Genomic DNA, 60,948 nt, shown 5'->3' with positions numbered 1-60,948 from the left:
TGTCAGAGTGTGTGTGTACATGTCTAGGGCTGTCAGTGTGTGTGTGTCCATGCCTTGGGCTGTCAAAGTGTGTGTGTGTATATACATGCCTAGGGCTGTCAGTTTGTGTGTGTCCATGTCTAGGGCTGTCAGAGTGTGTGTGTATATACATGCTTAGGGCTGTCAGTGTGTGTGTGTCCATGTCTAAGGCTGTCAGAGTGTGTGTGTATTAATACATGTCTAGGGCTGTCAGTGTGTGTGTGTCCATGTCTAGGGCTGTCAGTGTGTGTATGTGCATATCTAGGGCTGTCAGGGTGCTTACAAACAGTGTCTGAGCTGCCAGAGAATGTGCAGACAAGTCTCCAGACTGTCAGTGTGCATGCACACATGTCTGGGACTGTCAGACTCTGCAGACACACAGGGACCCTGACATCCTGGTGTCTGTGTGACTGTCAGGATGTATAGGTAACTGGTTTGAATTGAACAGGCAGGGCTGGTGTTTGTGATCAAGAACAGTTTCTGAGTTAGTTGCAGGTAGTAATAGACTTGCTTTATGTTCAGTTAATTTCAGATTCACACTGCCCTTCTCAAGGGCAGCAAAGGAGGGGCAGTGAATACAGGCCTTGCCAGTGATATTCACATTACCAAAAACAAATAGAATAATAATGTCGCGATTGGGACATTTAACTGCATTGAACCTGCTATGGAAATGCAAGTTGTTGTTGTAGTGCACAACTTCTCCACCGACTCCTGATTTCTCAGCCTCTCTCAGACCTTCCCTCTCATTCTGACCCTCTCCTTTTACTGTTCCCTGCATCCTGCTCTCAGCCCCTCCACCCTCTCTACACATCCCTTGCTGTTTGGCCTCCCCTCTATCAGCCACTTCTTTCTGTCACTCCTCCCTCCCAATGCAACCCCCTCTCGAGCTTTCTCCCTCTCTTTGCCCCTCCCCGCCCTTCTCCATCACTCAGCCTCTCCCTCCTCTGTTCTTGCCTCTCTCTGTTTCACCACTCAGCCATTTCTTCTCTCTCCTTGCCTCCTTTCCACTTTCATCTTTACCCTTACCCTTCTCTGTCTCTCCCAATCCTTCCTTTCTCAGCCCTACCCTACCTGCTCAAGCAATGTCGCTTACCGCCTGCAGATCCCACCGCAAACCTATTTATCAATAATTATCTGTTGTGTATGATTCTAAACTGTACTTGTTTTTTGATGTACCTGGTCTCACAATATGCAGCAGTTACTGAGTTTGTTAGCAGTACATTTAAACAACATTCAGTCAAGTTCAGCTATGAAGTTTGTGCTAAGATTTCCCCTGCTTTATCTCACTAAATTGAAATTAAAATAATAATTATCCATTCATTGTCAAAAGTTGGTATTGTTGTCCAGGGCTGAAAATATATTGCTGGAAAAGCGCAGCAGGTCAGGCAGCATCCAAGGAGCAGGAGATTCGGCGTTTCAGGCATAAGCCGTTCTTCAGGAACCCTGAAGAAGGACTTATACCCGAAACGTCGAATCTCCTGTTCCATGGATGCTGCCTGTCCTGCGGCGCTTTTCCAGCAACACATTTTCAGCTCTGATCTCCAGCATCTGCAGACCTCACTTTCTCCTCGATAGTTGTCCAGGGATCTATGTCACATGTGATCTATTTAATCTCTCAAGGAGTCTCTGTCTCTCTGAAAGGAAACTTAGGGTTAACCTGATCACTGTTCAAGTGTCTAATTCCTCTCCTTTTGTTGGACAGTGAGAAGATTGTGGCTGTGATGTAATATCGCAATGATGGAGTGCTCTTGGAAAACCATCCTTCTCCTGGTGTGTGCCTCCCTAGGGATTCAGTACACAGCTATCCGATCCCTGACTGCCAGCATCAACTCCCGCTGTCCTGGCACGGAGCCTGGGAAACACTGTCACTCCCAGTGGAGAGGTAATATGTAGGATTGGGGAACAGAACAGTGGAGAATTATGAATAAGTAATAAGGAATGAGAAAAGGGGAATTGGGGGCAGGGAAAAGGGCATTATGAAAGGGAATTGAGAATGAGGAATGTGGAATGGGAATGGTGAATTGAGAATGAAAAATAGGAATGAGGAATGAGGATTGGGAATGAGTATTGAGGAATGGGGTGTGGGAGTGGTGAATATGGATTGGAAATGGGAAATTGGAATGCAGAATCAGGAGTGGAGCTGTTGGAAGTCTGTGGTAATATCAGTGAATGGGATTGGCACTCAGCTTTCTCTTCATGAACCAACTCAGAGCTGACCCTTTTGGATGCAGTCGTGTCTGTGCTAGAATGGGTAGAATACACTTGTCTGGCTTGTGCCAGTAACTTCTAATTGAGACTTGGAACAGGTTAGGGAGGTCACAAATCTCACCCAAATAATTAGGTTAGTCACCGATCAACGGCAACAAATATTTGCAATCAGTGAAAGCACTCATAGGGAAAATGGTCCTGGGGTTAGTTAGTCCCTCACCAAATGTATGAGCAAATTAACTTGCTGACCATACTTGTTGACTTCTTCTATCATGGTGGTCACTTGCTCAAAGTGCTACTTTCTAAATATACATTTTTAACTGTGAGTTGTTAAGAATTGGAGTGACTGCCTGAAAGGGCAGTGGAAGCAGATTCAATAGTGAACCTTTAAAGGAAGGGGTGACACGGTGGCTAACAGCACCAGGGACCTGGGTTCGATTCCAGCCTCAGGCGACTGTCTGTGTGGAGTTTGCACACTCTCCCTGTGCCTGTGTGGGCTTCCTCTATGTGTCTGGTTTCCTCCCACAGTCCAAAGGTGCGCTAGTTAGTTGGATTGGGAATGCCAAATTATTCAGGGTGTGCAGGCTCGCTGACTAGGAAACGCAGGGTTACAGGGATTGAGTGGGATGCTCATCCGAGGGTTGGTGTGGACTCAATGGGCTGAATGGCCTGCATCCACACTGTAGGTGTTCTGTGATCTACAGTCAGCACATTTGTACCTTGATGAATCACTGGTGGCTATCTCATCAAGGGGTTAAATGGTAAAAGGTTTCAACAGGGTTAGATGGAGAGATACTGTGCCTTATAGTTCAGGGTTAGAGTAAGAAAATTCACAGGGATGACAGGAATCATCACACAAAAGGTTATGGAAAGTTGGGACTCAGACCATCCATCACTGTCCCCATCCTCCTCATCCCTCCCCAAAAACTCCTGAGGCCATGTTCAATGTTCTGTTTACAAAATGTCATTGTTCTGAATTATCTTTACAACCAGAGAAGGACTGGAAAAATATTTTTTATTTGTTCTTGGAACATGGGCATCGCTGGCTAGCTCAAGCATCTATTTGCCCATCCCTGGTATCCTGGAGAAGATGATGATGAGTCTCCTTTGTGAGTCACTGAGGTGCTGGGGGTGTAGGGACTCCTATTATGGTGATAGAGAGGGAGCTCTGGGATTTTAACCCAGTGACAGGAAGAAATCATTGATATCGTTCCAGGTCAGGAGGTGAGTATCCCAGAAGTGGACTTTAAGATGGTGGTGTTTCCATATATCTACTGTCCTTGTCCTTCCAAATAGTCCTGGTCTTGGGTTAGGAAAGTGCTGTTGAAGGGACCTCAGCTGCTGCAGTGTATCCTGTAGATGGTACACGTTTCAGCAACGGTGTGTCAGTGGTTGAGGGAATGAATATTGACAGTGGTAGACTGTTTAGATCAGAGTGGTGCTGGAAAAGCACAGCAGGTCAGGCAGCATCCAAGGAGCAGGAAAATCGACGTTTCGGGCAAAAGCCCTTCATCAGGAATAGAATGTTGCTAATCAAGTGGCTGCATTGTCCTGGATTGTGTTGAGTTTCTTGAATGTTGTGGAAGATGCAGCCATCTAGTTAATTGAAAACTAGTTAATCACATTCCTGTCTTCTGCTTTGTACATGTGGAAAGGCTTTGGGGTGTTAGGAGATGAGTTACTCAACTCAGAACTCCCACCTTCTGTTGAAACCACTGTATTTATGTGGCTGGTCCAGTTCAAAGTCTGGTCACTGGTAACACCATGACTTCAACAGTGGATTCAGGGAGGACAATGCTGTTGAACATCAACACCTACAGTCATGTTTTATATCTGAGATTTCAGTAAATGTCAGTTGATAAAATAATGCAGCAATTTAATTAACCCTTTTACAACTCCCACTACAACAAAACGATTAATGCTTTTTCTAGCAATCTTTGGTAATTATCTGATAATTTGGCGAGCTCCAATTATGGGTAATGCAATATCCAGTAATGAGTACATGCTTTTATAAAATGTCACACAAGCTGTGAGGCTGTATTTTTCAAACTTGAAACCCTGAAGGTAGCAAAATATAACCATCTGGAGAGGGGCTGATTGAGGATTTAAATAAGGTCTCAAACCAGTGAAGGGATTATAGGAAGTGCATGTGAAGAGTGGTGATTAGATAGAAATCCCCATTCCAAAGCACATTTGAAGATTTAAAGCTTCTTGCTGTTAACTGAAGAAATACGTTAAATTGTGAGGAGGCAGTGGCGTATATGTATTAATATCAATTATGGAATTTGAATTTCAAAATGGAGGCAGATGTGTGTTAGTTATTTCTGTAAAGGGTTTTCTTTTAACAACAAAATCAAGGTTGCAGAAGGAATAGTGATAAAATTCAGCATTTATCAGAAAGCAAGTGACCACGGAGCCCTCAGGTCCAATTGAAAAGTGTTTATGATATAAAGAAATAAGGCGATCACCTTTTCTTTCAGTTTAAAAGAGTCTAGGATTGAGCACATTCTTCAACTGTGTTCAAAAGATACCAGAGTTAAATTCAGAAGTAAGTTCAGTTTCTCTCCTGGAAAGAGCTCAGAGCAGACCAAGGAACATGTCACCTCAGCAGAAACATTAGACAATAGACAATAGGTGCAGGAGTAGGCCATTCTGCCCTTCGAGCCAGCACCACCATTCATTATGATCATGACTGATCATCCTCAATCAGTATCCTGTTCCTGCCTTATCCCCATAACCCTTGATTCCACTATCCTTAAGAGCTCTATCCAACTCTTTCTTGAAAGTATCCAGAGACTTGGCCTCCACAGCCTTCTGGGACAGAGCATTCCATACACCCACCACTCTCTGGGTGAAGAAGTTTTTCCTCGACTCTGTTCTAAGTGGCATAACCCTTATTTTTAAACTGTGTCCTCTGGATCGGGACTCAACCATCAGCGGAAACATGCTTCCTGCCTGCAGAGTGTCCAATCCTTTAATAATCTTTTACGTCTCAATCAGATCCCCTCTCAGCCTTCTAAACTCAAGCGTGTACAAGCCCAGTCACTCCAATCTTTCAGCGTAAGGTAGTCCTGCCATTCCAGGAATTGACCTGGTGAACCTACGCTGCACTCCCTCAATAGCCAAATATCCTCAAATTTGGAGACCAAAACTGCGCACAATATTCCAGGTGCAGTCTCACCAGGGCCCTATATAGCTGCAGAAGGACCTCTTTGCTTCTATACTCAATTCCTATTGTTTTGAAGGCCAGTATGCTATTAGCTTTCTTCACTGCCTGCTGTACCTGCATGCTTGCTTTCATTGACTGATGTAGAAGAGCACCTAGATCTTGTTGTACTGCCCCTTTACCTAACTTGACTCCATTTAGGTAGTAACCTGCCTTCCTGTTCTTGCCACCGAAGTGGATAACCACACATTTGTCAACATTAAACTGCATCTGCCATGCATCCGTCCACTCACCTAGCCTGTCCAGGTCACCCTGTATTGTCCTAACATCCTCCTCACATTTCACCCTGTCACCCAGCTTTGTGTCGTCAGCAAATTTGCTAATATTACTTTTAATACCTTCATCTATATCATTCATGTACATTGTAAAAAGCTGCGGTCCCAGCACTGATCCCTGCGGCACACCACTGGTCATCGCCTGCCATTCGAAAGGGAGCCGTTTATCACTACTCTTTGTTTCCTGTCAGCCAACCAATTTTCAATCCATGTCAGTATTTTGCCCCTAATATCCTAATTTTGCTCACTAACCACCTATGTGGGACTTTATCAAAGGCTTTCTGAAAGTCCAGGTATACTACATCTACTGGATCACCCTTGTCTATCTTCAGAGTTACATTCTCAAAAAAATTCAAAAGATTAGTCAAGCATGATTTCCCCTTCATAAATCCATGCTGACTCTGACCTATCCTGTTACTGTTATCCAGATGGTTGTGAAACTTCCAAATCAGAAGAGTTTGGTGAGAAGAATGCAGGTTATTGAACTGGGAAAGTTTAGGCTCTCAGATATGTGAAAAAGATTGTGTATCCAGACTTGGAAAGGGCTCATTAAATTGTCTCCAAACTCCACAGCAAAGGAATTGTCAGGAGTTAGTTAAGCAGAAACTTAAGGAGTTGAGGTAGGGGTTGTAATTTCTCTGGACTTGAATCTTCATAATGGTTAATGTTGAGAAACAGGTTGAAACTTTGATTTACTATTTATTTTAGATATTTCTAGCTGTCTTCTATATTTAGTTTGATTAGTTTTCTTTCATTCTTTTGTGTAATAAACATCTGTTCTGCTGATGAAGAAAACCTGTGGCTTCAGATATATATAATTCAGTGACTAAGCACCACTTTAACTAACAATGCAAAATGAAAACTGCTGTATCAAGCCATACTCTATTCTAGGATCTGACTTGTACAGTTGTGTCATCAACTGGGATCGTAACAGTAATGTCAGTGGACTCATAATTCGAAGTACCATGCTAATGCCGTGGGAACACAGATTCACAGCAGCTGGTGGAATTTACATTCGATTAATAAATCTGCATTTGAAAGCTAATGATGACCATGAAACTGTTGTCCATGATTGTAAAGATTGATCAGATTCACTCGCGATCTGTAGGAAAGCAAATCTCCTGGTTTGGCCTCCTTGTGACTCCAGTTCCACAACAAGGTGTTCACTCTTAACTGCCCTCCGAAATGGCCTAACAGGGCACTCAAGTGAAGGGCAATTACGGATCAGGGAATGCGTTGAGGGTCGGTGTGGACTTGTTGGGCCAATGGGCCTGTTTCCACATTGTAGGGAAAAAAGAATACTGGCCTTGTCAGTAATACCAACATTCCCTGAAAGAATAAAGGGGGAAAAATATCTGCTGCTTCTTTGAATCGATCAGGAGTCACAACTTTTAATTCAGCATGGTCTTGATTTTATTGAACATATTGAAATGATTTAGGAAGTTGAGTTGGACAGAACTGGTCTTGTAATTGAGATTTTATTCAGTGTGTCAGTTGAAGCTTGATTCAATTGACCGCAGAGTATGTTACTCGTATTTCTTAGGACCTGTGCCTTTCTAAGTGTACCAGTTTCACAGAACTGTGGGGGTACAAAGAAAGACTTGCATTTATGAACCTCCTTTCATGATCACTGGGCATCTCAAGATGTTTTACAGGCAACGAAATATTCTGAAGTGTAGTCATTGCTGCACTGTAGCAAGCGTGGCACACAACTTGCAGTTCTGTCCTGGGAAGAGCTCAGGGCAGACCAGGGAACACATCACCTCAGCAGAAAGAGAACCCACACAAACAGCAATGCAATAAAGACCAGATTATTTATGATGTGGAGGTGCCAGTGGTGGACTGGGGTGGACAAAGTTCAAATCACACAACACCAACTTGTAGTCCAGCAGGTTTATTTGGAAGTAGAGAGTATGGTGTTGGAAAAGCACAGCCAGTCAGACAGCATCCGAGGAGCAGAAGAATCAATGTTTTGGGAATGATTCCTGATGAAGGACTGCTGCCTGAAACATTGATTCTCCTGTTCCTCAGATGCTGTCTGATCGGCTGTGCTTTTCTAGCATCACACTCTCGACTCTGATCTCCAGCATCTGCAGTCCTCACTTTCTCCAAGTTTATTTGGAAGCACTAGCTTTCAGAGTGCTGCTGCTTCATCAGGTGCATTATTGATATTGATTGAGGAATACATATTGGCCGGGGTACACAACTTAACAACTCCCTACTCTGCTTTGAAATTGTGCAATGTCATCTTCTGTTCTCTGGAAATGACAGACTAGGCCTTGGTTTAACATCTGAAAGACTATGCCTGTTACACCACAGCACTCCATACACTATTCTAGAGCACCAATGTGGATTTCTGTGCTGAAGTCCTGGAGTGGGACTTGAACATGGGACTTTCTAACTCACAGTACTGCATGGAAGGAGACTGGCTGCTTAAAAAGAGCTTTCAATTTATTTCACTCTTTTGTTATTTCCAAATAGCCTTCCAAATCCATCCCCCCCCCCACCGCTTCTAGTATTGAACAGCAGAGCAGGCCAGGGGATCTAAGCAATCTGCTCCTACTCTGAGTGTTCATAGTTCTCCAATTGCCTTTTGATATAGCTGTTGAATCTGCTTCCACTATCCTTTCAGAGCTTATAGAAAGTAGGGAACTTACAACGATCATCATCATGAGGGAAGAAATACTGAGCAAACCAGTAGGATTGAAGGCAGACAGTTCCCAAGGCCTGATGGCCTACATCCACGGGTCTTAAAGGAAGTGGCAGCAGAGTTAGGAGACCCATTGCTGATGATATTCCAAAATTCCATGGGTGCAGGAAAGGTTCCAGTGAATAGAATATGTTATTATAACACTCTTATTCAAAATGGGAGGGAGGCAGAAAGTAGGAGACTGCAAATCAATTAGTTGAATATGTGACATTGCAAAATCATTAGAATCCATTATTAAGGAAGTAATAACTGGAAATGTTGAAAAGTCAAAATGCAATCCATCTGAGTCAGCATGGATTTATGAAGAGGGAATCATATTTGACTATTTACTAGTGTTCTTTGAAGATGTAACAAAAAAGGCTTTGGGATGTAACAAACATGATAATAGGGATCCTGTAAATGTTGTCTATCTGGATTTCTAGAAGCATTTGATAAGGTGCCAGACATAGTTTAATACATGAGAGCAGATCACATGGGGTTAGAGGTAATTTATTAGTTTAGATGGAGGATTGGCTTACCAACAGAAAGCGGAGAGTTGGGATAAATTGGTCTTTTCCTGGTTAACAAATTGTAATGAGCGGTTACAGGGTTCAGTCCTTCGGCCTCAACTATTTTCGATGCAATCGTGAGATGGATGCTTGGATAGAAAGTATGATAGCCAAATTTACAGATGACACTAACATAGGTGGGTAAGTATTTTGCAATGAATAAATAAGAAATTTACAAATGGAGATACATAGGTGAGGTGAATTGGCCAAAATTTAACAGATGAAGTTTAACATGAATAAGTGAGAGGTTATCCATCTTGGTCAGAGAAATAGAAAGACAACTTATTATAAAAAAGGAGAGAAATTTCAAAGTCCTTCAGTGCAGAGGGATGTGACTGACCTCATGCATGAATTGCAAAACACGAGTATGCAGATACAGCGGGTAATAAGGAAGGCATATGGAATTTTATTATTTGTTGTTAGAGGAATAGCATTCAAAAATGGGGAAGTGCGATTGTACAATAGATTAGATTAGATTACTTACAGTGTGGAAACAGGCCCTTCGGCCCAACAAGTACACACCGACCCGCCGAAGCGCAACCCACCCATACCCTTACATATACCCCTTACCTAACACTACGGGCAATTTAGCATGGCCAATTCACCTGACCAGCACATCTTTGGACTGTGGGAGGAAACCGGAGCACCCGGAGGAAACCCACGCAGACACGGGGAGAACGTGCAAACTCCACACAGTCAGTCGCCTGAGGCGGGAATTGAACCCAGGTCCCTGGCGCTGTGAGGCAGCAGTGCTAACCACTGTGCCACCGTGCCGCCGTACAAGGCATTAGTGAAACTGCGCCTGGAGTATTGTGTACATTTTTGGCATTACTTGAGAAGGGATATATTAATTACATTAGAGGCAGTTCAGAGGATGTTCACAAGATTGATTCCACAGATAAGAGGATTGTCTTATGAAGTGAGATTTAGATCTTTACTCTCTGGAATTTGGAAGAATGAAAGGGAATCTAACTGAGGTATTTCAGATGCTCAAGGGGATTGACAAAGTAGATATAGAAAAGCTGCTTCCTCATTATGGGCAATCTGGAATGAGGGGCTATGGTAGTAGGCAAAGAAGTAGCAGATTTAAATGAGAGATGTGGAGAAATTACTTCTCTCAAAGGGCCATGAATCTGCAGAATTCACTCCCCCAGCGTGCGGTGGATGGAAAATACAGGCAGATTTTTAAATTAGTAATGGGTTAAAGGATTATGGAGAGTGGAGTTGAGGTCAGGCTTCAGGGACTGAATTGCCAACTCCTGCTTCAAGTTCTTATATTTTTGCATTCTTACATTCTCATGTTCTTTCAGGCGGTGGATTCCAGATTGTAACAAGTCACTGTCTGAAATAATTCACCTCAGTTCCCCCTCTAGCCTTTTTGCCAATTATCTTAAACCTGTGCCTTCCAGTTGCTGACCCTATTGCCTTATTTATACTAGTAGGATTAAGAAATTCCACCAACTGCTATTGAATTAATGGACCAAAGTCAACTTTATCATCAATGTCTCTAGTTCATCTACAGCCAATATCATTATTATATGGTCAACAAGTTCAACTTAGAACCATTGTTGAATTATTTACGAAAATAGTAGTATAATGAGGCACACAGTAGGTTTTTGCAGTATTTGCAACAAAACAGATGAGCTGTCAGTTTAAATAGGAGCACATATGTTTTGCCGAATAGCCCTTACAGAGCTGTGGGCACTAAAAAACCAAAGCTGGATTTTAGGAAGGACAGGAAATTGGGAAAAGGTGGTGGATTGGCTCTGTTACTTAAAGAAGGGGAAAAAAATTAGTGCTGTAGTAAGAGTTCATCTACATTCTAAAGCTGAAGATGGAAAATCAGTTTGGGTAGAAGAAAGAACAGCAAGATGCATAAGCATGTTGATGGAAGTTGTTGTTGGCTTCCAAACAGCAATAATAATGTAAATCATTGGATAAGTCAGGAGATTAGAGGTGGGAGTTACAAGAGTAAACAAATACTCGTGGGAATTCTGACACTACACAGAGATTTGGTAAACCTAATTACAACTAATGTTGGAATCTTCGATGAAATGTGAGATGGCTTTCTAGAGCAACACACGGGGAGCTGGTGAAGGAGTGGGCTATTTTAGATCTAGTATTATGCAATGAAAAAGGGCTAAATAATAATCTTATCAAGGAACATTTATGAAAGGTGTTAGATTTATAAGATGATAGAATTTTGCATGAAGTTTGAAAGCAATATTTCAATTAGAAGCCGGGTTTTAAATCTAAACAAAGGAAATTATGAGTGTGCTAGGGCAAATTGGCTATGGTGGATTAGAAAATGACATTAACATGTATGATGGTTGACAGGCAGCATCTAACATTTGAAGAACAAATCATAGTTTACACTAAAAATAATTCCTTTAACTTTTCAAACACCAGCAAGGAAATTGTACCTAGCAAGAGAAATCAAGATAATATTATATCAAAGGAAAAGACCTATAAAATTAGTATAAAATAAGGTAAATCTGAAGATTGGGAGTATTTTATAACTCTGCAAAGAATGACCAAGTAAAATATTGTGAAAAGGAACATAGAATATGTGAGTTAACTCCTGAGAAGTATAAATACGGGGTATACACGTTTCTGTAGGTATGGATAAAGGAGAAGATGGACTAAAACAAACAAGGATTCTTTACAAGCAAAGCCTGGAGAATTTATAATGGGGAGTGAGGAAATGACAGAGAATAAATCCTTAATGTCATGAAGAATCTAGGGACCAGTGTAAACAATATTAACATTAGTGAAACAGATAGTACCAGAGATTTTAATGGGACCTAAAGTATAATAATTATAAAATCAAAGCTTTATATAATACAGAAGAGGCCTTTCAACCTGTCAAGTGTGTACCACCAAAACTGTGCTAAGCCTACAGTAGCCCCACTTGTCCACACTAGGCCCATAGCTTTGAATGCTATGACATTTCAAGTATGCTAGGTGAAAACAATGACTGCAGATGCTGGAAACCAGATTTTGGATTAGTGGTGCTGGAAGAGCATAGCAGTTCAGGCAGCATCCGAGGAGCAAGTGTGCGTCCAAGTACTGTTTAAAGGTTGTGAGGTTACCCATCTCAACTCCCTCCAAGGCGGTGTGTTCCGGATTCTCACCACCCTCTAAATTAAAAATCCCCTTTAAACCTCTTGCCTTTCACTTTTAAAGTGTGTGCCTTGTTTCTGACAGTTCAGCTAAAGGGCTCAGCTGCTTTCTATCCACCCTAACCACCTCCCTCTTAATCTTATACATCTCAGTCAGGTCCCCCCTTCAACCTTTGCTGCTCCAAAGAAAGCAACCTGAGTTTATCCTGCCTCTCTTCATCGCTAAAGCACTCCATCCCAGTGACATCCTGGTGAATCTCCTCTGTACCGCTTCCAGTGCAATCATGTCCTTCCTAGATTGTAGTGACCAGAACTGCACATAATACTCCAGCAGTGGCCAAACCAAAATTCTCTCCACCTCCGAAATAACCTCCCTGCTCTTATAGTCTGTGCCTCAACTGATAAAGGAGGAGAAAAGTGAGGACTGCAGATGCTGGAGACCAGAGTTGAAAAATGTGGTGCTGGAAAAGCGCAGCAGGCCAGGCAGCATCCGAGGAGCAGGAGAATCGACGTTTCGAGCATAAGTCCTTCTTCAGGAATTCTGAAGAAGGGCTTATGCCCGAAACGTCGATTCTCCTGCTCCTTGGAATTCCTGAAGAAGGGTTTATGTCCGAAACATTGATTCTCCTGCTCCTCGGATGCTGCCTGGCCTGCTGTGTTTTTCCAGCACCACATTCCTCAACTGATAAAGGCAGGGGTCCCATATTGTTCTTAATGACTCCATTAACTTACCCAGCCGCTTTCAAGGATTTGTGGACAAACAGTCTAAAATCCCTCAGGAATGCAATGTGGGAAAGTGTGAGGTTATGCACTGTGGTAGGAAGAATAAAGGTGCAGTCTATTTTCTAAATGGGGAAAGGCTTTGAAAATCTGAAGTACATAGGACTTACGAGTCCTAGTTCAAGATTCTCTTAAGGTTAGCAGGCACTTTTGCCTGAGATGTCGGTTTTCCTGCTCCTCGGATGCTGCCTGGCCTGCTGTGCTTTTCCAGCACTGCGCTCTTGACTCTGGTCTCCAGCATCTGCAGTCCTCACTTTCGCCTAGGCAAGTTCAGTTGTCAGGAAGGCAAATGCAAAGTTAGCATTCATTTCAAGCGGACAAGAATACAAGAGCAGAGATGTACTGCTGAGGCTGCATACGGCACTGGTCAGACAGCAATTAGAATATTGTGAGCAGTTTTGGGTCCCGTATCAAAGGAAGGATATTCTGGCATTGGAGAGGGTCCAGATGGGATTTACACAAATTATCCTGGGAATGAAAGGCTTGTCATATGATGAATCCGTTGAGGACACTGGGTCAATACTCAATGGTGTTTAGAAGGATGAGGGGGAATCTCATTGAAACTTACAGAATACTGAAAGACCTGTATTGAGTGGCCATGGAGATGTTTTCACTAGTAGGCGAGATTAGGGCACAGGGGCACAGCCTCAGAGTGAAGGGGCGCTCTTTTAGAACTTAGATGAGGAGGAATTTCTTCAACAGGAGGATGGTTAATCTTTGGAACTCATTACCATGGAAAGCTGTGGAAACCAAGTCACTGATTGTATTTAAGACAGAGATAGATAGTATCTTGGTTAGGAAATGGATCAAAGGTTATGGGAGAAGCCAGGAGAATGGGGATGAGAAACATATCAGCCGCGATCGAATCAGCGAACAAGAGCAGACCCAATGGGCTGAATGGCCTAGTTCTGCTCCAATTCTTATTGTGTGTACCTCTGACTTTCCTAATATCCTACCATTCGTTGAGTACTTCCTTATTACGTCTTCCAAAGTGCATCACCTCACATTTATTAGGCTTAAATTCTATCTACCACTGATCTTCCCATCTGACCAATCTGTTTATGTCCTCCTGTAACCTTCTTCCTCATTGTAAATCGCCAGGCAAATCTGTCATCCGTAAACTTACCTATCAAACCCACCACCCCACATTCTCATTGATATCAATTATACATAACATGAACAATAAGCGACCCAGCACTGATCCCTGTGGTATGATGCTAGCCTCTACCACCACCCCCTGTCTCCTGCTACTAAGCCAAATTTGGATCAAATTACCAAGTTACTCTGGATCCTCTGTGGTTTTACCTTATTTATCAGTTTCCGATGTGTGATCTTGTTAAAGGTCTTCCTACAATCCATATAAACTACATCAACTGCAGTACTGTCATCAACGTCCTTGGCTACTTCCTCAAAAATAACAAATGTCCAGGATGTGATCACCTATATCCCAGCATGTTGGAACTGATGGCTGTTGATGCATTGGTATTCATCGTTTACAATTCTATAGATGCTGGATAGTGTGGTTCCTGCGGATTTCAGAGTGGCAAATTTAACCCCACTGTTTCAGAATGTAGGGAGAGAGTTAAAGGAACTACTGACCTGTTTACTTAATATCCAGTGTGTGAAAAATGCTAGAACTTATAAAATAAAAGTAAGTATGCTAGTGTTGGGCATAGACAATGTGAATTCATGACAGACATCATGCTTAACAAACCTTTTTGGACATATAACTAGAAGAATAGATTAAGGAGACTAGTAAATGTTGTACATTTAGAAATTAAAATCAGAGCACAAGAGATTGGGGAAATGTACAGGCATAGATTGTGAGCTAGTTAATGATAAGAAATCAGAGTGAGAAAAATTGATTATTTTCAATTTGGCTGGTGGGATATTGCATGCATCAATAGTTGGGCTCTAAACATTCACAATTTAAGGAGTTTGTTTTGGATATGGCAATTATAGGTAATATTTCTCAGTTTGCATATTACAAAATAAACTGGGTGGAAGTGTGAGTTATGAGAAAGATGCAAAGGTACTTCAAGAGGACTTGGAGAGTCTTAGAGTCATTCAGCACAGAAACAGACTCTTTAGTCCAATCAATCCATGCTGATCATAACCCCAAACTAAACTAGTCCCACCTGCCTGCTCCTGGCCCATATCCTTCCAAACCTTTCCTATTCATGTACCTATCCAAATGTCTTTTAAACATTGTAATTGTACCCACAGCCGCCACTTCCTCAGGAAGTTCATTCCACACATGAACCACCCTCCATCTAAGGCTAAGTGAGTGGGGCAAAAAAATTGACAGATGGAGTACTGTGTGGAAAAAAAATGAAGATATTTGGTTTGCTGGGAAAATCTGGAAGATAACATACAAGTAGAGCAAGCATATAGGGAGGCAAGTGATATGTTGGTTATTAGTGGAAAAGGATTTGAGTAAAGAAGTGAAGGTGAATTGCTGCTGTTATATAGACTCTGGGTAAGACCACTCCCAGAGGGTTGTGTGCAGTTTTGGTATCCTTACTTATAGAAAGATATACTTATTCATCGAGAGAGGATGATATATGTCACCAAACTAAATCTTGAGGTGGAGGGACTTCTCTGTTAGGATCATTTAAACAGACTGGAGTTCAAAAGGATGAGAGTTGATTCTCATTCAAATATATACAATTTCTACTTGGGGCTCAACAGGGTGGATGCATGAACGATGTTTCCTCTGGTTGGGAAGGTATGTTTAGAATCAGGAGACATGGTCTCAGTATAAGTGAGGACTGAGATGAGGAGTAATTTCTTCACTCAGCGGATGATTAATCTCTGAAATTCCATATCCCAGAGAGCTGTGGAAGCTCTGTTATTGAGTTTGTTGAAGACAGAGATTCCTACATATTGAGAACATCAAGGGATATAGAGATAGTGCAGGAAAATGGTATGGAAGTAGAAGATCAGTCTTGATCTCATTGAATGATGAATTGAGGTTCAATGAATTACCCTTGCTTCTCTTTCTTGTGTTTGACAGAAACAGAAAGACACCATTCTTAATTGGATAATTATTACAGCTACTGATTTGGTTCCAGTATCTGTTTTATAGTGTATCTACACATTGGATTCATTCATTGTCTGAGGTTTGCTCTATAATAGGAATTTAGAATTTGTAGGGTGAACATTGATGAAACTGAATCTAGATTGCTTTCTACCATCCTGCCAGTTGCAAGCACATCATGAAGATGCTGAGATGCTCATAGTTCCCTTGTGTTGATAATTCTATAATTTCAATAATTTGTGGACTAGAAAACGTGAGGATGTGGGCAGAAGGATTATCACAAAAAACCAATTGCAGTGGTTGAAATGTTTTTATCTTTTAATTTTAAAGACTCCTTTAAGCTTCCAATAAATTTACAACCTCTGCACACGTGGAAATCTTATCATTGAATAAGATCTTTGCTGTTCTGGTAATGGTTTCAACTCCATTTTCCTGTCAATGCCTCAGTTTCCCCATCCCATAATCCTCCCCTAACAATCCTCTGGGAGAAAAGAAATGTCCTAATACTTGCCCTTGATGGTAGGCGTCCTAAACTGAGTCCACTCAAACTAGTTCATAATGAGGGAATGACTCAATACAGCCTTTTGGCAGTGGCCATGCCCTGTGAAGAAGTTAGGGTGGCACATTGGCTCAGTGGTCTGCACTGCTGCCTCACAGCACCAGGGACCCAGGTTCAATTCCAGCTTTGGGGTGACTGTGTGGAGGTTGCACATTCTCCCTGTGCCTGTGTGGGTTTTCTCTGGATGTCTGGTTTCCTCCCACAGTCCAAAGCTGTGCAGGTTAGGTGGATTAGCCATGTTAAATTGCCCTTGGTGTCCAGGGATGTGCAGACTTGGCAGATTAGCCATGGGATAGTGTAGGGGAGTCATTCTGGGTGGATGTTCTTTGGAGGGTTCGTATGGGCTGCATAGCCTGCTTTTATACTTTTGGGATTCTATGAAGTTCAAAAGATTCTACTCTGCAAATATGATAATCATCACTGGTGCTATGCCAATATAAGCTCAGTTTTGTGTTTCCTGAAATATAAAGGATTTGGCTGGGAGTCATTTGAGATATTTTGGATTTTGAAAAGAACTTATAGCAAAGACAAAGAATAAAAAGCAGAAAATTAAGATATAAATGCATTTGTGTTGCATCTGTCACGAATGCAAGATGTCCCAAAACATTTTACAGCCAATTAATTATATTTGAAGTAGCTAGTGTTGAAAATATAGATAAAAAGAAACCCTTTTTGGGGGGTTGGGGAGTCCAAGACAATGTGGGCATAGCCTACCAAGAACTTCTTAACACACGGAGCGGTGGAAGTGCAGAACTCTCTCCCATAAAAAAGCAATAGAGGTTAACTGAATCTGATTTTAAATCTGAAACCAATAGATTTTTGAGAGTTAACATTAAATATGTGGAGCCAATGTGAGTGAATGGAATTAAGATACACATGGATATCAAAGGGTTTGGGGATTGCATGGGAAAATGGTGTTGAGGGAAAACGTCTGGATAAGTACATGAATAGGAAGAGTTTGGAGGGGTATGGGCCAAACGCAAGCAGGTGGGACTAGTTTAGTTTGGGAACATGGTCAGCATGGACTGGTTAGACCGAAGAGTCTGTTTCTATGCTGTACAGCTCTATGACTCTATGACTGTATGTCTTTAATTTGCCCTCTGTGGAAGGCTTGTTGATGGACTAGCCATTTTCACATCCTTAGTTGTGCTGCTGAAAGTTTGCTGGGTCCTCAGCATTATCACTGTCAATGGTACCAATAATTCTTCTCCAGAAAATAAACGACTGAAATGCTGCTGTTGAGCTTATGTCAGCTCATCAGCCAGTACCAAATTGAAATCTATTGCATCAGTTTGTTTGCTGTACTGTTTGGTGTCTGGACAGTTTTTGTTAAAGATTCCTCAGTGAGCTCAAGTGAATTATGTCGCTCATTCTTTTTCTCCTTATTTGCACCTTCTCACAAATATAGTTGGTTGCTGCCATTTGTTTTCTTCAGTGGTGGTAGGGCCATTGACCATCCTCCCACAATCCTGTGTAATGACAGATTTCTGACCATCACATTGTTGACTGACTTTTGACTGTATGCCTGATAGTGCCTAAATGGCCCCTTTGTATCCTTTCCAAGACATCTTCCCAAAGGGAAACCGGAATAAAAATCTTCAGTTTTTTTTATTGTATCACTGCAGTCTTACTAGGCCATAGTGGCTACTCTCTCATTAGAGTGAAGTGACTGGTGGTGCTTTAACCTGAGGGCCACCAGACCTCTGGCAAGAGAAGAGGTTGAGAAGGAGAGTCCTTCACGGTAACCTCAAACTGGTGATGGGAATTGAACCCGTACTGTTGGCATCACACTGCACTGTAAACCATCAATCTAGCCAACTGAGCTAAAACCTTCAGTCATAAGCTAGGAAACCATTTATGAGTCAAAATGCTGCTAAGATTCAAAAAGAGCATCTTGTGTGCTCAACAATCAGTCTGGCCATCCTTCAATGCACTGATGAGTAGTAGGATATTTTTGGCAACTCTTTATTTGGAGTTGAATATGCGTGAGCCTCTTTTGACTTGCTGGTTTTACATGGCCACAAGAAATACTTTTGCCATCATCACTCATCTCAATAGACCTTCTCTTCTCATTTTGTCTTCCATCAAGTACAAGGCACATTGGCCACTTAAACATAATTGCTAAGACTGTCAGAAGCCAGAGATAATACGTCTGTCTCCATTAGGATTTGAGCTAGTCTCCTCTTGTTCGTACCCAAGATGTCATCAGGCTGGGTGGAGGTGAATGCAGTCTCCAACACGAACCCTTTCAGAACCATTACCTTAAACAAAGGGCAGACTGGAACTTGAGGAAACAATCTAAGAATAAGAGGTTCTCACTTAGGACAGAGATAAGCAGAAATATTTTCTGTCAGAGGTTTGTTAGTTGTGGAATTCTCTTACCCAGAAAGCAGTTAGGGCTGGGTCATTGGATTTATGCAAGGCTGAAGTTAGTTGGAGTTTTGGTGGAAAGGGAGTCAAGGGCTATTGAGTAGAGACAGGAAGTTGGAGCTAACACCGCAACCAAATCAGTCATTGAATGGAGCAGGCTCAAGGGAGCAAATAACACCCTCCTGCTCCTGAGTCCAATGTTTCTATAGTCATTGAACGGTGGAACAGATTTGAAGAACTGAATGGCCTCATGCTGTACTTAACAAGTCAAACTCCCATTCCAATTCTCTCGGCATTCCCTGATTTTCCAGTAAAATCAAACAAATTCATTCACTTTTAACCAGCGTGGGAGAATTCTGCAAGCCAAATACTTTGTTGAAAAACTCAATTATATTGAGGAGAAATTACTTGACAAATTCCTGGTGTTAATTTACAGAAGGTCACTGGTGCAGATTCTGCTGTCAGTGTTAAACCAGACACAATTCTGTGGTGGGACAAGACAGTTCTTGAGATCAAAGTGAAGCTGATATATATCTATATATATATGGAAGACCTTTGAAATTTGAATCAATGAACCCAATCTCAAGAATGACATTTCAAAGTTGAAGCAAAAATAAACCACACAGACTTAGCTGTAATCGTTATGAAGAGAAGGATGTTGTCAGTGTGCGAGCAATGTGGATTATTTATGCTGCCTATTTCGATGTAGTTGATTTTCTATGAAAATTTAATGTAAATATTGAATGTCATAAAACTAATTCACCAGAGCAGATTCAACTTTTTTTTAAAGAAAGCAGCAATTGCTGGAAATGTACGACAGGTTGATTTGTATGGATGGTCTCGCCTTTTGAGTTTAGATGATTTATGTAGCTGCGCATTAAGGCTGACAGGTGAAGTTTGACATCCTTTCTAGAGGACCTTTAACATAGAAAATATCCCAAGGTCAAAGGCGTAAGAGGAGAAGGAAGCCTGTTGTTTTCAGCTCCCTGTGAATCCAGACCCATAGCCATGTGGATGGTTCTTATTAGCCCTTTGAAGTGACCAAGCAGGATGTTGTGAAACCTGAAAGGGTTCAGAAAAGATTTGCAAGGATGTTGCCAGGGTTGGAGGATCTGAGCTATAGGGAGAGACTGAATAGGCTGGGGCAGTTTTCCCTGGATTGTTGGAGGCTCAGGGGTGATCATGGAGTTCATGGATAGGGTAAATCGACAAGGTCTTTTCCCTGGGGGTGAGAGCATAGATTGAAGGGGAGAGGGGAAAGATTTAAAAGAGATCTAAGGGGCAACATTTTCACACAGAGGGTGGTGCGTGTATGGAGTGAGCTGCCAGAGGAAGCGGTGGAAGCTGGCATAATTACAACATTTAAGAGGCATTTAGATGAGTATATGACTAGGAAGGATCTAGAGAGATATAGACCAAATGTTGGCAAATGGGACAAGATTTATTTACGATATCTGGTCAGCACGGACAAGTTGAACTGAAGGGTCTGTTTCTGTGCTGTACAGCTCTATGACTCTGTGACTCTAAATCATTACAAAGCCCAAAGAAAAGAATGAAACTGGATGGACTTTGACTAAGGCACTGGGTGTGACAATGGCATAAGCAGTTCTGTCAACTCTGCAATGTCCTCTCCACCAACATCCAACAGCTCATTCCAAACTTGAGAGAACTGTCTCACAGATGATCAAACAACAGCTTGACACAGTCATCCTTGCAGAACTAGACCTTGTGTTTACGTAAGTCTAAGGGAGATAGGTTCTTCATCAGCAGGGAATCAAAGGTTATGGGGAACATGCAGGAAATGGGATGTGAGGTGTGCTGGATCGACCATAATCCTATTGAATGGCAGGCAGGCTCGAGGGGCAAAATGGTCTCTTCCAGTTCCTATTTCTTAGGCCTTCTGGTCCCTGAGCTATTGACTAGGTCCCCTTACCATTTCACTGATAGGACAGAAACCCCAGTGGGAAAGGTTGTTCTGTTTTTCTGCTCACTAGGATGAAGGATTCACAGAGTAATCTTGCTCAATGCACCATCACCTCTTCCATGTCTGCAGATGGATGACAGTTTATCATTTTAAAGAGATGTAACGGAAAGATGAAACTTCATTTGCTGCTGAACCTTTCTATTTCCAACTTGCCCCATTTAGTCAAGGTGACATTTGATGACGAGTGAGCTGGATGAGTGAGAGGACTGGTTCAAAATCTAGATTTCAGTCTCACAGTTTGCCCACTGCATACACGATTCCCTGTGGATTCAATGACTCATAAACCAGGGACATAGTTTATTGACAATTGCCGCAGTCACTGAAATATTTTCCAGACACTTTCTGGAATAAAGCACTTTACAAAACTGAATATGTTATTCATAATATAATGTCTGAGGGATGGCAGTGGGAATAACAAAACCCAGAAAGTGGGTTTTTGGAGAGCGAGGTTACGTGCAACAGATATAATGGAATTCTCCAATGACACAGCAGGCCTACTGATACATTAGAGAAAATAACTTGCATTTAGTCATCTTGTCAAGCTGTTCTTTGGGATCAAGGGTAACATACTTCCGTTCCAGTTTGACAGGTTCTCAGGTGACTGAAAAATTCAGTGTAGTAGTCCTGAGGGGTGGGGAGCCGGGCTCTAATGCCCCAACGTCACCTCCTTGGATTCTCCATGAAGTTTCTGAATGTGTTTGCTGTCTCTCTGGTTGGATAAATGCATTTGTGATCCCTTGCTAGTGCATTCCCCAGTCCATTAACTTCCAAATCTCTTTGACAATATTATAAACCTTCTCTTTATAATCCAATATTGTCCTTAACCTCTTTAGTTAGCCAAAGGTTGATCATTTCCCTTTGGGATTTTTATTCTTTAATGTTGAGAATTATGAAATTTTTGTTTAAATGTAACACACCTCTTACCTCTGATCCAATATTTTAATCCCATTTATTTATCGACTTTACCGTACGTGTATTCCATGTCGATGTAACTGGCTTTATCATTACGTTCAATACTCTCGTTTCCAGTTTAAGTGAACCACTCGAACTCAATGTGAAATTCTATCATAATATGCTCACTCTTCCCCAAAGGATTAAGTTACTAATTAACCCTGTCTCAATACAGAGAACTTCAAAAATGCCTTCTTCCCAGTTTAGTTCAATAATAGTTCAAGGAAATTGCCTTTCATGCTTCCAAACTAATTCTGATCATTTTCATTTGTCCAATTTGCCTGAAACTCCAAATTTATTTCTTTGCCTTTGTAATGAAATTATTTTATTTCTTGATTAATACTTTATCAACAGCATGCATAGTGCTATCAGGCTTTGAAATTTAATGTAAACTATTTTCCTGTTTGCACCCACTCTCCAAATGAATTGGTCACTTAAAATCACTCTCCTGCTTTCTCCCCTAACCCTGCACATTGTTCCTTTTCATATAAGAATTTAATTCCCTTTCGAATGTCCTGATTGAATGCATCATCAGTTAATGCATTCCAGACCTGAGTTCTCACTGTGTGAGAAAGATTTTCCTCACATTGCTTTCACTTATTTCATAAATTATTTTAAATCTCTGCCCCTCATTATCAATCTTTTGTGAATACTTTACAGTTATACCCATAGCACCAGGTACTATTCTGGATACTAGGATGATTAGTGCTGGTACTTGGAGTATAGTTCTGGGCACTGGGAAATACACATCTGGATCTCAAGGTACAGTTCTAGACAGTTGCTCAGATCTGGAAAGTTGGGACACAGTACACTTCTGGAACTGGGAAATACACATCTGGAGAACTGAGCGCACATGGAGTCATAAAGTTGAACAGCATGGAAACAGACCCTTTGGTCTAACATGTCCATACCAGTCAGATATCTAAATTATTGTCGTTTAGTTTGCCAGCATTTGGCCCATATTCCTCTAATCCCTTCCTATTCATTTACCCATCCAAATGCCTTTTAAATGTTGTAATTGTACCAGCCTCCACCACTTCTTCTGGCAGCTCATTCATACATGCACTGCTGTCTGCATGAAAACGTTGCTGCTTAAATCTGTTTTAAATCTTTCCCTTCCCACCCTAAACCTCTAGTTTTGGATTCCCCTACTCTGGGAAAATACCTTGGCTATTCATCCTAAACATGACCCGCATGATTTTACAAACCTCTATGACGTCACCGCTCAGTCTCCGGCGCTTCAGGGAAAACAGCCCCAGCTTATTCAGCCTCTCCCTATAGCTGAAACCCTCCAACCCTGGCAACATCCTTGTAAATCTTTTCTGAACCCTTTCAAGTTTCACAACATCCTTCCTACAGCAGGGAGACCAGAATTGAATGCAGTATTCCGGAAGTGGCCTAACCAATGTCCTGTGCAGCCTCAATATGACTTCCCAATTCCTGTACTCAATGGACTGACCAATAAAGGCAATTGTACCAAATGCTTTCTTCAGTATCCTGTTTGCCTATGACACCACTTTTAAGGAACTGGACAGCTGGGCATTGATTCACATCTGGATCACTGGGTACAGTTCTGGGCAATGGTTCAAAATTGAATGTAGGTTTGGATCGCTAGGTACAATTCTGAGCAGTGCCACTCACCTGGAGTACTGTGGCACTGGGTATGGTTGTGCTAAAATAAACGATTAATAGGCATCTTTAAACACAGTTGCAAGGAACACAGGGACAATTATTGAACCAGATATTCCTTTGCTGGGTACAAAACATAACCACACACCGAAGCCTGTCAACAGTATGTGACCTTTCTCCTCTTCTGTTGTAGGTGTTAGTAGCTGCTCTGGGATGACTGGCCCACAAGCGAATGACCAGACACCCACCAGGAAACATATCCTGATCTTTGCCACGACCAGGAGTGGATCCTCCTTCCTAGGACAGCTGTTCAATCAGCACCCTGCTATCTTTTATCTGTATGAGCCTCTCTATCATGTGCAACAGGTGTTTGCGAACTCAAGTACCAGGGTGAGAAACGCATTGGATAGACGGGCTCTCCTGGGGGCACACAGGGACTTGCTCAGCAACCTGTACGACTGTAACCTGAATTTCCTGGAGAATTACATGAAGCCTACACCCAGGGACCACGAGACCGCTGCGTTTTTTCGGAGGGGGGCCAGCAATGCTCTGTGTGAACCCCCACTTTGCCACTGGGATCGGGGCTCCAAGGAGGTGATTGAGCATCTCTGTGCCAGGCGGTGCAGGGCACTGAACCTGACCCTGGCATCGCAGGTTTGTCGGGCACGCCCTCATGTGGCCATCAAGACCGTCAGGATACCTGAGATCAAGGACATCCGCCTCCTGAGCGATGACCCAAGGCTCGACCTGAAGATCATCCACTTGGTCCGAGACCCCAGGGGGATACTTGCCTCCAGGATGGGCACCTTCACGGAAAATTTCCGAGCCTGGAAAATCTGGAATGCCACCGGCAGAAAGCCGCACAGCGTGGATCTGTCCCAAATAGCGACCACTTGCAACGACCTCCTCAACTCGGCCGGCACGGGGTTAAGCAGACCACCCTGGCTGCGGGGCAAGTACATGTTGGTGAGATATGAAGAGCTGGCAAGGGAACCTTTCAAAAAGACCGCTGAGATTTACCACTTCATTGGTTTGGATGTGGACAGTCAGGTTAAGAGATGGATACTTCACAACACGAGGGCCACAAGTGGCTCAGCAAGGAATTACAAGTACACAACCACAAGGAACTCGTCAGCCACGGCAGAAAACTGGAGGCTCAACCTCTCCTTCCAGATTGTTCAGACAGTCCAACAGCTCTGCAATGATACTCTGAACCAACTGGGCTACCAACTGGTGCAGTCGCTGAAGGATTTGCGGAACCTCTCCAACAGTTTGGTGGAACCCAAGATTTTTGCTCCTTTCCTGTAGCCATGTACTGTGCAGCTGTAATAAAGAACGTTTAACTAATGACCTCCTAAAGAAGTGGGGAGATGAGGGATGCCCGTGCAGGAGGAGGAGCCAGGAGCTGTGGCTGGATATCGGGCTGGGTTCAGGGTGGTACATACTGGTGGCCCGAGTCACACCCACACTTGGTCCTCGGGGACCCATTGGGGTTTACAGCCTCTGGCTCCAGGTGGACTCCAGAAAAGAATTTCCCAGTCCGTGGGAACGACTTTGGGCTGATTGAATCCCTGGTAGCAGCACAGATTGAAATCGAGAATGGAAAGAAAGAGGGAGTGAGGAATTGGGAGGGAGAGGAAGTAATCGAAAAGGAGGGAGGGTGATTGAAGGGAGAGGGACAGATTAGGTGGGAGAAAGGGACAGGTAGGATGAGAAGAGAGAGAGAGAGAAAGAGACAGTGAAAATGATAAGGAAGAAGAGCAAAAGAGTAAATGAGTGATGGAGAGGAAGAACATGCATGGATATTTGAAAGGAGAGAGAGAGTTTGGAGAGGAGGAGAGAGTAGGTGAATAGGAGAAAGAGAGAGAAAATTAGGGAGAGAAGCAATCAGAGAGAGAAAAAAGGATTGAGTTAGTGAGGCAACCTTAGGAGGGAGGAAACGCAAGAGATTAGTGGAGAGCAGAATGATGAGGAAAGAGTAATAGACAGAGAGCGCAATTAGGATAGAGAAAGAGAGTGGAGCTCTGGGGAAGATGAGCTCAAGATAGTTCCCTGCAACAGGTCATAAACTTGTCTGTCATCTCTGAACTGTTACTAGGATCCTGCTTTACAGCTGAGGCTTCCATACCAACAGGACACACCATTTAAGGAAATTAATGATCTGTGCAGTATTTTCAGATGTGCAAATAAAAGATTTTGTTTTATTTTGGTAAGAGAGAGAACTCAAACACAAGGTACTTGGTGATTTCAGTCTCGGAGATGGGGAGGGTGCATCTTCTGACTGTAATCTTGTTTCAATTAAAAAGGATTGATGTTAAATCCAATGTCTATTTGCATGTGGCTGTGTTTTCACCAGGAATGGGTGGATGGCAAAGTGTGTTTATTATCTGCTGTTTTGTGTGAGCCGATGCGGCTAGAAACGGCAATGGAAATCAATGCCAAAATAAAGATCACGTTCCTTTTTATTCACTTACAAGATAAAAGAATCATTGGCTGGACCAGCATTTATTACCCGTCCCTCACAGCGCCAGGGACCCGGGTTCGATTCCAGCCTCGGCTGACTGTCTGTGTGGAGTTTGCATGTTTTCCCTGTGACTGCGCGGGTTTCCTTCAGGTGCTCCGGTTTCTTCCCACAATCCAAAGATGTGCAGGCTGTTGGTGAATTGGCCATATTAACTTCTCCATAGTGTTCAGGGATGTGCAGACTAGGTGCAGTAGTCAGGGGTAAATATAGGGTAGGGGAATGGGTCTGGGTGGGTTACTGTTTGGAGGGTCAGTGTGGACTTGTTGGGCCAAAGGGCCTGTTTCCACACTGTAGGGAATCTATGATAATTACTCTGGGGTGGAAGGTGTTGAGCTTCCTTCTTGAATGGGTTTGGTCATTGGGTGTAGGTGGACTTATAGGGCTGTTAGTGAGGGAGTTTCAGGATTTTGACACAGAAGAAGCGGCCTTATAATTCCAAGTCAGGCGGGTGAGTGAGAGGAGCCTGGATTAGTTCTGTTCCCATGTATGTGCAGCCCTTGTCCTTCGAGTTGGCAGAGTGCAGGTTTGGAAAGTGCTGTTGAAGGAGCCTCGGTGAGTTGTTTACAGTGCATCTTGTAGATGCGACACACTGCTGCCACTGTGTACTGGTGGAGAAGGAAGTGACTATTGAAGGTACTGGATGGCGTTCTGATGAAGCGAGCTGGATGATGCTGAGCTTTTTCCGATGCATCTCTCCAGACAAGCGGAGAACACTCTATCACATTCCTGACTCACAACTTGGTGGACAGCTCTGGGGAGTTAGAAGGTGAGTTACTCACTGCAGAGTAACTGCACAGTGAGTTACTCACTCCCAGCCTCCATCCTGTTCCATGGTAGACACAGTATTTATGTGTCAAAAAATGTGGTACTGGGAAAGTATAGCCGGTCAACAGCATCCAAGGAGCAGGAGAGTCGATGTTTCAAACATTAGCCCTTTATCAGGAATGGCATTCAGTCACATTCCTGATGAAGAGCTTATGCTCAAAATGTTGATTCTCCTGCTCCTTGGATGCTTTTCCAGCACCACACTTTTTGACTCTGATCTCCAGCAGTTGTAGTCCTCACTTTTTTCACAATATTTATATGACTGGCCCAGTTCAGTTTCTTGTCAATGGCAACTCTCAAGCTTTTGATGATTGTGATGGTCGTGCCCATGAATATCTAAAGGAGAAGATTACATTTTTCCCTTGTCAGAAATGGCACTTTTCATTGCTTGGCTCATTTATGGTTCAAATGTTACTTGTCACGTGTCAGCTTAAGATTAAATATTGCTTACATCTTGCTGCATATGGACTGCTTCGATATCTGTGGAGCCTTGAATGATGTAGAGCATTGTGTAATGATTTAGGTTTAGATTAGTTACAATGTGGAAACAGGCCCTTCGGCCCAACAAGTCCACACCGATCCTCCGAAGAGCAACCCACCCAGACTCATTCCCCTACATTTACCCCTTCACCTAACACTACGGGCAATTTAGCACAGCCAATTCACCTAACCTGCACAGTTTTAGACTGTGGGAGGAAACCGGAGCACCCAGAGGAAACCCACACAGACACAGGGAGAATGTGCAAACTCCACACAGTCAGTCGCCTGAGGCAGGAATTGAACCTGGGTCTCTGGTACTGTGAGGCAGCAGTGCTAACCACTGTGCCACCACACTGCCCACTAATGAATATCCCCAGTTCTGACCTTATGATGGGGGGATGGTCATCAATGAAGCAGCTGAAGGTGGTTGGGTCTAAGACTCTATCCTGAGGAACTCCTGCTGTGATGTCCTGAACTGAGATGACGGACCTCCAACAATTACACAAACCTTTTTTGTATTAAGTACGTCTACAACCAGAGGAGACTTCCCCCCCCCCAGTTTCCATTGATTGAAGTTTTGCAAAAGCTGCTTGGTGACACCAAAAAAGAAATTGCTGAAGAAACTCAATAGCATCTGTGGAGAGAAAGTAAAGTTAATGTTTCAAGTCCAGTGGTCCCTTTTCAGAACATCCTTAATGACACACTTAGTTAAATATGGCCTTGCTGCCATGTTCAGACTATAGCTGTATTCAGGTCCTGGCACTTGCCAAACTAAAAGTCAGTGAGTAGGTTATTTCAGCGGGATGTTACTCAAGCCCCCCGACACACTAACAGCACAGAGGTGGAACGAGTGGAGAGTGTCTAGCTCCTGGGAGTGGTCATTCACAACAAGCTTTCTTGAACTCTTCATGCGGATGCACTGGTAACAAAAGTCCAACAACATCTCTTCTTCTTCAGGCAGCTGAGGAAATTTGGCATGACAGCAAATACCCTTGCCAACTTTTATAGGTGTGCCATTGACAGCATTCTGTCTGGATGTATCACTACCTGGTATGGTAACTGTACCATTCAAGATCGGAGACGGTTACAGAGAGTGGTGAACTCAGCCCAGACAATCACAAAGGGCAACTCCCATCTATAGAATCCATCTATCAGGCCCACTGTCAAGGAAAGGCTACCAGTATTTTCAGAGATCCATTCCACCCTGGCAATATACAATCTCTACCATAGGGGTGAAGGTACAGAAGCCTGAACACACGCACCACCCGGTTTTGTAATAGTTTCTACCCTACTGTTGTTAGAATACTGAATGGACTCACAAACTCTTAACATTCACCTGTACCTGTGTTTTTGTTTTTGACACTGTTCACTTATTATTTACTTATCTATGCAACTTAACTCTGTGATCTGCCTGTATTGCTCACAAGACAAAGCTTTTCACTGTGCCTCGGTACACGTGACATTCAATTCAATTCAGTTGTTGTAACAGTGCTGCCTTCCAGTGCCAGGGACCCAGGTTCGACTCCAGCCTTGGGTGACTGTATGTGTGGAGTTTGCACATTTTTCCCGTGTCTGCTTGGGTTTTCTCCGGGTGCTCCGATTTCCTCCCATAGTCCAAAGATGTGCAGGTTAGGTGTATTGGCCATGCTAAATTGCCCATAGTGTCCAGGGATGTGTTAGTGAGGGGTAAATGTAGAGAAATGGGGTAGGAGAATTGGTTTGGGTGGAATACTCTTCAGAGGGTCGGTGTGAACTTGTTGGGCCGAAGGTCCTGTTTCCGTGCTGTTGGGATGCTATGATTTATTGCTTAATTCCACTGTGCGTTACTTCCTCATTCACTTTGCTGATGATTATTAGCTGGATAGGATTTGTTCTAAATTTTGGTCAGTTTTCCAGATTGTTGGGTTGATATGAGTGTTGTAGCTCTAATGTTTCTGTACCACAGTAGGAATGTTACCAAAGCCATAGTCTTGGCAGTATCAAGGACTTTCAGCTATGTCTTGATATCCGTCACCAAAATAGCCGACTGCTTCTCTTTTGTAATACTACCCAGAATAAAAGAAGTTTTCACCAGGCTTATTTAATGAACTCAAAGTCACCTGCTTACGATAACAAAACTTAGTTTTCAAACAAGGGGCAAAGGCCTGGGTCTCACCTACTCCAGACTTCAACTGGTTGATCAAAAATAAATTTCTCCAAGCTCTAAGCACTCCGTGGTGCAGTGGTAGTCCCCTACCTCAGAATTAGGAGGCTGTGGGTTGGGTCTAGTGGTGGAGGAAGTGCATCACGGCGACATCAACAATGTGGGCCGTGGCAAGAGATGTGACTCTGAAGTTGGTGGGTCCAGTGCACGGCAGCGGAGGAGGATCGGCCCAGCAGCAAATGGGGTTAATTCAATGTTGGGGCTGGCTGACAGCCATAGACTGATGGGAAATCTTCAGTCTGGACTCAAGTCAAACTGGATCCATGTCTTTAGTAAGTGGCCACAGTTCAACCTTTCAAGATTCATACATGCAATCAGAAATACTCATGTTTGGAAACTTTATCAGGTTCCCAGAAACTCCTGATAGAGGGAAGGTGGGGGGGGGAGGGTGGGGTTCTTTTTCACTGACTCTTAGGTCTGGAAAAACTAAATTCAGAAAGGGATACTAAAAGTCATGAGCAGAGATACCCCATTTTGTTTTCAATGTCAGTTTTTTTCAGCAATTAAGGACCATAAACCCAATATCTTATCTACCTTAAAACTTTGCTTGTATCTTCTCCAAAGTCGATTGACTTTCTGGAAACAGCAGGTAAACTACTGCACACATGAAACTTAAATTAATTTCCAAGCAACCTCATTGTAAACCCATCTCAATCCAGAAAATTCCCAATCAGTTCTATATCTTCCAGTTTTCCACATTACCCTTAAAAAAAATATGTATTCCCAGCAATTCATTTGTTCATCCAAATATTTATTTAAGAATTAGATATGTTGTGAATTCTTTGAGTTATCTGAAACTGTGGATGCTCAGTCATTGAGTATACTGAGTAATATCTGGAATACCTGGAATTTCCGAGGTTCCCTTACTAGGAAAGGTTGGACAGATTTGGCTTATGTCCGCTAGGTGAGCAACAAATAACTTCTTTTAAAGATTTATAAGCTCCTGAGGGTCTTAACAACCTGCATGAGGATAGGATGCATCTTTGTGGAGAACCTAGAATGAGGGGTCACTATTGAAAAGAAGAGGTCACCTATTTAAGGCTGAAATGAGGAGAAGTTGTTTTTCTTACAGAGTGTTGTGAGATTTTGGAACTCTCTTCTGCGAAAAACAATGGAAGCAGTGGCTTTGAATCTTTTTAAGGCAGAATTGGACAGATTCTTGATAAAGTGAGGGAGTAATCAAATCACCCACGATCAGTTTGAATGGTGGAGCAGGCTGAAGCAGATGTGTGCCCTCTCCTGCTCCTAATTTATATGTTCATCAATTTAGTTTCAATGTCAATAGATTTTAAAGGATTTAAGGGATATAGGTCGAGCTGGTGAAGCTGGGGTAGAAGACATACGACAATCTGGTTGAAATAGCTGTTTGAATGGTCTACTTCAGCTTTACACTGCTTTAAGAGAGTGTTGTGAGAAACCGGGATTTCTGTGTGTCAACTTCCCTTTCCATTTGATGGATTGTTCCATCACCAATAATCTAATAATAGTTGGAATCAGATGGAATATGATTTCCATTTTTCTGAACAAGTCTATCATGCAGAGGGGGCAATAGACAGTGTGGAGCGATTGTAAAACTGACTGCACTTACACCTTTGTCCTTTGGCACTGATTTGACAGAAATGTGTTGAAAAACAGAATTAAACATCAAATATTACAAACAGATCTTAACCCTGACTGGAAGTCAGCTCAATTACTCAGTTTGTGATGGCTTCGTAAGAGTACATGGAATATGAATTTCAAGATTTGCACTGTACAATGTGGAACTCAACTTAATCTTTAGAAAAATTAAATCATTTATTAAATTTTCCACAAAATAAACCCCAGATTTACAAGTAATATTTGCATTATGTCAAAATGGACCATAAGTCAATTAAAAAATTTACTTTGTGAATTTAAATTCCAAGTTTAAAACACAGAAGCTGATTTAGTTTAGATAGACAAGACCTGAATTCAGTTTGCAACTTCAGATAACCTACCACACATTTCTCATCGCCACAATTTCGCCAGCAGCTAAAAACACTTTTCCAAAACCCTCTACCTTTGTACAGTTTAATTCTGTCCGTCATTGGTTTTTTTTTATGTTTTTATTTTATTCATTCGGAGGATGTGGGCATTATTGGCTGGACCAGCAATTATTCTGAACCGTTGTGACTGTAAACAGGTCAGCCAGTAGACTTCATAGAATATGGGTTCCCTGATTGGGGCTGTTAACCTGGTCCAGTCAGAGCGCCCTGGCTGATAGATATAAATAGGAGGGTCAGAGGTTCTGTTCACTCTGACAACTGGCTCTGAGGAAGCTGGATCAGTACCAAGCACTATACATGTGCAAATAAAGGGTGACTTGGAGGTGGGAGACAGCCTCTGTGGAGTTATTTCATGGACACCAGGTTTGGCTCTGTTAACTTGTACAGTCCAGGATATATTTTATTTCCTGCATAAAGGGAGATGGCAATTCATTGAGCTAGAAAGTGAGGTCTGCAGATGCTGGAGATCAGAGCTGAAAATGTGTTGCTGGAAAAGCGCAGCAGGTCAGGCAGCATCCAAGGAACAGGACATTCGACGTTTCGGGCATAAGCCCTTCATCAGGAATGAGGAAAGTGTGTCCAGCAGGCTAAGATAAAAGGTAGGGAGGAGGGACTTGGGGGAGGGGCGATGGAGGTGTTCCTGACCTCTCCGCCCCCACCCCACTCCGGCCTATCACCCTCACCTTGACCTCCTTCCACCTATCACACCTCCATCGCCCCTCCCCCAAGTCCCTCCTCCCTACCTTTTATCTTAGCCTGCTGGACACACTTTCCTCATTCCTGATGAAGGGCTTATGCCCGAAACGTCGAATTTCCTGTTCCTTGGATGCTGCCTGACCTGCTGCGCTTTTCCAGCAACACATTTTCAGCTCAATTCATTGAGCTAGTAATGCTCTGGGAATGTGGGTTCAAATCCTGCTACGAATTTAAATTCAATTAATAAATGAATCTGGAGTTAAAAGTTCATCCCACTAATGGTGACTCACAGCCGTGGGAGCAGTGAGAGTGAGGACCAGAGGGATGCTGGGAAGGTAAATTCCCCATTTAAAGACTTACCTCGTGGAACCAGCAGCTTCCATTTTGCAGCAGCAATGGGAGCAGTGAGAGCGAGGACCAGGAGGCTGCTGGGAAGGTACATTTTCCTTTAAAGACTTATTTTGTGAATAGGCAGAGCAAAAGCTCAACAGGGGTGGATGCAGCACTGGGGACCTGGGTTAAATTCCAGCCTTAGGCAACCTCTGTGTGGTATGTGTATGTTCTCCCTGTGTCGACACATGAACTGATATATGTGGGCTGTGGCCAAACCCAAGACCCTACACGTGTAGTGTCTCCCACCTGTCCTCCTCTCTAACCAAGACCGTCTGTGGAGGCTTGGTAAGATACGGCCTTTTTTTTTGTTTTTTCTTTCATTTATTTAAACTATCTTGGTAATTTAGAGCAGAGGGTGGAGGCTAGTGCAGTTGAATGCTCCTCTTGCAGGATGTGGGAGGTAAGGGTCACCACTGGTGTCCCTGCTGACTTCATCTGCGAGAAGTGCACCCAACTCCAGCTCCTCCCAGACCACGTTAGGGAACTGGAGCTGGATGAACTTTGAATCATTTGGGAGGCAGAGGGGGTGATAGAGAGGAGTTAGAGGGAGGTAGTCACACCTAAGTTACACAACAAAGGTAGCAGAGTGACTGTCAGGAAAGGGAAAGGGAATAGGCAGACAATGTAGGGAGCCCTTGTAGCCCTTCCTCTCAATAACAAGTATACCGTTTTGGATACTATTGGGGGGGAATGAGGTTTACAGGGGAAGGTCACAGTGGCCAGGTTTCTGGCCTGGTTCTGTGGCTCAGAAGGGAAGGGGGGAGAATAGGTAAGTGATGGTTATAAGAGATTCAATCATGAGAGGAACAGACAGGACATTCTGTGGTCACGAGTGAGACTCCTGGATGGTATGTTGCCTCCCGGGTGCCGGGGTCAGGGATATCTTGGATCGAGTCTGCAGGATTCTTAAGTGGAAGGAAGAACAGCCACACGTTGAGCTACAGATCCTGATGAAGGGCTTATGCCCAAAACGTCGAATTTCCTGTTCCTTGGATGCTGCCTGACCTGCTGCGCTTTTCCAGCAACACATTTTCAGCTCTGATCTCCAGCATCTGCAGACCTCACTTTCTCCCCACACGTTGTGGTATGTACTGTTACCAATGACATAGGTAGGGAAAGGAAGGGGGACCTGAAAAGAGAATATAGGGAATTAGTTTGGAAGCTAGAAGGCAGGATGAGCAGAGTAGTAATCTCAGGATTTCTACCAATGCCACGTTATTGTGAGGTTAGGAATTGAGAGCGAGTGCAGATGAACACATGGGCTGGTGTAGGACGGAGGGCTTCAGATACATGGATCATTGGGATACCTTCTGAGGAAGGTGGGATTTGCACAAGAAAGATGGGTTGCACCTGACCTGGAGGGGCACCAATATCCTGGGTGGGAGGTTTGCCAGAACTCTTCAGGAGGGTTTAAACTAAATTGGCAGGGAGGTGGGTACCTGAGCTACAGATCATATGATGGAGGAGTTAGTGAACACCTACATACAATGTGCAGAAAGTCCATAAAGAGGGATAGGCACTCAATAGGGCAAAGGTGCAGTCAGTGTGATGTGTTGAAGTGTGTATTTTAATGCAAGAAGTATCAGGAATAAGGGTGAGGAACTTAGAGCATGGGTCAGTACTCGGATCTATGATGTTATGCCATTATGGAGACTTGGATATCACAGAGGCAGGAATAGATGTTCCAGGGTTTAGATGTTTCAAAAAGGTGGAGGTAAAAAAGGTGGAGCTGTGGCATTGCTAATCAGGGATAGCATCACCGCTGCAGAGGTGGAGATCGCCGAGGGCCTTTTGGCTACAGAGTCAGTATGAGGGGAAGTTAGCAACAGGAAAGGAGCAGTCACTTTATTGGGAGTTTTCTACAGGGCCCTCAATAGCAATAGAGACACGGAGGAACAGATTGGGAGGCAGATTTTGGAAATGTGCAGAAGTAACAGGGTTGTTGTCATGGGTGATTTTAACTTCTCTAATATTGATTGGAACCTACTTAGTTCAAATGGTTTGGATAGAGCAGTTTTTGTCTGGTGTGTCCAGGAAGGATTCCTGATGCACTATGGAAATGGACCAATTTGAGGTGAGACCATATTGGATTTGGATCCTGGCAAAGAACCAGGCCAAGTGTCAGACCTCTCAGTGTGAGAGCATTTACTATTACTATTTACCTTTACTATTGTCATGGAGAGGGATAGGAGCACACAGTGTGAGGAAGTATTTGATTGGGCAAGGGGGAACTACAATGCTATTAGGCAGGAACTGAGGTGCCTAAATTGGAAACAGATGTTCTCAGGGAAATGCACAACAGAAATGTTGAGGTTGTTTAGGAAGCACTTGCTGGAAGTGCTGGACAGGTTTGTTCCACTGAGGCAAGGGAGGGATGGTAAGTTGAAAGAACCTTGGGTGACAAGGGATGTGGAACATCTAGTCAAGAGGAAGAAGGAAGCTTACTTAAGGTTGAGAGGCGAGGATCAGAAAGGGCTTTAGGGGATTACAAGGTAGCCAGGAAGGAACTGAAGAATGGATGGAGGAGAGCTAGAAGGAGGTATGAAAAAGCCTTGGTGGATAGGGTTAAGGAAAACCCCAAGGCCTACCACACGTATATGAGGAACAAGAGGGTGGCCAGGGCGAGGGCGGGGCCGATCAGGGATAGTGCGCCTGGAGTCGGAGGAGGTAGGGGAGGTCCTTAAGGAATACTTCGTTTGGAGGACAGCGTAAAAAAGATTGATATGCTTGATTAGGTTGATGTTAAGAAGGAGGATGTGCTGAAAATCTCAAAAAACATAAGGATAGATAAGTCCTTGGGCCAGAGAGGATATACCCAAGGTTACTACAGGAAGCAAGGGACAAGATTGCTGCACCTTTGGTAATGAACTTTGCATCCTCATTGTCCACTGGAGTAGTACCAGATGATTGGAGGGTGACAAATGCTATTCGCTTGTTCAAGGAAGGGAATAAGGATAATCCTGGAATTTACAGACCAATGAGTCTTATGCCGGTAGTGGGCAAATTATTAGAGAGGATTCTGAGAGATAGGATTTATGATTACTTGGAAAATCATTGGTTGATTAGCGATACTCAGCATGGCTTTGTGAGGGGCATATCATGCCTCACAAACCTTCTTGAATTATTTGACAAGGCGACAAAACACATTGATGAAGGAAGAGCAGTGGATGTGGTGTACATGGATTTTAGCAAAACGTTTGATAAGGTTTCCCATGGTACACTCATTCAGAAAGTAAGGAGGCATGGGATACAGGGAAATCTGTCTGCCTGGATACAGAATTGGCTGGCCCATAGAGGATAGAGGGTGGTGGTAGATGGAAAGTATTCAGTCTGGAGCTAGGTGAACAGTGGTGTTCCGCAGGGATCGGTTCTCGGACCTCTACTCTTTGTGATTTTATAAATGGCTTGGATGAGGAAGTGGAAAGGTAGGTTAATAAGTTTGCTGATGACACACAGGTTGGTGGAGTTGTGGATAGTGTAGAGGACTGTTGTAGATTGCAGTGGGACATTGACAGGATGCAGAACTGGGCTGATTAGTGGTAGATGGAGTTCAACCTGGAAAAGTGTAAAGTCATTCACTTTTTAAGGTCGAGTTTGAATGCAGAATACAGGGTTAAAGGCAGGATTCTTGGCAATGTGGAGGAACAAAGAAATCTTGGGGTCCATGTCCATAGATCTCTCAAAGTTGCCACCCAGGTTGATAGGGTTGTTAAGAAGGTGTATGGTGTATTGGCTTTCATTAGCCAGAGGATTGAGTTTAAGAGCTATGAGGTTATGCTGCAGCTGGTTAGACCACACTTGGAATATTGTTTTCAGTTCTGTTTGCCTCCTTATGGGAAGGATGTGGAAGCTTTAGAGAAGGTGCAGAGGAGATTTACCAGGATGTTGCCTGGACTGGAGGACATGTCTTATGAAGAAAGGTTAAGGGAAGTAGGGCTTTTCTCATTGGAGCGAAGAAAAATGAGAAGCGTACAAGATGTTGAGAGGCATAGATAGAATGGATAACCAAAGACATTTTCCCAGGTCGGAAATGTCTATCACAAGGGGACACAATTTTAAGGTGATTGGAGGAAGATTTAGGGAAGATGTCAGAGGTAGGTTCTTTACACAAAGTGTGGTGGGTGTGTGGAATGCACTGCCAGCAGTGGTAGTGGAGTCACATACATTAGGGACATTTCAGTGATTCTTGGATAGGCACATGGAGGATAATACAATGAAGGGCATGTAGGTTAGTCTGATCTTAGAGTAGGATAAAAGGTCAGCACAGCATTGAGGGATGAAGGGTCCATACTGTGCTGTATTGTTCCATGAGTAAGTTAGCTCGCTGAGCCAGATAGTTTGTTTTCAGATGTTTCGTCACCATACTTGGTAACATCATCAGTGAGAGTCTCTGGTGAAGTGCTGGTGATATGTCCCACCTCTCTATTTACAGGTCTTGGTTTCTTAAGGAGGATGATATCATTTCCAGTTCTTCCTTTTTCAAGGGAAAGTAGATAGGGTCTAAATCGATGTGTTTATTGATGGAGTTCTGGTTAGAATGCCATACCTCTAAGAATTCTCGTGTATGTCTTTCTTTTGCCTGTCCTGGGATGTGTATTTTATCCCCAGTCAAAGTGATGTCCTTCTTTGTCTGAATGTATAGAAACTAGTGACAGTGGGCGTGTCTTTTGGTGGCCAGTTGGTGGTCATGTATCCTGCTGGCAAGCTTCCTGCCTGTTTGTCCGATGTAGTGTTTTTTTTACAGTTCTTGCATGGTTTCTTACGTAATCTTTGTTGTTTGTTGCAAAAACACATTCAATTCACTCATACTCTTCAGGGAAGCAAATTTGCCCTCCTTTCCTCAGTCTGGCCCACAACGATGTGATTGACTCTGAACTGCCCTCTGAAATGGCTGAGCACATCACTCAGCTCAAGGGTGTCAACACAAAGTACAGTACTGTGGCTGCTGGACTGAAGAAGCTGGGAGCATCTGTCGTGAGACAAACTGCCAAGACTCTGCAGAGTTTCTCCAGCATTTTCTGTTTGTATTTCAGACCAAAATCAATCAGGAAAGAACAACAAATACTGGCCTTGTCAGCGATACCCACAAAGCAACAGCCATAAAAGAAAATTAAACATGTCAAAAGATGAGTTTGTTTGAGATGTGTTGATGCATATGTTTTGATCTTATTTCTGTCAAGTGTTTACTTTCTTCCTTGTTTTCACCCCTAGCTGTGTATCATTGACTCTGTGAGGCTCAGATCAGTACGAACGTTTGACTGCACCAGTCCAGGCTCTCAGTGCCACATATTCCAAACAAAAGGATTCTGAGATGAAAGCACAATCCTCCTGGAAATAATGTGGAAACACAGACAGGAGAGTGTGGCTCTTGGAGTCCACATGAACTCCAGATCAATCATGTCAAGTCAAAGGTGTGTAAAGAACTCCTCTGCTGATATTAATGTACCATCCCCTGACCCCATCCAACTCTCCTGATCCCACCCCCAGCTGTTGAATTAGTTCCTCTCTACATTGAGCACAATGGCAGGATGCGCTGAGGAAAGCAAGGGCTTAGACTATACTCTGGTTGGGAGAGTTTCAATATCCATCATAAGAGTGGCAGCACCATGAATGATTTGATTTGATTTGATTTATTATCACGTGTATTTTGTTACAAAGTAAAATGAACGGTGTTGTTTGATGTCGCCGCTCTCTGGCGCCATTTTAAAACATGGAAAAATAAACTAAAAAATGGAATATAAAGACAGAAAAGTAAAGAAATAAAGTTCACCATTACTGTCCTTCTTGTTCAGTTTCATGGCCAAGCTGGGTGAGCCCTACTGGGTGTGGCACAGCATTGGGGACCTGGGTTCAATTCCAGCCTTAGGCAACCTCTGTGTGGTATGTGCATGTTCTCCCTGTGTCTGTGTGGGGTTCCTCTCACAGTCCACAGATATGCAGGTTAGGTGGATTGGCCATGCTACATTGTCCCATAGTGTTCAGAGATGTGCAGCCTAGGTGGGTGAGCCATGGGAATTGCAGGGATGGGGTGGGTCTGGGTAGAATGCTCTTCTGAGGTTTGGTGTAGACTCGATGGTCTGAATGGTTGGTTTCCACAGTGTAGGGATTCTATAAAGAATATAGCTGTCATACTGAGCCTGTGGAAGGTGAGAGTGAGTCAACAGGATCCTGTCTTATCTGTCATGAAAACATCCAAGTGCGACATATTTGGTGGGGAGGTCAGCATCCAATCCTTGTGTAGTTGAAGACTTACCATTGCAGTGAGGATAACCTCCTCAATGCCGTTTGGCACTAGCACGATTCTAAATTTACAGGGAGATGATGGCCTGGCGTTGTTACTGTTGGACTGTTAATCCAGAGATCTGGGTCATGTTCTGGGGACCCAGGTTCAAATCCTGTCACGGCAGATGGTGGAATTTGAATTCAACAAAAATCTGAAATTAAGAGTCTAATGATGACCATGAATCCATTGTTGATTGTTGGAAAAACCATCTGATTCACTAAAGTCCTTCAGGGAAGGAAACTGCCATTCTTACTCAGTCTGGCCTGCATGTGACTCTAAACCCACAACAGTGTGGTTGACTCCTAAATGCCCTTTGGGCAATTAGGGATGGACAATAAAAGTTGGCCCAGCTAGCGATGTCCTCATCCCATGACTGAAGAGAAAAGAATAAATGGGACACACTTTGAACAGATCCAACAGTTCAAAACTACATATGCTTGAGGCCCTATGGACCATCAGCAGCAGAATTAAATTCAACATCAATTATAACCTTCTCGCCTGGCATATCCTTCACTAGGAGACTGTGAGGTCTGCAGTTGCTGGAGATCAAAGTTGAGAGTTTCCTGATGAAAGGCTCCAGCCTAAACGTCGATTTTATTACTCCTTTGATGCTGCCTGACCTGCTGTGCTTTGCCAGCAATACATGTATCCCATTACGATCAAGCTGGGGATCAGCTCAAGTTCAGTAGAGGTCCAAGAGACGCTGCCTAGAGCAGTACTTGGACACATAAAAAATAAAAGTCAACTTGGTGAAGCTATTACACAGGACTATATCCAAGGTAAATACAAAAGCACTATACTACAGGCAGAACTAAGTGATCTCGTAGCCTAGAGATCAAGTCAAAGTTCTTCATGTCAGTCATATCTGCTTGTGAATGGTGGTGGGAAATTAAATAAACAATTGTGATGGAAATCTCCATAAATATCTGCATCATCAATAATGAGTGAACCCAGCTCACTGAGGAACCCTGCATCACAGATGCTATTCTTTAACCAATCAACATGCTTCTAATCATATCAAGAAATGGCTAAACACATTTGCCACAACAAAGGTTACGGCCCCTGACAACATTCTGGCTGTAGCACTGAAGGCTTGTGCTACAAAATTAGCCATGCTTTCCAGTACAGCCTCAGCATTGGTATCAATCCAGCCACATGGAAAATGGCCCATGTATTTCCTACTGACAAAAACCTGGAACTCCTTCCCTCACAGCACTTCTGGTGTCGCTGCCACCACACAGACTACAAGAAGACAGCTCTCTACCAGCTTTTCAATGGCAACTGGGCATGATCACCCAATACTAACCTTACCAGGAACACCTACATATGAATTTCCTGAAGAAGGGCTTATGCCCGAAACGTCGATTCTCCTGCTCCTTGGATGCTGCCTGACCTGCTGCGCTTTTCCAGCAACACATTTTTCAGCTCTGATCTCCAGCATCTGCAGTCCTCACTTTCTCCTCATTCCAAGAACCAATTTAATGACTACATTGTACTGCCTCCAATCAATGAGTTAAAAAAAGTGACACATTGGAGAAAGGGAATAATTAAGTATGATCCAACTGTGATCGCTTCTTCAATTTCAGCTGAAAGGCAGAGACTCAAAAAACATCCAGAGAATCTGTCGATTGAGCTTTTATGAAGTATTGAAGTTCAAATAAAATGAACACTGTAATGACTATGTTCAATCCACAGTTTATTGAAGAGATACGCTTTTTGATGTGTACTGTGGTCATCACAATAGAAACTGCTCAGAGATGCCTCACCTTGTCTGTTTCTGTTGTCCATGAGGACGGTCCATCATTTAATTTGCACTCATTGTCAGTTTTGCTCGGACGGGTTTCCAACTCCTTCTTGACAGACCTTCATCATCTTCATTTTAAATCGAAGCCCAGCATTCAGCTCCTGGGGCTGTTAATGTCTTCTCTGCTGTACTGGCACCTAAATTGAAAAGCCAGCCATCAGAACTCTGCCTGACAATTTTCACTAGCTCAGTGGGAGACCAAATACAGGAACGAGATGTTGACAGCTCAGTAGAGAAGATAGATTATTTTAAATTTTTAGTCACGTGTTGCAGCAGGTTCTTCAGTCGATCAAACCTCTTTGGTTACGGCCAGGTGAGGAGGGGGAAATCAGCTCCACTTCCTTGTCTCCCTCCCTCAATCGGTGGCAACAAATATATTTTATTTACTTTATTTGCATACATGCTATCACTCTTCAATTAACAAGTAATTTGTTAGAAAATGAAGGAAGCAATTAACAAGATTTTCTAAGGTGAAAGATAAAGGAACTCTGTGATATACTAATCCTGAAAAAAAAACGAAACTGCAATGTCAAACGTATGCAGAACACAGGTAAAATGTTTGAAAGGGAGAGCACATGATTTAGATAGGAAAAAATAAAGGTCACATAGTTAAACAGTCCTTAGAGTTGTTGAGGCATTAGCTTCTGAATCTGAGACGAAAGCTGTTTAATGGTTGATTTATATCTCAATGATAGCAGAATTTATAGATATCATTGCATTCTGAATGAATGAATGATTGTTTTCACAATTTGATTTCTCATTGGGTGTGTATTCTGAGATTTAAAAAAAGATGTGCAGATCGAGGGCTCTTGTGACAAATTAGTTTTTCCTTGCCTTTGCTCTGTTGCTTAAAAGCAGGTCTTGAAACATAGTTTAATGTGCATTCTAGAGTCTATCTCCGGTGTCTTTTTGAACTGGTTAACTGACAGATAAGCTTTTTATCTCTCAATATGTGAAATTTTGCACATAAGATTTAAAGCAGGAGATGGGAATTATATGATGTCTCAGTTGTCTAGTTTTGGTGTCTTTAGCTAACATTAATCTGTGATCAGGTGACCACTGCATCCATGAGTGAATAAGAAAAAGTCCACAGGTTAACATATCCACGTTGACTACACTTCCCTCCAAGGCCCCAAGGGATCCTTCCATATCCATCAAAATTCACCTGCATCTCCACACACATCATTTACTGCATCTGCTGCACCCGATGTGCCCTCCTCTACATTGGGGAGACAGGCCGCCTTACTTGTGGGACGTTTCAGAGAACACCTCTGGGACACCCGCACCAACCAACCCAACCGCCCTGTGGCTGAACACCTTAAGTCCCCCTCCCACTCCGCCAAGGACATGCAGGTCCTTGGCCTCCTCCATCGCCAGATCATGGCAACATGATGCCTGGAGGAAGAGCGCCTCATTTTCCGCCTAGGAACCCTCCAACTACACGGGATAAATGCAGATTTCTCCAGCTTCCTCATTTCCCCTCCCCCCACCTTATCTCAGTCCCAACCCTCAGACTCAGCACCGTCTTCTTGACCTGCAATCTTCTTCCCGACCGCTCCGCCTCCATCCCCTCTCCGGCCTATCACCCTCACCTTAACCTACTTCCACCTATTGCATTCCCAATGCCCCTCCCCCAATCTCACCTCCCTACCTTTTATCTTAGCCTGCATGGCACACCTTCCTCATTCCTGAAGAAGGGCTTATGCCTGAAAGGTCGATTCTCCTGCTCCTCGGATTCTGCCTGACCTGCTGCGTTTTTCCATCAACACATTTTTCAGCTCTGATCTCTAGCATCTGCAGTCCTCGCTTTCTCCTACACTTCCAAATACCCCACTTATATTACCTGCAAGGATTTATTGCATGTGTTCAACTTTATACATTAGCAAATCATCATAGAATCCTCACAGTGTAGAATTAGGCCATTCAGTCTATCAAGTCCACACCACCACTTCAAACAGCATCCCATCTACACTCCCCCACCCCACCCCCACCCCACCCTATCCCTGTAACCCTGCATTTCCCCAGGCTAATCCATCTAGCCTGCACGTCCCTGGACACTATGGGCGATTTAGCATGGCCAATGCACCTAAAATGCACATATTTGGACTGTGGGAGGAAACCGTAACATCCAGAGGAAACTTACGGAGACACAGGGAGAACGTGCAAACTCCGCACAGACAGTCACACAAAGCTGGAATTGAGCCCGGATTCCTGGCGCTGTGAGGCAGCAGTTATAGCCACTGAGTCACCTTGCCGCCCCTACTGTGCATCTGACATACCTTCCATTTTCCTCAACTGAGGATTCCACACAGCTGTAGTTAGAAAGGACCATGTTCAATCCATGTCACGTTCATCCACTCACACCCACCACCCCTCCTTCTCCAGAATAATGATAGTATTTCCCTTGTTGTCCTCAGCTTTCACCCCACCAAATCAAGCTTATCAGAACCTCACTTTCAACTTGCACCTTGTTTTTGTTTCAGTCTCTGTCTTTACTGCTTAAATAGTCCATAACCACCACAATATCTGAGGGGAGGATGTTCCACATCCCCAGGATCTTATGTTTCCTGATATCACCTCTGAGCAGTCGTGCTCTATTTCTAATGTTATATGCCTTTGGTCTAGGCATTGCTGGTCAGAATGTCTCTCTGTCTACCCTAATCTCCTAAGCATGATGGTAGAATGAGTGTTCCAAATGAAAGGGAACACCATGCATGTTTTTTGCAACCCGTTCCCATAATTATCTCAGTAATTATCCCTGTATAATTGAACACCATCACCAAATTGTGCTCAGAATTAAACACAGTACAATTGATTACAGGAGATGGTGGTGTCATGGTAATGTCACTGCTATCCAGCTTGGGGGATGTGGGTTCAAATGGTTAAATTTGAATATTAGAAAACTGCGAATAAAGAATTATCGTAACGATGTTGTTGAAGCATGGGGAGGCAATGGCTTCGTGGTATCATTGCTGGACTGTTAATCCAGAGATCCTGGTTTGAATCCAGAAATGGGAGATGGTGGAATTTGAATTCAATAAATATCCAGAATTAAGAATCTAATGAAAACCATGAATTCATTGTCAATTGGCAGGAAAATCCCATCTGATTCACTAATGGCCTTGGGGGAAGGAAACGGCCATCCTTACCTGGACTGGTCTACATGTGACTCCAGACCCACAGCAATGTAGCTGTCTCTTAACTACTCTCTCGGTATTTAAAGGTGTCAATAAATACTGGCCTCATCAGCGATGCCTTCATCCCATGATTGAACTTTTAAAAAAAAATTCATTCATGGGATTAAGAACCAATCTGACACACTAATTTCCTTTAGGGAAAGAAATATGCCACCCCTACCTGGTCTGGCTTACATATTACTCTAGATTCATGGGAATCTAGCTAATTAAGGATGGGCAGTAAATGTTGACTTAGCCAATGATGCCCACACTATGTGACTGGATAAAACAAAAGTGGTCACTTCAAAGGGTTCTGTATATCTGAAGCATTGTTCCTCCCATTCACAGCAAGCCCTCCTGAGGTAACATTACTCTTATTACTCCCTTTACACATAGATCTCACCCCTTTCCACAATTAATATCATATTTTCCAAGCTGCAGCCCTCATGAGATGGCTAATTGAATTTCTGGGCAATCTTCCAATCCATGGTGGCCCTACTTGATACATGATGTGGAGAAGCAGGCGTTGTACTGGGGTGGACAAAGTTAAAAATCACACAACACCAGGTTATAGTCCAACAGGTTTATTTGGAAGCACTAGCTTTCAAGGCACTGCCTCTTCAGCAGATGATTGTGGAACAGGACCATAAGACACAGAATTTATCGCAAAAGGTCTACAGTGTCATGGAGCTGTAATGATATATTAAACAAAGTTAGACTAAGTCTTTCATCTTTTAGAGTGGGATATGCTAGTTTCAGTTCTTTAATATGTAAATCCCAAAACTCCTTTTAAGTCACATTCTCAAGATAGCTTCAACTTTTCTAACAATAGGTGTTATAGGTGCCATCTCAACTCAGACAATGCATTAAAGGTGTGAGGTTAAAGTCTGTCTTTGTCCTAATGATGAGTCAGATTGGTCCTATTACTAAAGTGGGACTTACAGAATCTTACATGGATTTATTCAGGTTTTGAGAAAAATGAAACATAATTCTGCAGATACAAATTATCTGTGCGCTTGCAGGAGAAGCAGAGTGAGTGTGTGCATGTGAGTGTGAGCGTGTGGGTGTGAGTGCATGTGAGAGTGTGTGTAGGTGTCTGTGTAAGCTTGGTCAAGTATGTGTGTGAGTGTGGGAGGGTGCATGCGTGGGTGTGAGTGTGGCCGGTGTATGTGTGCGCGTATAAGAGAGAGCTTGTGGTATGAGGGTCTGTGTGAGTGTGTGAGTATGTAGAAGGTTGTATGTTTGTGTGCGTACGTGAGAGAGTGTATAGTGCAGTGGGGACACCTATAGTGTGACATAAACCCAAGGTCCTGATTGAGGCCAGCCCCACGGATGCCGAACTTCGCTATCAGCCTCTGTTCGGACACTTTGCGTTGTTGCATGTCCCGAAGTCTACCTTGGAGGATGGTCACCCAAATGTCTGAGGCCATAAGTCCCTGACTGCTGAAATGTTCCCTGACTAGGAGGGAACACACCTCTCTGGTCATTGTTGTGCAGTGTCCATTCATCAGTTGTCTTGGTCTCGCCAATGTGCCTCAGGACATCCTTGCCTGCAGCGTATGAGATAGATCATGTTGGCTGAGTCAATGATATTGATACAACAAGACTTCCAACAGGTTAAAATGTGAATAATCATACAGTCAGTTTTAGTGTGTGCAAAGTTCAAGGCTGTCTGAAAGCAGTTTTCATGTTGGTCCATATTGTTGAGATACAGGCCAGATGCATGAACATTTCAGCTCAGTGGAGTTGCAGCTTTGCTGAACTGCTGATGTCAAGCTCCGGTGTTTAATAGTGACAGTGATTCAACTTCTTACACAGTGCAAAATCCATGCCCAAATCTCTTCTAAAGCATCAATGCAATTATTAAAGGATAGTAACCTTTCAGGGAAAAGTAAATTTGCAAAACAGATCTGACACAGGAGAGACAGAATCGTTGATGATTGAGCAGGCAGCCAACAGGCAAGCGAGGGACACCCTTCACCAATTGTTGCTTCCTTTAAGTGTTGGCATGAAGGTAGACTCAGTTAACTTACCCCCCACTGGGGTACACACTCAGTGAACTTACCCCCCACTGGAGTACACACTCAGTGAACTTAACCTCACTGGGGTACACACTCAGTGAACTTACCCCTCACTGGAGTACACACTCAGTGAACTTACTCCCCTCTGGTGTACACACTCAGAGAATTTATTCCCCACTAGAGTACACACTCAGTGAATTTACCCCCCACTGGGGTACCAATGATTTTAACAGCTGCTGGAGTGCGCACTCAGTGAACTTACCCCCCACTGGGGTACACACTCAGTGAATTTACTCCCCACTAGACTGCGCACTCTGTGAGTGTACCCCCCACTAGAGTGCGCACTCAGTGAATGTACCCCCCACTGGAGTACACAATGATTTTAACCCCTGCTGGAGTGCACACTCAGACAATTTACCCCCCCACTGAAGTACACGTTGAGTGAGCTTACCCCCCCACTGGGGGACACACTCAGTGAATTTACTCCCCACTAGAGTGCGCACTCAGTGAACTTACCCCCCATTGGGGTACACATTCAGTGCATTTACCCCCCTTGGGTACACACTCAGTGAATTTACTGCCCACTGGGGTTCACAGTGAATTTACCCCCCACTGGGGTACACACTCAGTGAATTTACCCCCCACTGGGGTACACACTCAGTGAATTTACTCCCCACTGGGGTTCACAGTGAATTTACCCCTTACTGGGGTACACACTCAGTGAACTTACCCCTCACTGGGGTTCACAGTGACTTTACCCCCCACTGGAGTACACACTCAGTGAACTTACCCCTCACTGGGGTACACACTCAGTGAATTTACCCCCCACTGGGGTACACACTCAGTGAACTTACCCCTCACTGGAGTTCACAGTGACTTTACCCCCCACTGGGGTACACACTCAGTGAATTTACCCCCCACTGGGGTACACACTCAGTGAACTTTCCCCTCACTGGGGTTCACAGTGACTATACCCCCCACTGGGGTACACACTCAGTGAATTTACCCCCCACTGGGGTACTCACTCAGTGAATTTACCCCCCACTGGGGTACACAGTGAATTTACCCCCTCTGGTGTGCGCGCTCAGTGAATGTACACCTCATTGGAGTACACACTCAGTGAATTTATCCCCCACTGGGGTACACACTCAGTGAATTTACCCCGCACTGGGGTACACAGTGAATTTACCCCAGCTGGAGTACACACTCAGTGAGGTACGCACCCACTGAGGTGGAGGCAATGAAGGAAATTGGGCTGGCATTTAGGAGAATAAGCTTGCAGGGATGGATTGGGGGGAACGGGACTGATTGGTTTGCTGTCAGTTGCCTCCCTATCTACTGCAGTGACTGTTTGGCACGCTGTTACATGTGCCCTGAATATTGGACAGAATAAGTTGCAGCAATTATATTTGTGTGCGAGGAAGGATTCATTGCAGTGATGGAATCCCTACCTTCAGTTGTGGCTTCCAACTCCCAGCACAACTGCCCTGGTGATTGACAGATCAGATAACTTGCCAATTGATCCTGTCCTTGAGGCTGCCCCTATGCATTATACATTCCTGGGTCTGCATGGACCCTCAGTTATAGGACGTGCCCAAGCACAGGGTGGGATAGCAAAGCTCTCCCTTTGTCTCTGACAGCAACTTAATAGGCAGAGGGCAGGGAATTCACACATCAGCTTGAATTGGAGCTGCCAACATATTGATGTCGCTCAGCAAAGATCTACAACAGCACAAACAGACAACGCATGAATAATTCACACACGTTGGAGGTAATAAAGGCAGCCAACGTTATGATCAAATATTGAACATCTAACTTCAAGTTCTGAATAAAACAAAGGTGCAATTTTGAACATGGTAACTCCAGATGGAGACATCTGTTTAGCAGTTAAAGTGTCATTGAGTAACAAATCTAAGCTGCACCTTTTTAACAATATACTCTAATATCTCAATGAACTATCGAAAATGAACAAAACAGGTTATTCTCGTATTTATATCGGGTCTCACAAATAAAATCCCGAAGAATGCCAGACGTGACAATTCACATTGTGCAGTGACTGCTTTTGTATCACCATGACAACCGGAATGTGAGCAGGATGATCCCACAAGCAGCAATGAGAACAATCTACTTGCATGTTAGCAGGAAAACCACTGGCTCCCTTTAGAATAGCCACATAGCATCTGGCTTGGCCTCTCATGGCAGCCATGGCTCAGTGCAGTGTCACAACACCCTGGGTTCAAGTCCACTTCCATGGCTGCTATAGCAGGGCAGTACCGAGGGAGTACTGTACTGTCAGAAATGTTCTACATAGGATGGAAGTCCCAACTTGGTGATTAGATTAGATTGGAGGAGAAAGTGAGGTCTGCAGATGCTGGAGATCAGAGCTGAAAACGTGTTGCTGGAAAAGCGCAGCAGGTCACCTGCTGCGCTTTTCCAGCAACACATTTTCAGATTAGATTAGATTCCCTACAGTGTGGAAACGGGCCCTTCGGCCCAACAAGTCCACACAGACCCTCCGAAGAGTAACCCATGCAGACGCTTTTTCCTCTGACTAATGCACCTAACACTATGGATAATTTAGAATGGCCAATTCACCTGACCTGCACATCTTTGGACTGTGGGAGGAAACCAGAGCAAACCCACGCAGACACGGGGAGAATGTGCAAACTCCACACAGACAGTCACCCGAGGTTGGAATTGAACCTGGGAGCCTGGTGCTGTGAGGCAGTAGTGCTAACCACTGAGCCACTGTGCAGCCCTAAAAGATCACATGGTGCTTGTAAAAGATCCCATGGTGCTAGTTTGGAGAACAGCAGGAGTGCCATACCTGGTGCTGTTACCTGTATACATTGCCAGCATCACTAAAAAAAATACAAATTGTCATGTTGTAATCATACCCTTGTTTGTGGGATCCTGCTGTGTACAAGTTGGCTGCTGTTTTCTCCGTTACAACAGTGACCACATTTCAAGTACGACTCCAGTGATTTGGTTTGTCATGGGGCCATGCAAAATGTTGCAGGAATTTCACTGTATGGTTCTCTTTCTTACACCAAATGCTGCTTCAATGATCTGTCACGTGACATTAGTGGGCAGCACACTGGCATAGTGGTTAGCACTGCTGCCTCACAGCGCTAGAGACCCTGGTTCAATTCCTGCCTCAGGTGACTGACTGTGTGGAGTTTACACGTTCTTTGGCGGGTCGGTGTGGACTTGTTGGGCCGAAGGGCCTGTTTCCACACTGTAAGTAATCTAACCTAATTTTGTTTGGGTACAAGGTAAAAGCGCCATAGTCCCAGAGGTCCAGAGGGCTACTGTCTTACTAAGGAGAGATGACTGGTGGTGGTTTAACCTGAGAGTCACCAAACCTCAGGTGACCAGCAACACATTTGCAGCTGTGATCTCCAGCACAGATCTGTCATGATCTTGTTGAAGGAAGGGGCAGGCTTGAGGGGCCTGATTTTCCATCCTTGCCCCCACCATTTCTTATGTCTAAAAACATGGCAATGTGTCCCAGATTTTTCTCCCTTCACACTCACCCTTTGGCCTTTCTAGCTTTAACTTCTGCACCCAGTTTGAGCTCTTTGAAGACGGTGAGGATTGTTCCAAGCCTTTGAGATGTCCCAAGGGAATGAAAGGTGCTGGAGATAGATGTTTCTTCTTTCTTTCATAGTGTATAGTTGGAGAATGGAGAAGTGGGCTATTTAGTTTTGGAGAATCACTGACCATTGACCTAATAAGGATGACACACCCCATTTTCTGTAAGGACTCTAATCCACTCTCTCAGTTTCTCCAACTCTTTCTTCATCGGTTCTGATGATACAAAGTTCCATACCAACAATGGGGTGGCACGATGGCTCAGTGGTTAGCAGTGCTGCCTCGCAGCACCTGGGTCCCTGGTTTGATTCCAGCCTCTCTGTGTGGAGTTTGCATCTTCTCCCTGAGACTGCGTGGGTTTCCTCCAGGTGTTCCCACAGTCCAAAGGTGTGCAGATCAGGTGAATTGGCCATACTTAAATTGCCTGTAGTGTTATGTGCATCATTCAGAGGGAAATGGGAATGAGTGGGTTACTCTTCGGAGGGTTGGTGAGGACTTGTTGGCCTGAAGGGCCTGTTTCCACACTGTAGGGAATCTAATCTGCTGTCTCTCCCTTTCTTCTGGCCCAAGTTTTCTCTGTCCCTGTGGGTACAGGGCGATGGTCTGTATTGGTCATATTTCCCAAATCTGTTCTTTCTCAGGGCTGGAGAGACTGGATGCAGGGAGGATGCTTCCCTGGTTGCATACCAGGTGTCGCTGTCTCAAAGTACAGAGTAGGTTATTTAAGGCTGAGATGAGGAAACATTCCTTCACTCAGAGGGTGGTAAATCTGTGGAATTCACCACCAGAGGAGACTGTGGTGGTCAGATCACTCAGGAAAGAGACCGATAAACCTTTAGATATTAAGGGCATCAAGAGGTACGGGAAGAAAGCAGGAAAATGGTAATGAGACAGAGAATCAGCTCTGATCATATTGAATGGCGAAGCAGCCTTGAAGGGCCAAATGGCCTTTTAGTGCTCCTAATTTCTACCTTCTCTTTCTTCTCCCTCCTGAACCGTTGAAGTTTTCCCCTTGACCTCACTTTTGACTTCACCAACCTTCACTTTCAAAAGGTCACCTTCTGCCATTTTCACCACGTCAAATGGAATAGCACTTGTCACACCTTCCCCTCCCTGTCCAGCATTGTCCCTGTGACATCCTGTTCCACCCCTCAATTAATCCCAAAAATCCCTCCACGTCATACACCACTTTCTCTTACAAATGTAAGAGATGCCATAACTGTTCTTCTGTCACCTGCCTTCCCACCTTCTAAAGACCCAGTGGAACAGCAATCTATGTAAAAGAAAAAAAAACTGCAGATGCTGGAAATCCAAGACAAAAACAGAAATTGCTGGGAAAACTCAGCAGGTCTAGCAACACCTGTAGGGAGAAAGCAAAGTTAATGTTTCGGGTCCAGTGACCCTTCTTCAGAACTGACGGTAGTTAGGAAAAGGTTGTTATAGATGCGGGAGAAGGGTTGGGGGATGGAGAAAGGGTAAACAATTAGTGAAGGTGGAGCCTAGAGAGAGAGAACAAGACTTGAGCAGACAAAGGAATGGGTATTGGGCATTCTGGGGCTTCTTGAAATGATTTTAGTTGTTTGATATGACTGACTATTTTTGTTTGATAAGACTGACTATTTTGCTAAGGCCATTTCAGAGAACATTTAAGAGCCAAGTTTGGATTTACATGTACATAGAACATAGAAAAATACAGCGCAGTACAGGTCCTTTGGCCCTCGATGTTGCGCCGAACCAAGCCCACCTAACCTACACTAGCCCACTTTCCTCCATATGCCTATCCAATGCCCGTTTTAAATGCCCATAAAGAGGGAGAGTCCACCACTGTTACTGGCAGGGCATTCCATGAACTCACGACTCGCTGAGTAAAGAATCTACCCCTAACATCTGTCCTATACCTACCTCCCCTTAATTTAAAGCTATGTCCCCTCGTAATATCTGACTCCATACGTGGAAAAAGGTTCTCATGGTCAACCCTATCTAAACCCCTAATTATCGTGTACACCTCTATCAAGTCACCCCTAAACCTTCTTTTCTCCAATGAAAACAGCCCCAAGTCCCTCAGCCTTTCCTCATACGATCTTCCTACCATACCAGGCAACATCCTGGTAAACCTCCTCTGCATCCGTTCCAGTGCCTCCACATTCTTCCTATAGTATGGCGACCAAAACTGCACACAATACTCCAGATGCGGCCGCACCAGAGTCTTATACAACTGCAACATGTAGACCAGAACAGGAAGAAAGGCAGATTTTCTTCCCTAAAGGACAAATGAGTGTTTTACAACTGTTAATAATGGTTTGATGGTCATCGTTAGAGACTTTGTATATTGTATTTTCTATTCACGTGGTCTGAACCACACCAGCGAGACCACAGGTGATACATTGCAGACTTGCTCTGTCCAGTCCCTAGGCATGATTCTGAGCACCCAGGCACATGACAGTTTAGCTGTCTCCCCTGACCTCGCCGTCTTCGGTCTGTAGAGTTCCATTGAAACTCAACAGAGCTTTTCATAAACAACCTGGATGCGGGCGTAGAAGGGTGGGTTAGTAAATTTGCAGACGACTCTAAGGTCGGTGGAGTTGTGGATGTGATGAAGGATGTTGTAGGTTACAGAGAGACATAGATAAGCTGCAGAGCTGGGCTGAGAGGTGGCAAATGGAGTTTAATGGGGACAAGTGTGAGGTGATTCACTTTGGGCGGAGTAACCGGAATGCAAAGTACTGGGCTAATGGTAAGATTCTTGGTAGTGTAGATGAGCAGAGAAATCTCGGTTTCCATGTACACAGATCCTTGAAAGTTGCCACCCAGGTTGACAGGGTTGTTAAGAAGGCATAAAGTGTTTTAGCTTTTATTAATAGAGGGATCGAGTTCCAGAACAATGAGTTTATGCTACAGCTGTACAAAACTCTGGTGCGGCCGCACGTGGAGTATTGTGTACAGTTCTGGTCACCACATTATAAGAAGGATGTGAAAGCTTTGGAAAGGTGCAGAGGAGATTTACTAGGATGTTGTCTGGTATGGAGGGAAGGTCTTACGAGGAAAGGCTGAGGGACTTGATGCTGTTTTCGTTAGAGAGAAGAAGGTTGAGAGATGACTTAATAGAGACATACAAGATAATCAGAGGGTTAGTTAGGGTGGACAGGGAGAGCCTTTTTCCAAGTATGGTGACGGCAAACACGAGGGGGCATAGCTTTAAGTTGAGGGGTGATAGATGTAGGACAGATGTTATTGGTAGTTTCTTTACTCAGAGAGTACTAAGGGTATGGAATGTTTTGCCAGCAACGGTAGTAGATTTGCCAACTTTAAGTACATTTAAGTCGTCATTGGACAAGCATATGGACGTACATGGAAGAGTGTAGGTTAGGTGGGCTTCAGATTGGTATGACAGGTCGGTGCAACATCGAGGGCTGAAGGGCCTGTACTGTGCTGTAATGTTCTATGTTCTATGTAGAGCTCAAGGACAGGCAGACCATTTCCCGAGGACAGGCAGACAATTTCCCGAAGACAGGCAGACCATTTCCCGAGGACAGGCAGACCATTTCCCGAGGACAGGCAGACCATTTCCCGAGGACAGGCAGACCATTTATCGACTAAACACTTCTTTTGGATGAAACATCGAGCTCAACAATTTCAGGCAGTAAGCCCAACTTTTTGTTTGATGAAAGTTATGACTCTGTTTACCAATTTACAACTTCTCTAGACACATCCTTCATTTCTTTACTTGTCCCTTTGTCACCATTATTTGTCTTTCACTATGGTGCTTTTTGTCATTTAATCTCTTTAACCCTCCAAGCTATCAGAGAGTTAAGCTTTGTCCTCCCTTTCCACCCCCTGCTGCCCCCCAACTCAAAACCTCCTACGTCCCAAACCCCACTATATAAACATGTCAACTTTCCCCTGTCTGTCTTAAAAGCTATTACATCTGTAACCTACATGAATTCTGATGGGAGGTCTTTGGTGTAAAATGTTAACCGTGTTTGTCTGGACACTGATGCTGTCAGGTATGCCAAGGTTTTCTGAAGCTTCCAATTGGCTAGGAGCCAATTCTGAACTGTGGGTGTAGACTAATTTCCCCAGCTCAGTATTTATAAATGGATAGCTCAATCAGCAAGGAAACAATAGGCTGAATGGCCTCTTTCTAGGTGGCAAACCTTCATGATTAACCTGAGTTGGATTTGTTTTGATATTGCTCAGTCCCCATTCTTCCAAATTCTGGATTCGTTGACACTGACTGGAAGAGTTCTCAGACAGAAAGAGTTCTCTTCACATTTGATATACAGCTCATCATATCGGGCTCACACAACAGCTGCAATCTTTTGACAAGCATCTTTATTGACTTTTACTAAATTATACATTTTCGGAATTGTAAATGAGTCCATCTATCATTGTCGGGATAATCAAATCTCAGGCGAGCACTGAGAGGACAGATTATTACGGAGTTTATAACTTCATGATCTGCTTTTGCATTGCACTTCATTTACTGCCATACTTAATCTTGTCACATTGTAATGTAATACACAATGATGTATATGTCTCAGTTTGGAATTCAGAAACTTCCTTAAATTGTAATGCTAATATATGCAGAATGGGACAATTCTGAGAAATGCATTATTAAAGATTTTGCATTTTTTATAGACCCCAATATTAAATTACATTTCTACAGGTCTCTATACATCTGGGTTGTTTTCCAGTTTGCAAATTTTTAAAAAATGCATAAATTACTCACTGATTTATTAAAAAGATAATAGATATGAAGCAAGCGAGAGATCTTCACTGATATCCCATCCATGAAAGATATTGGGACATTAATGAACAAAGGGGAAAGACAGTTTGGCCAAGGTATAAAAATCCAGACAGAATCGTTTGAGATTTTGATGAAGAAAAAAGCACTCTGCATGCTTCCTCCCTTATTTTGCAAGTTCCTACCTCAAAAAGTACAATTTAGATCCATGCACACCTTTAACTTAGTAAAATATCCCAAGGCAGTTTCACAGGAACGTTACAAAACAAAGTGTGACATTGAGACACATAAGGGGATATGACAGCAAATGGCTGAATGCTTGGTCAAAGAGATTCCCTACAGTGTGGAAAGAGGCCCTTCGGCCCAACAAGTCCACACCAACCCTCCGAAGAGCAACCACCCAGACCCATTCCCCTACATTCACCCCTGACTAATGCACCTAACACTATGGGCAATTTAGCATGGCCAGTTTACCTAACCTGCACATCTTTGGACTGTGGGAGGAAACCGGAGCACCCGGAGAAAATCCACGGGGAGAATGTGCAAACTCCACACAGACAGCTGCCCGAGGCGGGAATTGAACCCAGGTCCCGTGAAGCAACGGTGCCAACCACTGAGCCACCGTGCCACCTTTATTTATAAAGGAGCTTCTTAAAGAAGAAAAGAGATATGGAGAAGTTTAGGGAGAGAATGGTAGAGCTTGGGGGCCAGTACTGGATGGTCAATAGAGGAGTGACTATAATCAAGGACGCTGAACTAAATCAGCATAGTTTGGGTGGCACAGTGGCTCAGTGGTTGGCACTGCTGTCTTACAGCGCCAGGGACCCAATTTAATTTTCCCCCTCCGGCGACTGTCTGCGTGGAGTTTTCACATTCTCCCTGTATTTGTGTAGGTTTCCTCCGGATGGTTCAGTTTCCTCTCACAGTCCAAAGATGTGCAAGTTAGCTGGATTGACCATGGTAAATTGCCCGTAATATCCAGGGATGTGCAGGTTGGGTAGGTTAGCCATTGGAAATGCAGAGGTAGGTTTGGGGGTGAGTCTGACTGAGATGCTGTTTGGAGGATCAGTGTGGACTTGATGGGCAGAATAGCTTGCTTCTAGATACTGTGGAGAGTCGTTGGGGTGGAGAGAATTACATGGATGGGAAGGGTAAGGCCAAGAGTGGCTCTGAAAGCAATAATGAGTTTAAATTGGAAAGCCCTTGAGAATTTAACCAGGAGGTGATTTAGTGATTGCATTTTTGGAGGAGGCATGCACTGGTGCAAGTTAGGATACATACATACAAACCTATGAAAGCACAAATTAGGATCAGGAGTAGGTCATTTGGCCCCTTGCACCTGCTGCCCCATTTGATAAGACCATGACTAATCTGACAGTAATCTCTGCTGTCCTGTCTAACTCCTAAATACTTGGTTCTCTTCTCAGTCAAGACCCAATCAAATAAGCCTTCCAAAACATTAATGACTCCATCTTCATTGCTCCCTGAACATAGAACATAGAATTTGGAACATGGAACATAGGATATAGAATAGTGCAGCACAGGAATGAACCCTTCAGCCCATAATGTTGTGCCGAACATGACGCCAAGTTAAACTAATCCCTTCTGCCTACCTTTGGTCTATATCCCTCCATTTCTTGCATATTCATGTGCCTATCTAAAACGCTAGTAGCCTGCCTGCCTCCACCACCACTCCCGGCAGCATGCTGCAGACTCATACCACTGTCTGTGTAAAAAACTTACCCCTCATATCTCCTTTGAACTCCCCCCTTTGAACTTCTGATCATCAACCCTATCTATGCATCTCACAATTTTCTGGGCTTCTATCAAGGCTCCTTCAGCCTCTGCCACTCCAGAGAAAACAACCTGAGTTTTTTTAGCTTCTCTTTACAGCTCATAGGCTCTAATCCAGGCAGCATCTTGGTAAACCTCTTCTTCACCCTCTCCAAAGCCTCTGCATTCCTCCTGTATTATGGTGACCAGAATTGAATCTAAGTGTGGTCTTACCAAAGTCTTATGAAGCTGCCATATGACATCCTAACTCTTGTACTCAGCTCCTTGACAAATAAAGCATGCCACATACTTTCTTTATCACTCGTGACCACTTTCAGGTAGCTATGGACTTGAACCGCAAGATTCCTCTCTATATCAATGCTGTTTAGGTTTCTGCCATTAACTGTATGTTTCCTTAATATTTGATCTCACACTTACCCAGATTAAACTCCATCTGCCATTTCTCCACATAACTGCAACTGATCTATATCCTTTGACAGCATTCTATACCATCCACACCTCCACTGATATTTGTGTTGTCTGTAAACTTACTAACCCACCCATCTACATTTTTATCCAAGTCATTTACATATATCACAAACAGCCGAGGTCCCAGTACGGATCTTTACTAGTCAGAGACCTCCAGTCGGAGAAACACCCTTCCACCCTACCGCCTACCCGCTATGGGCAAGCCAATACTGAATCCACATGGCTAAGTCACTGTGGACCCCATGCATTTTAATCTTCTGGATGAGCCCTCCATGAGGGACCTTTCAAAAGCCTTACTAAAGTTCATGTAAGCAACATCCATTGCACTACCTGAATTGATCACCTTCGTCACCTCCTCAAAAATTCAATCAAGTTAGTATGACATGACCTACCCTGCACAAAGCCATGCTGACTGTCCCTAATTAGGCCAGATTTTTCCAAATGCATATAAATCCTATCCCTAAGAATTCTCTCCAATAGCTTCACAACCACCAATGTGAGATTCACCAATCCATAGCTTCCTAGATTATCCCTATTTTCGCTCTTGAACAGAGGAACAACATTAGTTACTTGCCAGCCCTCTGGGATCTCTCCAAAGGCTAATGAAGATACAAAGGGTCAGGGCCCCAGCAATTTCCTCTCTTGCCTCTCTCAACAACCTGGGGTAGATACCATCAGGCCCTGGGGACTTATCTGTCTTAATGCTCTCCAAGTCACCCAACACCACTACTTTCTTGATCTCAAAACTCCGTAGTTATGCTCCACACAAATCTCACTATCTTCTATATCTTCTCCTGGGTGAATAGCCACCCAAAGTACTCATTTAGGATCTCACACACATCCTCTCCTTCCAAGCACAAGTTCCTTTATCCTTGAGTGATCCTATCTTCTATCTAGTTATCCTGAGGATGGGAATCCACAGACCAATGATCCTCACCTCTATCTTAAATGGGACTGCCCTCATTTTTAAGTTGTTATTCTTAGTTTTAGTCACTTCCAGAAGGGGAAACATCCTTTCAGCATCCACTCTGTCAAGTCCCCTTAGGGTATTATCCATTTCTAAAGAATCAATTCTCATTTGTCTAATCTCCAATGGACACAGGTCCAACTTGATTTGTAAAACAGGGCCTTCTCTCAAAAATCAGACCAGTGAACCTTGCCTCCACTGCTTCTGTATCCTTTAAGGAGAACAAGACTGTAAATTGTACAATGTTTGCGACAATGTTCTGTACAACTATTGCAAAACTTCCCTCCTTTTACATTTCATTCACTTTGTCATATAAGCCCCAATTCCTGATGAAGGGCTTATGCCCGGAACGTCGAATTTCCTGTTCCTTGGATGCTGCCTGACCTGTTGCACTTTTCCAGCAACACATTTTCAGCACAACACCCCACTTGCCTTGTTAGTCACTTGCTGTACCTGCATATTAACTTTTAAAGATGCATGTAGCAGGATACCCAGCTCTCTCTGTACTGCAGAATTCTGCAACTCTCCATTTAAATAAAATGTTGCTGTTTTGTTTTTCCTGCCACATTATGTTTCATTTTGTTGCCCACTCACATGACCGATCTATATTAAAGGGTAGCTACGGCCTAGTGGTATTATCACTAGGCTGGTAATCCAGAAACAAAAAGTGTAGTGCCGGAAAAGCACAGCGGGTCAGGCAGCATCTGAGGAGCAGGAGAGTCGATGTCTCAAGCATAAGCCTTTCATCAGGAATATAATCCAGAAACTCAATGATGGTCTGGGGATCCAGTTTTGAACTCTGCCACGGCAGATGGTGGAATTTGAATTTAATAAAGCAAAACATCTGGAATTAGGAATATAATGATGACCATGAATTCATTGTCAATTGTCAGAAAAACCCATCTGATTCATTAATGTCTATCAGGGGAGGAAACTGCCATCCTTTCGGTATGTGACTCCAAACTCACAGCAATGTGGTTGACTCTCAATTACCCTCTGAAATGGTCTAGCAAGCCATTCAGTTATACCAGTCATTACACAGTCTCTAAGAAATTAAACCAGATAGATCATCTGGCATTGAGCTTGTTGACTGACTGTCAACCTTGCAAAGTCCTCCTTACCAACATCTGGGGGCTAGTGTCAAAATTGGGAGAGCTGTCTCACAGACTAGTCAAGCAACACCTCGACATAGTCATATTCATGGAATTATACCTTACAAACAATGCCCAGACAGCACCATCACTATCCATGGATATGTCCTGTCCAATCAGCTGGACACATCCAGCAGAGGTGGTGGCACAGTGGTTTACAGTTGGAGGGAGTTGCCCTGGGAGTCTTCGACATTGACGGCAGACCCCATGAAGTTGCATGGCTTCAGGTTAAATAGGGGCAAGGAAACTTCCTGCTGCTTCCTGCATACCATCCTCCCTCGGTTGATGAATCAATACTCCTCCATGTTGAACAACACTCAGAGGAAGTACTGAGGATGGCAAGGGCACAGAATGTATTCTGGGTGGAGAATTTCAATGTCCACCCACCAAGAGTGACTCGGCAGCAGAATTACTGATCAAGCTTGTCGGATCCTAAAGGACATAACTGCTAGACTGTGTCTGTGGCAGTTGGTGAGGGAACCAACAAGAGGGCAAAACATACTTGACGTCATCCTTACCAATCTCCCAGCTGCAGATGCATCTGTCCATGACAGTATCAGGAACAGCGACCACCACACAGTCCCCGTGGAGACAAAGTCCTGCCTTTACATTGAGAATAACCGCCATCGTGTTGTGTGGAATTAACACAGTGTTAAATCGGACAGACATCAAACAGAGCTAGCAACTCAAGACTGGGCATCCATGAGGCACTGCCATCAACAGCAGCAGAATTGTACTCCAGCACAACCTATAACCTGATGGCCTGGCGTATCTCCCACTCAACCATTACCATCAAGCCAATGGATCAACCCTGATTCAGTGAAGAGTGCCAGGAACAGCCACAGGCATATCTGAAAATGAGGTGTCAACCTGGTGAAGCCAGTAAACAGGACTATGTTTGTGCCAAGCACCATAAGCAGCAAGTGTTGGAAAGAGCTAAGCGATGCCACATTCAATACTTTAGAACATAGAACATTGCACATAGAAAACTACAGTGCAGTACAGGCCCTTCGGCCCTCGATGTTGCGCCGACTGAAGCCTACCTAACCTACACGAGCCCAATAACCTCCATATGCTTATCCAATGCCCGCTTAAATGACCATAAAGAGGGAGAGTCCACCACTGCTACTGGCAGGGCATTCTATGAACTCACAATCCACTGAGTTCTGCAGTCCTGCCACATCCAGTCAGAAATGGTGGTGGATGATTAAACAACTCACTGGAGGAGAAGGTGCCACAGATATCCTCATCCTCAATGATGGAAGAGCCCAGCACATCAGTGCAAAAGATATAGATGAAGCTTTCGCAGCAAACTTCAGCCAGAAGTGCTGACTGGATGATCCATCTCGGCCACCTCCCGTGGTTCCCACCATTACAGGTGTCAGTTTTCAGCCATTTCGATTCACTCCACATGACACCCAGAAACTGTTGAAGACACTGAATATTGTAAAAGTGATGGATACTGACAACATTCCAGCAATAGTACTGAAGACTTGTGCTCCAGAAAGTGCTGCTCCCCCTTGCCAAGCTGTTCCAGTACAGTTACAACACTGGCATTTATCTGACAATATGGAGCATTGCCCAGGTATGTCCTGTACATAAAAAGCAGGATAAATCCAGCTCGGCCAATTATCACCCCATCAGTCTACACTTGACCATCATAAAGGGATGGAAAGTGTCATCAGCAGTGCTATCAAGCAGCACCTGCTCAGCAATGACCTACTCAGTGATGCCCAGTTTGGGTTCTGCCAGGAACACTCAGGTAGTGTCAAGAGTTCCTCAGGGTAGTGTCCTAGAGCCAACCATCAATCAATGTCCTTCTCTTCATCATAAGATCAGAACTGGAGATATTTGTCAATGATTGCATTATGTTCAGCACCATTTGCAACTCCTCAGATACTGAAGCAATCTATGTTCAAATGGCAAGTAACACTCGTGTCACACAAATGCCAGGCTATGACCATTAGCAATAAGAGATAGTCTAACCACTATCCCTCGACATTCGATGGTGTTACCATCAGTGTGTCCCCTATTATCAACATCCTGTGGTTTATTATTGACCAGAAACTCAACTGGACTCACCAAATAAACACTGTAGCTACAAGAGCAGGTCAGACACTCGGAATACAGTGGCATGTAATTCACCTCCTGACTCCCTAAAGTCTGTGCACCATCGACAAGGCATTTGTCAGGAGGAGATGGAGTACTCCCCACTTGCCTGGATGAATGCAGCACCAACAACACTCAAGAAACTTGACCTCATCTAGAACAAAGCAGCCCACCTGATTGGCACCATATCCACAATTATCTGATGTCTCCACCACTGACACTCAGTAGCAGCAGTGTGCTATCTGCAAGCTGCACTGCAGAAATTCACCATC

At 43.7% G+C, this 60,948-nt stretch overlaps 1 protein-coding gene across 1 annotated transcript; it reads left to right on the top strand.

Moving 5' to 3' along the window:
• The first annotated feature begins 1,755 nt into the window (after positions 1–1,755).
• si:ch73-62b13.1 (Carbohydrate sulfotransferase 1-like) lies at positions 1,756–24,728 on the top strand. The gene is made up of 4 exons (XM_060839260.1): positions 1,756–1,868; positions 13,126–13,163; positions 15,481–15,490; positions 23,624–24,728. Exons 1-4 carry the CDS (start codon positions 1,756–1,758, stop codon positions 24,726–24,728), a joined length of 1,266 nt encoding a protein of 421 aa, XP_060695243.1.
• The last annotated feature ends 36,220 nt before the right edge of the window (positions 24,729–60,948 follow it).

The sequence above is a fragment of the Hemiscyllium ocellatum genome, chromosome 19 (assembly GCF_020745735.1).
Source record: "Hemiscyllium ocellatum isolate sHemOce1 chromosome 19, sHemOce1.pat.X.cur, whole genome shotgun sequence".
Lineage (NCBI taxonomy): Eukaryota > Metazoa > Chordata > Chondrichthyes > Orectolobiformes > Hemiscylliidae > Hemiscyllium > Hemiscyllium ocellatum.
The sequence above is the reverse complement of the archived record's forward strand: the minus strand, read 5'-3'. Positions and strand labels throughout refer to the sequence as shown.

Bases quoted from the DNA above. Each gene is read 5' to 3' on its own strand.
- si:ch73-62b13.1 (XM_060839260.1), top strand. From the start codon at position 1,756: ATGGAGTGCTCTTGGAAAACCATCCTTCTCCTGGTGTGTGCCTCCCTA. The intron at 1,869-13,125 runs GCCTGGGAAACA...TCTGGTCTCCAG, and splicing joins TCCCGCTGTCCTGGCACGGA to CATCTGCAGTCCTCACTTTC.